Source organism: Solanum dulcamara, chromosome 6, assembly GCF_947179165.1.
Source record: "Solanum dulcamara chromosome 6, daSolDulc1.2, whole genome shotgun sequence".
NCBI classification, from domain to species: domain Eukaryota; kingdom Viridiplantae; phylum Streptophyta; class Magnoliopsida; order Solanales; family Solanaceae; genus Solanum; species Solanum dulcamara.
The window spans coordinates 72,263,421-72,335,509 of record NC_077242.1 but is presented as its reverse complement, the minus strand read 5'-3'; the positions used below and the strand labels follow the sequence as shown (position 1 = coordinate 72,335,509).

Sequence of the window (72,089 nt, the reverse complement as noted above, 5' to 3'; positions counted from 1 at the left end):
GGTAAGGATAAGATGTCTTCTGATCTCCATCCTAAATATCTATTTGAAGGCTTTACTATCTGTGATGAACCTCCAAGGAAAATACTTTCAGAATATTTCCAATGGATAGACAAGGGCATTTTAAGAAATCATGCAACGAAGTAAGTAATCGATTTATATGTTGTAACACATTTTATTTAGTTTACATTATACAATAATCTGATTAGTTATATTATCACAGAAAGCCAAAAGAAGATCACTATCGAGCTAGATGTTCTTCTATTGGCTTTGGAAAAATTGACTATATTATTGCATATTTCAAGGACAAGAATTGATTTTATTTGATGTTTCAGCCAAAGAAATGCTGGAATGATGAGGTTAGGGATACTTCAGATACATTATTTATAAGATGTGTGTTATAGTTTATGTATCTTCTATATTTTATTAAGACTGATAAGCTTTGTAGTACATCGATGTCATATTTTACTACCTTCGCAAGAAGTCAAAGCTTCAAAATGGTAACCTTTATAGATACACTACAACAAATTATGTCTTCAAGAATTACATCAACACGGCTCACGCAAGGTACTATTCAACTAATCAAGATTTTAGTGCACAAGAAGAAATGGCATGTGGTGCTGACGTATCTAGGCTTGAGAGGTCAGTTACCAATATAATAAGAGGTTTGTCTATTTTTGTCGGTCTGCCATTGCATTTAGTCGACGATGTCTACTTACCTGTGAATTGCGCTGGTGATTATCATTGAGTTTTGACTGTAGTTGTGTTAAAAGAGGGGCTTATTCGTGTGTACGATTCATCAATGGGTTTAAGAAAAAAAGAATCATATGCTAAGATACAAAAGTTGGCTCAAATGTTGCCAACTTATATTGACGATAGTGAGTTGCTTGAAAAATCAGATTGCACAGATTGGTCTGACTATAATACTTACAAGGACAAGTTAACTGCATACTTCAGGGACTAGAAATCCCATTTAATGTTGAATATGTTCAAGGAATTTCTCAACAAGGAAATGATAGCCTGTAAGTAATTTATCATTTTGTATTTTCACTATAAGTATCATTTGCGTAGTATATTTTTTTACTTAGTGACAGTCAATCTATGTATCAACAATGGGAGTCATTATATGTGCTAATGTGAACGTATATTTCAATTATTAGAGAAATTGCAGTGTGTTTATAACTGCGTTTGCCGAATTTTTTAGCGATGAAATTTCGAGCCCATCAACTAGAATCGAAGCCGATTATCTTCGTTCAAGATATGTAGCTCTATTATGAAAATACGTGTTCAAAAAGTTAAGGGTGGATATATCAGTGAAAAATGATGTTCCACTTAGGTCTAAGGGATTTTTTGTACCCCCTAAAGAGGATAAATTGGTAGCTTTAGAGTAGTTGTGTATCAACTACTCAAAACTCATTTTTTGTCTCTTGATTTATAATTTTGTTGATTAGTTTTTTTGATAAATTTACTTTTTAATATGTATATATTTCTAATATTTTATTTGGTTATGTAAATAACAGTGCGTTGTTTATCTTAGTAACTTCATCATTTTTAATTGCATGTGGATTAATTTGTATTAAGACGGACAAATTTACTTAAATTTGATATATTTGATTTATCCAGATACATATATATCTGACAGATTCGTGATGAAATGATATTTATATACTGATATATTTATTTAGTATTATACAATACGATATTGTAGATTAAATCATAAAAAAATAGTAAGTTTGTTTCTCTAATATTTAATTTGAATCATGAGTTTAAGATTTACATATTAGGTTATTTTCTGAAATATTACACTTAGATTGATACATCAGAATTAAAATGATACATTTAGAATAATGATGATATATTTAATTATAGATTTATACAAATTCAAACCATCATAGATTTCATTGATTGATACATTTGTTTTTCAATGAGAAAAAAATATGATACATTTTAAATTATGCTTGATACATTAAATTGTGACTTATACATAGTATCAAATAATGATACATTATCAAAATCGTGATACATTAGATCATTAATTTATGATACATTACAAATACACTTTAATCGACTAGATACATAGATTTTTAGACCATTTGATAGTTACACATCACGTTATGTTATATAATGAATGATACGTTTAATAATGAACAAGGAATATAATCAATTAGATTAACTTTGATACATTTTTAGGATCATCCGCCCATTTGAATAGTTTTGATATGTTAATTAAATAAGTATTAAATAAATAAAATTTTATCATTAAAAATTTAAATAATTCAAAATTGATACACTAGAGTGATCACTTTTTAATCAAACACACCAGCATTCAAGATGCAAAATAAATCGAGAGGCTGAATAGTAAAAAAACACAAACCAATTTATCATAAATTGTTATTTAACAACTGATCATTTATAAATGAAAATTTATTCGATGTTAACACGATCATATCCTAAGTTTATACATCTCACTTCTCATCTGGAAAAAAAATTTACAGGTACGTCGGTTGTGGTCCTCTTGTCCATAACGTCCACAACTGTTTGTGTTTGATGTTAGATTTAGATTTGGATTCCCCTGTCTTCATTTTCTTGGTCTTTTAGGCATCCTTTTGAATCTAGATGGTAAGACAATTTTCTCTAACACATCATTTGGAACTGACCAGTCTTCCTTATCGGGCATTGGTACCACTGAAAATTTATAGGTACTTGCTAATGCAACTGGTTTGTAATATTTAGAGCAGTAGAGATGCATATTTATAATATTCTTGCTCTTTAAAACAGTAATTGCGTGTGCACACAGTATCTCGTCATATTGAAATCTCCCCCAATTGCATATTTTACGCTCAAAACCACACTATATCTTCGTTCAGATTCATAAATCGAAAAAATAAATTCAAATGATGGCACAATCTGCAAATATACAAAAGTAAATAATATATTTTAGAAAATATATTCAAACGATGAAACAACCTACATTTAATTCATCCTATCAGATACATAAGATATATAAAATTACGATACATACCTTTATTCTCGAAGATTTAGATGTGTTTATAATCAAAATCTCTTCAAATCTTCTTCCTAATGTTTTCTTTGTGTATTCGGCTATTTCTCTATTTTTGCAGTTCCATGAACAAAAAAGAATTCTAGTCTCTTCCAAAAAGTCTAATATAGGAAGCTTTCACGCATCAACAAGGCAGCCATTGGTACATTCCGCTAGAAGTCATCATTCTTCCTCGATTGACCAGTGCATGCACTCTTGACCACTTTTTATACCCAGCATTCTCAAGATATTCTTTAACCCTCTGATCAACTTTATCCAATTTGGCCATCAATTTTTCAAAATCTTCTTTTCTATAATCCTTTGCCATTGAATAAAATAAGTCTTTTAGTGTGGTTTTGCTCCTCCTGATGTTTGTACAAAAAATTTTCAAAGATTTCATATACATGCATAATGTGGATACACAATTCTTATGCTCTTCATTATACTTTCATTTCTATCCGATACAACACACATTTTGTCACGCTCGCCAAATGCACTTTTGAATTGTTGGAAGAACTATGTCCATGAACAGTCATTTTTCATGTCCACAACACCATAAGCTAGTGGCAATAGACATCCTAATAAGAAAAACAACCAATAATAATGTATCACATTCTTAATGTTACGGGTATTAATTTAAAATTCGTTCATAATACTTCAGAAAACACATACCTGCCCCATGAAGTGTGCTTGCCGATACAAAGGTACCTTTAAAAGCCCCATCAAGATGTGCTCCGTCAACGACAACTACTGGTCTGCAGAACTTAAATCCTCTCATCAATGGTCTTAAGGCTATGAACAAATACATAAATTGATTATTTCCTGACTTGTGCGTTCTTATGTATGAATTTGGATACACACTATTTAGTATACATATGTATCTGGTAGATTTTTATATCCATCGGTAGATTTTCCTCTTACCATTTGCAATGCACGTTCTTTAGCATGCCAAGTTTGATGGTAAGAAATACAAATCCCGTAAACTTATCTAACATCATCAATTATATCATTTGGGGTGTGAATTCTTTTATGATTGACCAATTTAGGAGTTGTCAGCCCACCAACAAATCCAACGGTTGCTTGGACCTTGGTTAATTTCCTATCTCTCAATGGGCATGTATGTTCACCATTGAAGTACCTCACTTTGAATACATCTAAATTTTTTCGACAAGATGCCTTCCTACACCAACTGCAGTCTTCTGAAAAACATACCAATACACAACTACATTATATGTATCAGATATATTATAGATCAACAACGTCACACGTAAAAAAATTCAACAAACTACTGAAAATGAGGAAAAATACAATATTAATAAACAATAATTTAATAATTAAAATTGTTAATTTCAAATTAATATAGTTTGTATCGGGTAACAAATTATCCATACTGATTGATATATGTTACAGTTACTGATACATTATATATGCCATAACAATTCGAACATATAAGAATAGAAATTCATTACCATCATCATTTAAAATCAATGTATCAAAATATCTATTTATCATATTAAATAGGTCTTAACAGCATATACAATATCAACATTTATCAATTTACCAACAAAAAATTAAATTACAATGTATCATTATTTATCTATATAAAAACAATACGAATATCTTAATTGTCAGTGCGCTACTAATACTTACATACCTCTTTTTATCAGATCTCTCAACCTTGAAATTGAAATTATGCTCAACCTTGTATCTCGCCATCACAGATACAAATGTTGTTTTATCCTTATACAATTGTTTCTCCTTCATATCAGTATTGTTTGTATCTGTAATGTAATTTGTTACTTCTAATCCCGATATATAATATGAATCACCAACTCTTGCTTCAACCACAGCAAAAGTTTGAGTATCATTAACTGAACCTTCAACACAAACGGTTTCACCGAAAGTGCCATCAAACAATCATATCTCTCCAGCCATTTTATCCGATGTATCAACACAAAGTGGGTACATTGAGAAATCAGGCACATTTTTTTTCCAACTCAACATACAATTTTACTCCCATATCATTCCTAATAGTCAATGGAGATGAATTACCTTCTATTATATATCGAATTTCCATATTTTTCCTCGACATATCGATATCCAATTCAGTAGCAATGGCAATTTGAGATTCATAAAAGAGATATTTTGCCCAACAACTATTCCATCACTCTTGTATCGTTCATATTTCACATCGTTTTTTCAAAAACATGAATGTCTCAACAATATTGATATGTTCATCATGTCGCTTTAAATCGACTTTTGATTTTTTCTGTTTTGATGCGTTTTGGAGAGAACTAAGATAAAAACAATTTGAATTTTGAAATAATGTTGGAGTTCATACGAATTACAGCTTCATATGAAACTGATTGGCATGAATAGTGAAAATTAAATTATAATTAAAGTTTATTTCCTTATAAATCATAACAGAAAATGTTAAGTAATGTATCAAAACTATGTATCCGACAGTATACTATGTATCTGAATTTTTAAAAAATGAAGGAATTTTTGTAAATATTAAAAGAATAGAGATAGGATGCAATTTGTAACTTACACTATGGGATTCCTTAAATTTTTACATAATCATTTGTAGGACTGTTCTTTAAAATATATTCAACATTTGCAAAGCATTTAGATTTTAGCCATTTCTTCTTTAACAGCTTCAATCTTCCGTTCACCTAATCGTAATAGTTTGTATTTGTTGTTGGTGTGTATTCAATATTTACTTAGGTATATGATTATACATAGATTATATGTTTGTTAAACACTATTTTACTAATTAGAAATTATTTAAAATAAAGATTAGGCTTATTTTTTTTGTGGGTTTTGTTGGATTGTTATGTTGGGGTTATTTATGCAAATGTTCTCTTTTTAGGCTATCATTTAATTAGAACATTCCCCCTATCTTAATAAGTATTGCAAATCCTTGGTTAGGACTAACAAAATGATAAGACTTTCGCATGATGTTTACAAAATATAGCATATGATTTAACATTCTCATAAAAAAATTAATTTTCTCCAAAGAAATCTTTAGATCGTGATGTTGCTATCAGAATATAGTAAGATATACATCATGTGGATTAAGAAGACTCAACTATGGTAAACTCTTAATAGTCGTTAAATATTTTTCAAATAAAAAAAAATATTCTTTTTAGGATTAATTAAAAATACTAACTAAAAATGAAAGTGAGTCATAAATTAAAATAGAGAAAGTGCTATATAATTCCTCGACTAGGGTAAATTATTTTTGGCCGTATAAATAATTCCCGTTAATTTTTCAAAAAGAAGTTTATTACCTTCATATACTTGAGTTATTATGTATTATAACAATTTAAAAAAATATCAACATATCAATATAATATTTTTTTCTGTTGGTGGGTGAAGAATAAAGACAAATTCCCATGATTCCATTTATGCATGAAGATAAAGCAAAGCAAAGTATCCAATGCTGTCACATAGCCATTATTGAAACTTTCTTTTACTTAAATTCTTCACCTAAAGTTCTTTTGTTAAAAGATATTCTAAGGGGTTGTTTTGTTGCTGGTTAAGAACTGATTTATTTATGTATTAAATTTTATATTATTGTATTATGTTTGATAGCAATTTTTAATTGTGTAAAAAAATCAACAAATTAAATATCGTGTTTGATTATTAATTTAGAAATTGGTATAATTAATACATGTATAAGTTACGAGAATCATTATATGAGGAATAGAAGATAAAATAACTAATAAATGAATAACTTGGGGCGCAACCAAGGGTTAGCAATTCGAACTTCCTTCGGTGAAAAGTTACATTGTGTATATATAATAGTTATTGAATTTTCTCTTTATCTGTTTACTTCTTAATATTTTAAACTGCTGACGATTCTTTAATGAAAATTCTGACTTCACTTGATTAACTAAAAAATAATAATATTAGAATTGTACCAGTCGTGTATTAGCTATTGTCATCTAGCATTTATAATTTCCTGCTGGCCAAAATGTTGAACAAGTCAAAAATAATTTGAAAAAAATAAATAAATCAAGAAAGATTCTTTGCCTTAATAAAACTATTTCTAGTTTGTTTTGACTCTAAAGAAAGAAATAAGAATATAGGAATAATTTTTACAGAAGGAATCAAATGAAAAGCTTCTTTTTCTAGTGAATACAATTTTGGAAGATTTTGGTGGTCTCTCTATCTTGTTATTTTCTGTCCATCCAATGTCATAGGAGAATTAATTAATATCTTATCCAAAAATTATTATTTTGAAAACAATATTCTATTTTATTTTATTTCTAACATTAATCACTCATTTCAAATCATTTTTAAATTCATTAAATACTATATATCAATTAATATAAATATTATAATAAAAAAAAATATTTTATTTATATAAGAGTATATAAAATTTATTATGACAACTAAAAATTAACGGTATAATCAGAAAAAAGGCTCTTGTTGGGGTTCAAAAGTGATGTTTTGGTATTACATTGAAGATTGTGGGGTACATGTGATACATTTTTCTTGCATGTCGATGGGGGAATGTTTTTATACTGAGTATTATGCTATTGCTTGTGGAATATATTTGATATATTAGATTTTATTTATAAAATTATATTGAGTATCTTATCGTTGTTTTTATTTTTATTTTAATATTTTATATGATAAATTTAAAGTTAGAAAAAGCTCTACTATACATTTATAATTTAAGATTATAAAATTCAAAAATTATGGTGATTGATGTACTGAGACATATTCAAGGAAATATGCCATGATGTATGATATTCATCATTTACTGATGATATAATTTTGATTGATGAAACACGACGAAATAAATAATAGGCTGGAGGTTTGAAGATAGATCTTAGAGTCTAAAGGGTTCAAGTTGAGCAAAATTAAGATAGAATACTTGAAACGCAAGTTCAGTGAAGTAACCTATGTGGCACATATAAAAGTAAGGATTGACACACAAGTCATACATCCAAAGAGAGAAAAAATCAAGTATAATGAGTCTATAATCTAATAAATGGAGAGATTTACAATGATGTGTCATATCGTATTTGATCAGGGTGGATAATATAAAAGCTTGCATCTGGCATCTTATGTGATAAGAATGTATCACCAAGCATTAAATGAAGTTTTATAAAATGATGGTCAAATAAGCTATGTGTGGTTCTTTGCACCTAGTTTTGGTGTAGCAAGTATATTTCGATTCATCCTATTTTTTCAAGGATTTCATAATTGGACTATCTTCTCCCGGGGAATTTCCTAAATTCAAATAAGATCTTTCTCCACTCTGTCAAAAGCATAATTGAGACAAATCAATGCTTTGGAAAGTTGAAAATAAGCATAGATCCGAAGATTCTCGAACAGGGCATCTTTCGAACGACTGCTGATTTCATGGGCAGATAAGAGACAACCTGGCGAATTGAAATATCTTAATATCCAGAGGGGAAAAAAAGCCAAAGTGATTCCCGTAGTATCTACGAGTGAAATCGGTGCAACCTCAACCATGAAAATGAGGTTGTGGGAGAGGCATACAAGCATCAGGAGAATTGAAAATGAAGCAGTGGAAATTTTAAAGATTTTCTGAGGGAAAATAGACATGTTTTCTACGTTACCCATAATATGTAAAATTATCGACGTATTTTTATAGAGTAATTCGGTTCTAATGCTACATGAATATCATAAGCCAGATGGCGAAACGGGAAGACCCGTGATGTAGAAGATCATAACATGAAACCCATGCTTGAATTGAAGTTGAGATACTGATGCAAGTTCTTCCCTTTTGAATTATATAGTTTTATATCCGAAAGTATCTAAGGAGTTATCCCTCTCTTATTTTATTTTTTAAGTTAGGAAAAGTTTTTTTGTTCGAGTTGGAGTGGAAGCAATGAAGGGGGCAAGTTTCCTACTCTCTAGTGCGGGTGGTATTGGACAAGCTCTAAGGGAATAATTTGAATAATACCCTTGCCAATCTAAACAACAAGTATTGTTTAGTTCTCTTATCAGTATTTGTTACTTTTTTGCTTCAGTTATCATTTATTTATTGTTGTTACTTGTTCTCTTCTTTCAACGGGCTTTCTTTGTATACTTAAATTTTGATATGCTTACTCGAAACAAAGGTTTTATTAAAAATAATTTTTCTATCTTCTCTAGATAGAAATAAAATTGTGTACACAACAACACACTGTCCTTTTCAGATCTAACTTATAAAAATTTTCTAGAACATATTGTTATTGTTAAAATTCAAAAATCTTCCTTCATTTTTAAAAATATCGTGATTAATAAATTAAAACACTTATATTAAAATGGAGGGAGTAATATAATCCTATTTTTGACTTTAGGTTTTAGTGTAACGTACAAGCAAGATTTAACTCTAGAAGTTGAATAAAAAAATTAAATTAAATTCTAGATTCCATTACCCCCCCCCCCCTCGCCCCACCCACTACCCACCACCCAATCACCCCAAAATTGATGGAAGCAACGCGTATAGAGTTCAAAATAATTTACACTTATTTACAGTTTCACGCGTCCTTTTTTCTTTTTTCTTTTTGTGGGTGTGGGATAAAAATTCAAAAACATATCTCCTACATCTCATTTTATTTGTGGTATCCTTTAATTTGACACAATATTTAATAAATTAAAATTTAAAATTTAAAATAATATATAAATATTTATATAATTGTTAATTATTTCATTAAGAATAAAGATAGAATTTCAAATTTGAATTATAGTAATTAAAAAGAAATCCTCTACTTCGATTTTATATACTTGAGTCGAGAATTTTTTGAAAATAATTTTTTTATCTTCATGAAGCAGTGATAAAATCTACATAAATTCTTAACAACATTTTTATCTTCATGAGTTAGTGATAAAATCTATCCTTAATATATCTTCATTGTTATTATTGCTGATAAATTAAAAAGAAAAATATGTCGTATAAAATAAGATAGAATGAGTATATATAAATATAAAAGTTAAAGCATATCACCAAACAAACGCGTTGTATTTCCCTTTCAAAACTACCTGCTTTTTTTAGTTATAATTTCATTTTTAAGTCCGCTCTCAAGAAGCCATTTCATTCTTCTGTTTCATTGAATTCCCAAGAAACAAGAAGAAGAAAAAATGTTGACAATTAGCATTCTCTTCTTAGCATTTCTCTTCATTCTTGGTTTAATCACAACCCTTTTCAGTTTTCCCACTAAAAAGTTCCAATCTTGGATCTTTTCCCTCTCTGTTAAACCTCAAACCCCAACCCCTTTTGTCAAGAAAGATCCAATCTTGATTGAAAAGAAGAAGAGTATGACAAGTAGTAGCCATAAAAAGGTTGAGTTGAGGGGTATTTTTGCAACTTTTGACAAGAACAATGATGGGTTTATAACTAATCAAGAACTGAAACAATCACTCAAGAATATTGGGATTTTCATGGAAGATGTAGATATTCTTGAAATGGTTGAAAAAGTTGATTCTAACAAAGATGGGTTGATTGATCTTGATGAGTTTTATGAGCTTTGTTATACTTTCTTGGGAATTGAGAAAGTTGTTAGTGAAAAAGAGGAAGAGGAGGGGGATTTGAAAGATGCTTTTGATGTGTTTGATAATGATAAAGATGGATTGATATCTGAGGAGGAATTGAGTAAAGTACTTTCATCTTTGGGGTTAAATCAAGGTAAGAAATTAGATGATTGTAAAGAAATGATAAGGAATGTTGATGTGGATGGTGATGGAATGGTGAATTTTGATGAATTCAAGAAGATGATGAGAGATGGTGGAAGGCTTATTCCAATTTCTTAGAAAGTTTCCATTTTTATTATCAAGAAAAATCTCTACAGCTACTAGTGCTATTCTTCAAGAGTTTTTTTGTTTTTCATCCCTATCTCCAAGACGAACAACAGTGTTTTCACTTAGGTGTTGCGTGACTTGAACTCTCAACTTTAGTGTTTTCGCTTAATCCTCAATCTTAGTGTTTTCACTTGTCCTCCATGGTGACTCATAACCCATAACTTTGGTGTTTTCACTTGCCCACCAGTATGACTCAAACCCTCAACGGAAGTATTTTAACCTAGCCTGCAGCGGGATTCAAATACTTAACCTTAGTGTTTTAACCTAGCCTTTAGTGTGATTCGAACCCTTAATCTTAGTGTTTTCACTTATCTTCCAGCGTGACTTAAATCCATAACCCAGTGTTTTCACTTATCATTCAGCGTGTGATTCAAACCCTTAGCCTTAGTGTTTTCACTTATCCTCCAACATGAGTTGAACCCTCAACTTATCTACTGGTCGATGATGAAGATGTTCAACCACTTGAACAAGACTTACTTTTCTAATCTTCAAGATTGTACAAATAGGAAAAGAAATTAGCATTGAGTGGATTATGTATAGTTAGTTACTTTTTCTTTAGTTTCTCTTAGAATTTGCTGAAAGTTAAAGATTGGATCTGAGGTCTGGTTAAGTCAACTAAGATTTTTTTTTTTTAACTAGTTGAATTAGAGAAGAAGCATCATCACACTTGTGGTTCTGTATTTGATCTGATTGTGTTGTTTTCAGAGCAGACAAGTTCATGGTTGTACTGACACACTATATGTTTGTTTATTAATTGACTTCTTTTTCCTTTATGTTACTTGTTAATTCATGTTCAAGTAATGATCTATATTAGAAAAAAAAAATCATATTGTAGATCTTGATATTTGCAACTTCTCATATGCAAAAGCAGAATGAACAAGAGCTAAGGTTTAGCTATGGCTACTAATTTGTTACTATGGAAATTTTTTGCATTACATTTTGACAAATGACTTAACACTGATAAGAATTTGGTTTTGAATTGTATTTCCTTGAGTCGGTTGTCCATCATAAACAACTTTTCTATCTTCGAGATAGGAAAAAGGACTACACTAGATTTGTTGTTGTGATAAGAATTTGATTAAAGAATATGACTAAAGGTTTGGTAGAACCAAAAATATCCGGACTCTACCACCAAAGGGCGTGGTGCACTAGAAGTGTTCCTCCAGTAACAAGAAGTTGGGGCATGGAAAAATCCTTGATAGGAAGCGTTTTCCATTCGGGGTTCTGTGCGACAGAAATTCGAAATAGTCAGACTCTAATGTGAGTATCGTATACCAGATGAAAAATAAAAAAATAAAAATGTCCAAACTGTAGCTAGAGAAAAAGTCTAAGAATTGGCAACACAATTCCCCCGAGCTCATGGGTCAATTAAGGGAGAATCGGTCAATCAACTCTAAACCTAAGTTGCTCGGACTTTTCAAAAATGTTATCGCATTCACATCAATCCCTCCAAAAATGTATTACTTTTTGAAAAGTCCAAACAACATAGCTCTAAACTAAACTTCTAGTGAAAATCTTAATTTTGCGATTAGAAAAAAAAAATGCAAGAACTTTAGTCTTTTCATTTCAGCTTCGAGATGATTTTAACCTAACGGTAACCATTATGTTGAAAATTGAGGAATAATTGTCTTATTCTAGTATCACACATAACCTGAGACTTTAAAGGTAGACTTTGAAAATACTTAGTGGTCAAATGAGGTAATTGGGTGGCATAGCATATAAGAACTGTCCATGTCTAAAGTCTAGATCAAGTCTAGTCTCACAAGTTGATGACTTGCAACCACAAAACATTGACTTATAAATATGATGATTGTGACATTTCAAAGTCTCTTTTTTTTTTTTTTTATTTGATGTTCAATATTTATATTAGAGTTTGACTAAATTTGAATTTGCATCGAAAATTTCTACATTGAGAGTAAAACGCTCTCTAACAAAAGCTACTTTATATCCGGAAAGATTCGAACTTAAAATTTTTAGTTAAGAATGAAGGAATACTTACTATTTCACCACAATCATCTTCACATTTCAAAGTCTCTGTGTGTCTTCCCAAAGTCATCTTAACTTTTTCATGGAAATGAAATTGTAGTTGCCGTATAATAAAGGGACAAAAGCCTGAAGAAACCTTAGTCCAATTTGACAATCTCTTTCATTTTATATATTATTTGGTAAATAAGCAAAAAATATATTATCTCAAAAAAAATTATATAAAATCTATCAAAACACTATATGATTGATTAGGAGGGAGTAGGGAGTGGGGCCTCGAGGGTGGAATGGTTAAGGTGTAGGGATTGAGGGTATTGGTGAGTGGGGAAGATGAATGTAATTTATAGAAATTGTTTTCTTTACTTTCATTAAGAAAGTAATTTTCCAACTTGTTTTTTAGAAAAAATATTTTCTAAAAAAAATTTGTCCAACCAAACATAAAAATAATAATAAAATATTTTCTGAGGAACATTTTCCTCTGTACCTAACTATTCTTTACTAACATATGGATTATGATAAAATAACCTAGAAAAGGTACTAGTCAAAACTACAATGATGATAGTTTAAAAAAAAAAAGAGTTTTGAGTTGGTGTTAATGTGAATCTCAAATCTTGTAACACCTCCACACGATAAAGAGATCTAAACCGCCTGCTATTATAATTAATTAATTGGGTCCACATTTCAACAAAGTACTAAATTTTAAAAAATAAAGCACAATTTTGAAGGACACAATGTACTTATACTTGGTTAAAGCAGAACATCTAATCAAAGATAATTTGTTATAAATGTACGAATTTATATGAAGTTAGAAATACATCGACAGTCTCTTTAAGACTTGTCACTAAGGTTTATTCGAACACTCAAATCACAATTTGTTTATTTTGAACACCTAAAATCGTAATATAAAGTGTCCTTATTACACAATTTTGGTTTTAAAAAATGTGTGTTCTTAAACACTTTACATAGATAATCACATAAATATGTCGGCTCCTCTAAATATATGCATTAGCCTTCACAAATTGTAAAACCCCATGCTTATCCAAATTGAAGCTAATGTTTATAATTAAAGAAAGTAGCATATTTTATATAATTAACTTATCTACCTAATAGACGCTTGAGACCAAACGTAAAACAGGAACACTAATCATGTATTTAATTGCTCAACTAAAACATATCATAGTTCGGATGCTTAAATAAAACTTGCTGACAAATTTAAGGGAAGAGAATGTTGATGTGTTCCGCAGAGGACAACTACAAGGAGAAACTTAGAAAAAAAAGGTGTGGGTGAGCTGGGAGGTCATTTCAACTACCTAACCTATGCAACAGAGCCAAATATTCCGATTGTAGAATTACACCGGATATATTGTTGTTGTTGCAACAGAACCGAATATATCGAATTAAAACATAATCCAAACAACACGGCAATTACAAGTCAAATAGTTTCTTATCATAAATAAAAGACCAGAAAAGTATAAGCTCATAGTCTAATTTGAAGTACCAACAGAAAAGTAAGTATAACCATGTCTATAACTTACTTGATACTATAGCTACCCTTTGGCTTATAACAGCACCAGGTGGCTTCAACCAAGCAAACACAGATTCTGGCATTAATATCCTCCCCAGAATTATGTGCTGCTTATAGCTATGGTAGGACATGACTATTGCTATCCTATCCATTAATAAGGACATAATACACATTAAAAGACGTCAGGATGGAAACGCCCAGGGATAGAGTTGCCTTGTTGCGCCTGCTTGAGATGCATTGTCAGCGCATAGTTATTGACCTGATCACACAGAAAGGGCAATCACTTTGTCATACATGAGAAGTGGCATGGGGGAACTGAAGACTTTCACACTTCCAACATTTATATGCATGCATCTACATACTTATGTGAGTACAACTATCTCTTTAACAACAAAGTTTCTATGTTGCGAAGACAGGGATCAGGAGGGGAGACAGGTAGGGGGAAGGTTTGAACCCCCTTCCGGTGGAAAATTACACTATACATACAAGGTTCAAATTATTTTTTATATATATTAGTAGGTGGTGAATCCCTTTGGCATCATGGTGTATTTACCTGTTCATATTTTTGAATCGCCTTAATGAAAATACTAAGAGGGATGTTCATTTTACCTATTTCTATAGAAAGAAGCATGCTTGACAACCAGATTTTAGTCCTCATATCTCTTCTCTAATTTTTATCTTTGTTCCCAGATAGTATAAAGCATGTAATAAATTTGAAGAGGGTAATCTGACCTCCAGCGTTCTCAGCTGCTCCTGATACTGAGCCACCATCTGCTTCAGCTGATTCACCTCAATCCCTCTATCCTCAAACTCCTTCAGACGCTCATGTTGAGTAGCAAATGCTCGCTTCAAATTAGCATTCTCTTGTAGAAGAGTTTCTACCTGCTGCTTGAGCATTATATGTTCCTGAATAATTACACAACAACAAATAAATAGATATTTCACCTTGAGGAAGCATAACTATAAATGTAGAGATATGAAATGACACTTTTTTTCCGGAAATGGCAAGTGTGTTGATGTCAAAAGCAAGCACTAAGAAAGTGAGAGTACCATTTTTTAAGCCCACAAAATTTAAATAGAATGAGGTACGGGTGCCAACCAAAATAAGATCATTAGCCTGGAATAACAGTGCATCTCCAGACCCAATCCTCACAAACACTGATATTTGGTGCTTGCTTGTTGGGGTGACGGGAGGGGAGAAGAGTGGCCATAAGGAAAGAACACTATTAATCTATACTAATAGCCAGACAATCAAACACTAATTCCTAAACCATCTAAACTTTTTTTTTTAGAAAGGTAACAGAACCATCTAAACATCAATTGATGTTTGCTTTACATTCGGCGTAAAACCCTACTTGAATCTCATTGTGCGTCTGCTTTCCATATTTTTATGCAACAATTGATGTTGCTTCTCAACATCTACATGCTATTGAGGACCTCCAAAAATAACTGTATCCCATGCCCATATCAAGTGAGAGACGAATGAAAATAAAAACAACAGATTACACCAGTTGAACCCAGCCATCAATGGTATGACAATAAAAATAGAAAAACAAAGAAAAAAATAGACGGCAAAGTGTTCACAGACAAGATAAAGTTATACAATTCTGAACTACCTGCTGGAAATCTCGAGCTGTTGCCTCTGTTGCATGGGCACAAATGGACTTCTCAAAGACCTCAAGAGCTTGCGAAGCACGGGCTTTAGCATCATCTATATTTGAGGCACTAATCATCTCTCTAACAAATAGCTCCACCCATTCTGTACGCTCCATCATGTGCAGTTCTTTTGCTGCAGATGAGCATGGTGTGGGCCCACCATTACCTGCACCAAAATGTGTAAGGGGACTACCAGTATAAACAGACCCTGTGCTAGTGAACTTCAAAAACATCCCATAAATGTACTGATACACCTAAAAAACAATGGTAAAAGTATCAACAGAAAGTGAGCTCAGGGGGACATCATTCATCATTTCAGTAAGCATGTTACATATAATAAAGCAAGCAACACCGGTAGCAGTTTTACTTCATTGTAGCAGGGGGTTAACTCCAGAACTTTTCAGGTCCCCCATCTTTCTCAACAGGGTCTCACAGCACAAAATAAGTAGTGGGACATCTATGGCCTCAGCTCACTCAATTAAGAAAACAAGTGTCCGGAGAAAAAACACATTTCAGTCCGGTGTCGGAGTCATAGAGTAAGGCAATTTGGAAATCAACAAGACATTTCTCTTACTCATGACAACAAACTCGTATTAATTAATGAACAACCATGTTGGGCTTCAAGGGGCTCTGATTGCCATATCAACATTTGACAAGTCAAACACAAGCAAAAAAAAAGAATTTTGTTAAATAACTACTCATTATCTTCTTTGCATTTCTATGCAACCACTTCTCCACCACAACCAAGAGTAAAGAATTAACGCCTTAAATTCAATAAATATGCATCAAAGTTGGTAAGTAATAAAGTAGTGCAGAAATTTACCATAAGCAACTGTCGAAGTACTAAATTTGTGAAACAGAATCGAGTAACTAAGTCAGAAAATGTTGACCACAACTGACTAAATTCCCCAATTAGAGGGTGCAGAAAACACTGGCTACGTGGCACTTCTAGTAAAAATGGTAAGCAGTTGTTAAACCTGCACGAGATAAAAACTCGGCATAGAATTGTGATACACAAAAGTAGCACGAGAAGTGATCTGACAGGATACTGACATACATTTTCAACCATGTGAAAAAACACACACACATCAGATTGGACAAGCAAGGAACAGGGTATTAGACTGATCAATGGAAACATCACATAAATTCACTGAATAGCGTATACTACTTAACAAACATCTAGAGAAAGCAAATTACAATTCATACAAACTACAAATTCAAAAAAATTGACATGTCTTTATAAACATAATCACTTACCTCAAGAAAAAAAACAAAAAGAAAAGAAAAATCTCAATTGCACAATTATCTTGTTTTGCAATAATTTTATATAGCACGAGATTATTGCACACAAACAAAGGATGTCACAACAGAACCTACTTGAACTCATTCCCTAAGTTTCAGTCAAAAAAGATTCAAAGAGGGAAAAAATTAACATCGGCACCAATCAATAAGAATCAAACTAAATACCGATGTTTACCTTGAGTTGAGATCGGAGTGCCGGTGTCCTGGGTAGCATCAGATCTTCCTGTGAGGCCCCCCAGATTCTCAGCAGACCCCAAACGAAGCTCATTTAGTCTTTTGATGGCAGAATCCAGATCATCGCATTCATCCAGTGCTCTCTCAAGCAACTACAAAAATGCATCTCTAGGTTAAATTCTCCCCTTTTTAGGATAAAGAAAGTCTGATCAGGAAAAGCTATAGATAATTATGCCATAGAACTGGATATCTAGATCACAGAAATGTGACCTGGAACTAAAACTAGCTTCTACAAATCAATGCTATGAAAACCTAAAACCAACAAACTCATAGATTATTTTTTTTAAAACAGAACCACAAAGTTAGATCCATCAATAATATCACTAGATGAAAACCATTAGTCAGCATACCATTTCTCGATCAATCGGAATTGATAGAAATCCTCTTAGAATAATTAACGATCGTCAATTTCAAATTCAAGTATAAATATTAGTAGGAAAAATTGAAGAAAGATTCTGAAATAGCGAGGAGGCATCAATTGAAGAAAAAGTAACAACTCTAGTAGGAAACAAATTAAATGTGTTTCTTTAATAATTTATACTTGCACTCTATAAGGTAACAAGGCTTTGGATTAGGTTAAAAGTCAACTACAAATTATAAATGGCACCTATCAAGAATAAGCTGGAAAACGTGCCCCTCTTTAATTCTTTTAGGAGTTCCTTTTTTTTGGGGGTGGGGGGGTGGGGGTTAAGAATTCTTTCAGAATATTTTCAGATAATCCAAAACCTTATTACGTTCCAAGAGAAAAAGCCTTTTTTCTCTCTTTGAGGAAGCAACGACCTTCACAAAACTAATGATCTGTCATTGGTGTTTGCAAAGATGTCCCTTTTTGTTATTTATTAATCCTACAATGTGTATTTGAAACTCGAGTTGGTGGGTGGGCAATTTCTTACAGGATTTCATCAATTCTAGAACACTTAACAAAAGATTTAATGAACCTGATAGAGCGACTTCTATCATGCAATGCTCTAACAGGGTACAAGTACAAGTTTTTACACATATACTTGCACAAGACAAATAGATCAGATAATGAGAAGACAACTACCTTCACTACTATTGTAGAAAATTCGCTCTCCCTTTTCCTTAATTCCCTTTCCATTTTTTTGGTTAGAATCAGATGTTGAATGTTTTCATGAAAGCTGTCCTTTTATGGTTTGGTCTTAGGAAAATAACGGCATAAACTAATAATTAAGGAGATTACAACCCTTGCACTAATAACTTTACCACCTAATTGTTCATATTGTCAAAACACTATGTTGCTGGTACTTTTCAAAATCCTTGTTGCACCCGAGTCGACATGACACGGGTAGGGGCGTAATTGTGGATCCACACGAGATTCGGTCAAACTACCTTTGGTGCTTTGACTACATCTATAACCGAGAAGTATAGATTGATTGGATATTTGATTTGATTGTTGTGTTTATGTCATATATATAGCTATTTAAAGTGTGAAGAATGTTTGCTATTATACGAGATATCTTATGAATAAAATGTCTCTCTTCCTTAGAGGTAAAGTTGCCTAAACACGACTCTCCCCGTACCCCACTTGTGGGATTACACAACAACGTATCTAGTGTAATCCCACAAGTGGGGTACGAGGAGAGTGGTGTTTAGGCAATGTTACCTCTACCTTGTGAAGGAAGAGAGACATTTTATTCATTTCTGATAGACGCGCAACTCAAGCAAAACATATAAAAAACAAGTATGTAAAGTATATATCTCGATTAATTAAAACTATTGAACTAAAACTAATAAATTTAATTCATATAAATTTGTTAGTTTTAGTTCAATAGCTTTAATTAATCGAGATATATACTTTACATACTTGTTTTTTTATATGTTTTACTTGAGTCGAGCATCTATCAGAAACAACTTCTCTAACAAGTAGGGGTAAGCTTGCGTACACTCCACCCTCCTTTAACTCCATTTGCGGGAATTACACTGGGTATCGTGGTGTTGTTGTAGTTGTATGCAAGCGCCTGTATCCGCACTCGGATTCATACCCTGAATCCTAAAATTTATGTGATGATGAATCATGAATCCAACCTTTAGATTTGTACCCAAGGATACCCGCACCCGAGTTCGAGCAACTTAGGTCAACATAAAACTCTTTCAAATGAAATTTCCTTGGTTATTTGACAATTTTCATACGAGACTTGTAGTCATCATTGTTTTTAGAATGGTGAAGTTTTATATATAAAGTTGAATGTTCAAGTTGTGTGGTCAAACCAAAAGTTTTAGGAGTTTCAAGTGGGATCCAATATCCTCATCTATCCAATTGTAATCTAAAACATCAAAAATATCTTTTGCCTCTATATATATACTTGTTTACATCAAAAAATAAAGGACTAGAAAATTCATCTACAACTTTTTTGAGTAATTTTTTTTTTTTGAGTAAAGACAATTCATCTACAACTTAGGGATAGAGCATCCTTTATCTTCAAAACATCTCTGATTTTTTCCTTCCCATATTCTCCAAATGCACGTTGGGACAATACCCCATCTCTTTCTAATGGGATAATCTACCCTCACTATCCCAATTGACTAAAACAGCCAGTGTACTGTCTGGCATTACCTATCCAATTCCCCTCATTTTGATGAATATTTTCCACAATTTATCTGCCCATTTGCAGCGTAGAGAGAGGCGATTGATTGTCTCCGCTTGCTCTCCAAATATATAACATCTAGAACATCTGGTGCGCGTTTTCCGGGTTATTCTTGATAGGTGTCATTTATAATTTGTATGTTGACTTAACCTAATCCAAAGCATTGTTACCTTATAGAGTGCAGGTATAAATAATTAAATAAACACATTTCATTTGTTTCCTACTAGAGCTGTTACTTTTTCTTCAATTGATGCTTCCTCGCTATTTCAAAAAAATTCTTCAATTTTTTCTACTAATATTGATACTTGAATTTGAAATTCACGATCGTTGTTTTATTCTAAGAGGATTTCTATCAATTCCGATTGTTCGAGAAATGGCATGTTGTCTATGGTTTTCATCTAGTAATATCATTGATGGATCTTACTTTGTCGTTCTGTTTTTTTAAAAAATAATCTGAGGTTCTTGGTTTTAAGTTTTGATAGAGTTGATTTGTAGAAGCTAGCTTTAGTTCCTGCCCACAATTCCGTGATCTAGATATCCAATTATATGGCATAATTTCCTACTGCTTTTCTTGATCAAGACTTTCTTTACCCTAAAAAGGCTAGAATTTAACCTAGAGATGCATTCCATTGTAAAGAAAGGATATTTAAGGTCAAAATTCCAAAACAAGCTGAAACTCCAAACGAGTTGCTCTCTAATTACTTAAAATTTTGACACTGGAAAAAAAACTTGTTCGTACACATGAATTGCACTGTGAATTACTTAATAACCTTGAAACTTTCAAATTTCACTAGAAAACTATTGCCCTCCAAATCAAAAGCTGAATCAAATAAAATAACTATATATACAATCAACCCTCTTTTGTCAGTCAACATTTTCAGGTCTCATACTACAAAATAAAACAAAGGATGTTCCAGCAAAAGGTTTCCAAGCCAAAATGCTGAAACTTAAATGAATTGCAGGATAATTATTGAATCACTCAATAAAGGGATTTCAAACGAGGAAACCTGTCTGTTCCAAATGAGTTTGTATCTCCTAAAAACTTCGAAATATTCATTGTAATTCTCAAATGAGCTATCTTTTCCTTCTATGGCTTTTCAGCATTTCCAGTCCAGTACAACAATAAAGATAAACAAAATGATTTCTTTTACAGCTCAAGCTTCCAAACAATCAGAAAATTCCAAACTGATAATCACTCCAAAATTAACAAACTACTTCATTGATCAATTTTCAAAAAAGAAACTTGTTTATCCATATCAGGGAAAACCGATATGAGATGATCGATCGTAATTACTTTTACAGCTCAAACTTCCAAAAAAAAAACAGAAATTCCAAACAAATAACCATTAAATTACTTAATTTTTTTAAAAAAGGAAACCTGTTGGTCCATATCAGGGAACACTGATATGAGATGATCGATCGCCGACGGAGTCGAGAAGGATCGCGGCGGAGAGAAAGAAGACGGAGAACAACGGATCCTCTTCGGAATCGGCGGCGATGACGGCGACGACGACTGCAAATCTTCAAAAAAATTGGATCTCTTCCCGCACACTACAGCAGACATGTTGTGCCAAAAAAATCAAATTCCTCTCAACAGCAACAACAACAATTCTTCTCCCACCGTCTCGCTCATGCAGATTCCAAATTTACCAATTCCAAAAAACAATCAAAAATCTAACAAAAATCGAGATAAAAACAAACTCCGATTTCTCTCCGATTCTTCTCAACAACAAAAAAAAAATTAATCAAACACTCAGATTTCTCTCCGATTTTCCCACTGTATATAGAAAATTTATCTGTATGAATAAAAATGATTAGGTTTTTTTCTTTATCGCCTCTTTTTTATGAGATAAAGATGGATTTTGTAATAGTTAAAAATAATCTGAAAAACGGGTGTGTTTCGTACAATGTTTTCTTGGAAAAAAAAAATTGTTTCTTAACCTATTTTCTCATTTTTGATTGGTGAATGACAAATATTTTTTTGAAAAATATTTTCTATTATTTAGTTAATTGATGAAAATATTTTTTAGAAAATATCTTTTATTTTTGGCCAGAGAATAGAAAATATGTTTAGAAAAATAGTTTCTGACATGAAAAAATCAATCATAGTAATTGACTCGAAATCCGATCCCGACCTTTGATTTGAAACTCAACTCGACTTTCAACCCAAGATTTAACTTTCAAATTTAGATTCGATCTCGACTTTTAAATCAAAATCCGATACACCCGACTCCAGACCTAACTTTCAAATAATTTAATTTTTTTAAAAAGTAATGTTTTTAATTTTTTTTGGGAGATGAGGTGGGAGGGGGTTGGGGTGTTGGCACGGGGTCGGGGTTAAGGGTGAGGTGAAAAAATAAAATATTCAAAATTTGAAATATTTTTCAAAAACAATTTTTTTAATTTTTTTGTGGGGGGTGGTGGGGTAGGTGGGGCAGGGGTGGGGTGGAGGTGGGGGTAAAAAAAATTAAATTTTTAAAATTTGAAAAAAAAATTTAAAATAATTTTTAATTTGTTTTTGTGCGTGTGGAGATGGAGGACTGGTACGAGATCGGAGTAGAGGGTGGGTAAAAAAATGAATTTTTTAAAATTTAAAATATTTTTGAAAATAAATTTTTAATTTTTTTGTGGGGTGGGGGTTGGTGAGGGTGGGGGTGGGGCCTGGTAGGGAGGAGGAGTAGGAGTGGGGTAAAAAAAATTAAAATTTTAAATTTTAAAATATTTTTTAAAAAAAGTAAAGTTTTAAAAAAAAATGGGGGTAGTGATGGGTAAAAAAAATGAAATTTTCAAAATGTGAAATATTTTTCAAAAATAAACTATTAATTTTTTCTTTAAAAATAAATTTTATATTTTTGTTTTTTTTGAGGGGGGGGGGGGGGAGGTCGTGGTAGGGGTTTTGAGGTTGGAGGAGAGTTTTGAAAAATATTTTTCTTAGTATTTGGAAGGAAGTTATTTTTCTCAAATTTGAAAAAAATAAGTTAATTTAAAAAATATTTTCCAAAACATTTAATCCAACCAAACATGAGAAAATTGAAAAACATTCTTCATACTAAACACACTCAAAGTGACGGGGGTTTCAGTATATTTTGGTGAAGGACAAGTAATAAGATACCACGTGTTATATGGTAATGACGTGTAGAAATATGATTTGTTGTTTGATATTTTTTACGTTACGCTTTTCTACTGTTTTGTTGGATTTTTATAATTAGCTTTGGCGGTTGAACAAGGCGGTGGCTTCCTTTTTTGATAAGGTGACACACTTATTTTAGGAAAAATTATCAAATTACACACCTTATATTCCTATATTTTTAATTATTCTCTATCATTTATAAAAATTTCAAAAATCCCTCTTCTGATACATAGGAATAATACTGATACATCGCGATTTGATACATAAGTTTTTTTAATGATACATCGCTAGTTGATACAAATCAAACACAAAATGTATCAGTAAAACACAAGTTTTACTGCTATTTTTGTTGTGTTCATGATATATTAGGTATTATAAGTTGATTCATAAGTTTTATTGATATTATAATGTTTGATTTGTATCAACTAACGATGTATCATGAAAATGACTTATGTATCAAATCGCGATGTATCAGCATCATTTATATGTATCAGAAATCTGGAAAAAAAAAGAGGAAATTCGGATAGTTACCAAAAAAGTCGGAATAAATTATAATTGAACTTTTTTATTATGGGATTTAAGTAAAATACCCTTATTTTTATTTGAGAAACAAAAACAAAAAGCCCAAAATAGTCTAGCTATTTTTGAATTTACGGAAATGTAATTTATGTGATAATACTTTTTTGTAAAAAATATTTAAAATAATGGTAATGTTTGATTGTACTTAAATACGACTAGTAAGAAGTAAGTCAAAAAACATGTTATTATATGGGGTAAAATTTGGAGTCAACAGTTGAATGAATTGCAATATGACACATGGTGTGAAGAAGACACAGTCATGATGTAATGAGGATGATCCTGGACTAAATGTTTGAATGTGACTGATAAAGTTGGTCTGGTTTAGAAGCCCGAAATCATGTCATTAGCCTATTTAGCTATGTAACTATGAAATCGAGTTCAAGTCAATGACTAGTTAAAGATAAAGTTAGAAGTACAATCATTCCTTCAAACTTTGAAATTCTTTGTTTTAAACTTTTAATTACATAATTTAGAATATAACATACAAATAAGAATCATTGTGCGGGTGAGTTTCATCCAAGACAATTATCTTGGGCTTAGTTTAATATATTTAACCTTTTTTTATATCTCGTTTCAATTTTCAAGATCCAAAATTGATTACTCTCAAGTTTTATAAAGGAATATATAGTTTTGAAGCTCTTGTGTATTATTTTTTGCTTTTCCCATGATGTTAATAGACAACCACATAGGCGAGTAGACTCAATCTATTTTATTATTGAACAATTGTACTTTTGTTTTGACCTGTTAACTATTTGCTAACTTGCTTTGATTTATTTTGAAAGGAATTCCCCAATCATGTCTCATGCTATACGTGATGCTCAATTGAACAACGACTAAGACAAATGTTGGTTTACCTCTTAGTGGAGAGGAATTATGTATGTCGTTTGATGTGGATAGAGAACCATTAACTGACGATCAAATTCTAAATAATTTGGGAATCAAACATTAAGAGAGCTTTGATTTGGTATTCTCACTTATCGAAACATTCTATTGACTTTTGCGTGTTTTCATATTACTATTAGATGATATGATGTTAGTCATATAAAATATCCGGTACTCACAGTAGAGCTGCAATTAAATTTGAATTGCGCACTACGAGATCCATTCGAGGGGGTGTTCCCAACGTGTTTTTTTTCATATTCAGAGCTCGAATTCGAGACCTCTGATTAAAGATAAAGCAGTTCCACCACTGTATCACAATTCATGTTTTTGAAGTTTTATAACTTATTGAGGCGAATGCTGGTAAGTTTATTATTCTTCTGATGGTATCCACTCAGCAAGTTTATTATCATGCCAGAAGCAGCACATTCTGCTAGAAAATTTTCATTCAATAGATGTTCCATTGTCGTTTAGATTTTTCAACAGATTCAATTTCAGTTTTTTGAGTATGCTATTTTCATAATCATACTCACTATTGGGTTATTTTGACAGGAAAATTAAAGTACAAGAAGATGTGAAGAAGTTGAAATGGCCTAGATGCAGTGCAGGTCACTTTCCTCCTATTTCTTAATTTAATGAGTACTGCTAATATTTTCTGAATCGATCTGTTAATATTATTTGCATATACAAATTTGGATTTTAATTAGGTACACGTGAATTTGAGATATTCATTACGTACGTGTGAATTTTGACAGTATTCGTTTCTCATTTTGCTTCTCATTGGTTTAAGTCTAATCATGAGTATTCTAATTGATTTAATAAAATATAACTTCTAAGTTTATATAGTCAACTTGCATTTCAGGTATAAACTTCAAGTGCGAGTTATGGATGACACTGACTTTATTTTTTTGTTGCTTTGGGATCGTGAAGCAACAAAGTTCATTGGAAAGTCTGCTACTCAATTAAAAGGACAATTAGAAGAGGTATGTTATTTTATTTTGAAGATTTTTCTTATGTTCTCTGCCGATGATTCTTATTTTGAAGTGTATTTTTTGAAGCTCTTGAAGGTTATTAGACGAATTGTTTGATCTTTTTTTGAAGTTTCTTTTTTTCTTAAGCTGATAGAATATATTTTGCTGATTTTGGATAATTGAATTTCCATACATAAAAGCTGATAAAGAATTGTTTAAGTCAAATCAATATGACCAAACTAATTTTGTATGCACTTTTGGAGTGTTACGGTGGTTTTAATCGAGTATCACCCCTTTGCATCATTAGCTTTTAGATTTAGTGCAGATGATTCTATAATTAGTAGTTCTCTTTAAATTACGCTTGGACGTTTTGTAAATAGAACTTATATCTGTATTTAGTTATTAATCTCTATTGTATATTTTATCACATCTAATACTAATTTTAGTTTAGATTTATTGTATAGTTGATGATTATGCGCTTCCATTGAAGCTTGATACTGTTCTTGATAGAATGTCCATGACCCTGTATAGTTGATGATTGTGCACTTTCATTGGAGCTTGATACTCTTCTTGATAGAATGGCCTGTTTAAAGTGGTTGTTAAGAGCTCCAACATTAAGGTGCATGGTGAAGTTCATACTATTTTCATATTAGTGATGACGAGGATCTTACAAAATAATTTCGTCATTCTCCACATTAAGATACATTCACAGTATGTTATTATTTTATACATCTCATAGTACACTAAATCCGTCATTTGGTGTTAAATTATACATTATCAATTATAATGGTTATCTATGTTAATATGTTGTTTCATAAGATTCAAATTTCAACTGTGAATATGTTGCAAAAGAAGATAAAGAGATTACATAATTTTATTTTTACCCTTTTTATCTTTTTAAGATAATCACGATAATTATTTAGTACACATTTATCTGTAGTTGAATCCTCTTAATAGTATAAGCAAAAAGTTGAATAGTAACAACTACATATACATAAAGTGTTAGTATGTAACAAATTACATAATCGATTTACAAAATTGCGAATATAAAATCCGTAATATGTCACATATAAATTATTCAGTGCTCACTATATTTATTCATTTTTTCTATTTTAATATTAATCAAATTTAAGATGGTAAAAAATATTTTTGAATATTTTAATTTTGAACAAAACATATGTTAATGTACCAAAACGTGTTATGGTATAAAATTCATTTATTAGGTTTGTGTTTATCCATCATCAAAATTCCTTATTAATGGCGTTAAAACAACTTTTATTTCTACACAATCCATACATTCCATTGCCGGCGTCCTATTCATCTCGCCGGAAAAATGCCTCGGCGGCTACTTCTTCAACTAGCAATTCAATACTTCAACACCCGATGTCATCGTCGAAGAACATTGACAAATTCAAAACACTGAATTTCCCTAAAAACTCCACCAGAAAGTTGAACCGCTCTGTTACTACGATCAGATCACAATTGAATTTTCCCATCATTTCTCCGCAAGATCAATGGGGAACCTGGACTGTTCTCTTCGCTACCGGCGCCTTTGGCATTTGGTAATCATTAGTTATATCCAATTTGGATGACACTTTTTCATTTTTTTCGAGATTCAAACTACGTGAATGTTAACCTAACATTATATATATATATATATATTTTTTTTTATTTTTTTATTTTATTGATATTGCAACTTATATACTCATTCCGTCTCAATTTAAGTGTCATAGTTTGAGACAGAGTTTAAGGAATAAAGTGAGATTTTTGAATCCGTGGTCTTAAGTTTAAATGTGTATAATCCTCGCTAGGAAGAATGTTGGAATTGGAAAACTTACTAAATATAGAAAGATAAACTATTTTTGGGACAGATCAAAATGGAAAGTAAGATTACGGGAGTAATATTTGTCCTATAGTTTTTTGAGAGGCACAAGAGCTAACAAAGAGTATTTATATTTGTCTGCTTGAAAGCAATGGGGGATTGAATGGAAAAGGCCCCTTTAATATAGATAAAATGTTAGCTATGTTTTTTTGGAATAAGGATGTTTAAGTTTGACTAATAAGTGCAAGTTCTAGTCAATGACCTGGAAGAAATTACTAGCTTCTTGCTATCGAGCGTGCCTTAGCCTTAATTTACAAGGAAGCTTTTGTCGTACTTAGAATTTTAATTTTCAAATATTGAGTTGTCTAATACAATTTAGGTTCAAAGATAGCGAAAAGTGCCACGGAAGTTGGGACACAGAGAGTAATTTTTTTTATAAGTTTGTTAATATTTGTATAATCATGGGCGAAAGACTTGAAGTTTCAGATTTTATAGTTATACGCAGCTTGTTGTTTGGTCTTATGAAAATTGAAGGTCGGAGAAGACCAAGGTTGGGGCTGCACTAAGTGGTGCACTAGTAAGTACACTGGTTGGTCTAGCAGCAAGTAACTTGGGCATTATAGCTTGTGAAGCTCCAGCATATAAAATCGTGACAGGATTCTTGCTTCCACTTGCTGTTCCCTTACTGTTGTTTAGAGCCGATATGCGTCGAGTATTAAAGTCCACTGGAACACTGCTCTTGGCTTTTTTGCTTGGATCAGGTAATGGTCTGCTTCATATTTTCGAAACAACTTATGGCACATCTGCTGGAATGATTAGTTCAAATTTTATCCTTAGAATTGCTGAAACTATTATTAGATCATTGATTTTAAAGTCTTACGTGCTCTATAGTTAGGTATAAGTTGGTCAATATTTCTCCAATTTGATGATTAAAGGCTCCAGATTTATGTTTTTATTCTTTCAGCTGGTCATGTACATAATGGCCTTAGCTCACAATGGTTTTCAACTAAAGTTCACAGACTGTTTATTCTTTCTTTCAATAGCTAAATGAGGATAGGAAACAAGCACAAGGCTTATATATAGGGTGGAAGCTAAAAAGGATATATTTCAAATCCAGTAAACTTCTTTCCCTTATATTTTTCGTCCAAAAAGAGGAAACAAGGGAAGCCCTTCTCCTCGATCAAATCTCCCTCCCTCTATACAAAATACAACTTTGATGTCTTGTTTTGTTCATTAACACATTAGAATTTAGACTGATATTGCCAATAATATTCAGTAACACTTAAGCAATGTGATGTTAGGTTTGTCTACTACATCTTCAATTTGAAAGGCTTCTCTCTGAAGTCCAGGAAATGTAATCTCTATAACATAAATCAGTTGATACTTACTACCGGAGATACTGACAGACCATATCTCAGGTCTGCTGGGTAACGTTGTAATCAATGTTATCATGTCAACAGGTATGAGAACCAAACAATATCCCATTGAAAAGCAGATTTGCCTTATGACCTTCCTGATCTTGTGTCTGGTATGCCAGTGAACCAATCTTCCATCTTTTTCAGCATTCTTCCTGTTGCTTATACATAGCACAAATTTTCGGCATTCTTCCTGTTGCTTATACATAGCACAAATTTCTCCTTAAATATGAGTCTTTAAAGATCTGTGTTAAGAGCTTGGCTCAGTTTTTGGAATAGTTTTAAAAAAGCTAACATGAGGGCACTTGCCAAGAAACCAGTTAAAAGTACTAGAAGCTATAGTTTATTATTTATGCAGAGAGAATGAAATAATCTGCTCCCAAGATACTAGCCTAGAACACGAGATCCATCAACCAGGTGATACTTGATAAAGAGAGAGTAGTTAGCCTTTGTTGCAAAATTTTGGTGCTGTACTCTTTTCTATTGACTAGTTCTGGGAATGTGCGTTGCACGTTTATTCAAAATACTTCGTATAAATTTTGTATTGCAAATGACATATTTTATCCCGTTCAAATCTATTGGTATTTACTAAAAAATCCATCATTTTTACGATAGAATGTACATATATCTTTCTAATAAAAAAATATAAAATTGAATAAAAATGCATAAAGTAAAAATAACTAACTATTGTACAAAGACAATATTCAAATGAGGATACTAAAATAATATATGCTAGGCTAATGTATACAAAGCAACAAGCCACTATAAATTCTCAATAATAATAACAAAACAATGGAAACCTGTACAATTAAAACAAACAAGAAACATAAACATTAAACAAAACAAATAAAAAGAGATAAGAGAAGAGAGCATAGAGATTTTCTCATATATTTTTTCAATTGTTTTAAGTGTGTACAATATTGTGTCAAATGTTTCTAGTTATAGGATAGGATTGAGGAACACAAAGAGTTGTCATGAATATGACATTAATCCATTTGAGATCATGGATGAGAGGTGGGAGTGAAAAACATAATGAATATAATTATTAGTGGGAGTTACATATATTTACATAATGGAGAGTTAGTGAAAATAAAATTTATGTAATGTACTTCACATTAATACAAATAGTTATATATATAAAAAAAGAATATAATATAGATATGTATTTTTTTTTCTTTTTGTGAAGGCCAAACATAACCATTCATATTTCCAATTGGAAGATGAACAAAACAAAATATTTATGAATTTACTCAGCATGGAATTAATACAAAGAATACATATTCAAGAGACTTTATGGTGGTTGATTCATGTACTAATATGATGATTTATTATTTAATATTTAATTTGTTAAATAGTTTATAACATTTAAAATTTAAATAGGGATAAAACCATCTAACTTTTGCCTAACATTCTTCCCACTATATATATATGATATGATATGATCTGGTAGATCTTATTGAACTGGCTAGTACCATGCAGGTAATATAGGTAATTACAATTTTGGGTATTCGACTCTTTCCAGCAGTTTTGATAGGTTTAACTATAGCAATCAGATTTCCTTGTGTGAATGGACCATCAATCTTGTGCTATTCCACTTTAGCAGGGTTCACCGTACTTATTTTGGATTATATTTATGTGGGACACTGAAATATAGAGGTCTTCACAACCAAGTGAAGTGGAGCTCTTTAAGGCCTCCTATGGTAATTAAAATTATCCTACATCCTTTATCTTTTTGAAAAAAGAATCAAAAATAAAAATATTCGACATCTCTTGGTATAATGTGATGTCTAACTTCTGACTAGACTATGAAATTTTGTTATTTTCATCGTCTGAATATCGAGAAGCACAGACATATCAGTTGTCACAACCCATTTCCTGAGCCGTGACAGGTACCTAACAAGCTGCTGCCCCGTATGCAAACCACTTCTATTCACTGTTTCATATACAATTAAACCAAAATGGAAGCATACTGTAGATGAGAGACTAGATCTTAACAAGGTAAGTAAAAATAGTCGATACACAACCTAGAACCAACCATAACCCAACAGACACGGTCAAGGGGCATCTAATAGATTCTAGTACAAAAGATCTAGGGATGCAATTCAAAAACAGAAATATAATGAAATAAATTAGACAAATGCCAGCACGAACAGATGTGGTTGGCTACCCTCAGCTGAAATCTTTGAACAGCGAACGCCTCGAAGTAGATCAAGTATGTCCCGCCATAGCACAGATTCTGTATAGAGCAGTAGGTATGAGTCACAAGGACCCAGTAAGAACATCGATCCACTCCTCCGTCTTACCCCGTGGAGCAAGTCTTCAATAATAGAATGCATGAAAGCAAATAGTGCATATCTCAGTCTATAAATAACCACAGAAGGTATAACGATTTAAGACCTTAAGCAATGTCAATCAATCACATATGTGCAGTAGGCCCTTGTGGTTGGGAGCACTGGACCAATCGATAAGCCATGTGCAGATAGGACTGCTTGAACAAAAGCATAGGCGCTTGTCGATATGATGGGAGAAGGCTAGACCAAAACCTGCACTAGCTAAATTTGTACTATCTAAATTTGTTCCAAGCTTCTAGGACTAGCTAAATTTGTACTAGCTAAGATCACGATGCACTCTGTACAATTAGAAAATCTGCATCAGCTAAATCTGTTCCAAGTGTGCCGAAACACCCCCGAACCCCTCGGGTCCCAAACCAAACTTTCCAACAAGTCCCAAAACATCATATGAACCTACTGGAAGTCTCGAATCAAGGAATGGGGTGCTAATACTCAAAACGAGGGGTTGGGTTGTTACATATAGTTTCTCTTATCAAGAGCTTTAGTTTTTTCCGTTTCCTAATTGGTTCTTTTCCTCTTTGTTTTGACAGTTGCAACTACTATTGGGACTGTGGTGGCTTTTTGGATGGTTCCGATGCGATCACTTGGTCAAGATGGCTGGAAGATAGCTGCCGCTCTTATGGGAAGACACATAGGTGGAGGTAAATTCATAGACCCTTGTTTGCTCTGTGGTCTTGTACATTTTTTATTTAGGATCATCCTTTTACATTTGTATTTCCCAGTCATCCTTATGCAACCTTTTTCCCACTAACTTTCATGACAAAGCACTATACCTTGATCCTGGAGTTCCTGTAAATCCAAAGTGTTGAAAAAACAACAAGTTGGCTTCTCATTGCTTATGGTCTGTTAATGGTTGGCATGGATTTAAGTTTCAAATCCTCTTTTATAAGGAATGTCAATACTGCAACCTACTTTATAATTAGAGGTTGTAAGTGTCACATTGAGCATGAGCAGTATCTTTTCCAATCGATACTCCTAGAAGGTTACCTGTGACATTTCAGTAACATTTCTTCTGAATGGTGGTCTGAAATAGAAAAAAAATATTATCTTCTTAAGCATTCATGTGTTTTAGAAACTAAGTTGGGAACATTGTACAATCTAAAGATGATATCAGTTTTAACTTTGGATCTTTATATTTGATTCAGAAACGGTTCTCGATTTCAAGTTGGCAGCCTCGTCTCAAGTTACCAATTTCAAAATAAAATAAAATGCTTGGAAGCCTTGTCTTGCTTGTTTTAGAATATATTCTAACCTCTTTATCGATAAAGACTTTTATAACATCTTGCTGCCTCTTTAACAGCAATGACTCAATGTATCCACATAAAAGAAAATTCTATTTCATCATGAAAGTTACTCTTTGAGAGACTTTTACAGTAGTCGACATTGTTAATGGAGAACATTACAGATAAAGAAGCTGTGGGAAATATATCAAACTTGATGCCATTTAATGATGTCTAAAACTGTAATTGTGATGGTTATTATCTTTTTCTGGAAGATAGTTATTCTACATACTGAGTTATTTACAATTTGACATTTTGTTAATCCATTTTATCAATGACTGAAAAGATTGCCGACTCTCTTTCAGCTGTCAACTATGTGGCTATTTCCGAAGCTCTGCAGACATCACCATCAGTTGTTGCTTCTGGATTGGCTGCTGATAATCTTATTTGTGCAGTATACTTCACAACATTGTTTGCATTGGCTTCTAAAATACCTGCTGAAGCTACTCAATCAACCACTGGTATGTACACCAGTTCAAATGATGAAATATTCCAAGGCTCCTTCACCTGTTAATTATTGTTTTCTATTTGCTGTTCCATCTCTGTTATAATAGCAAAATTTAAAATGCCTGTAAATTCTTTATGAATCTTCAGAATGGACTACTCAAATTAAAGACTCTTGATGTATGGTTATGTTGAAATTTTATCCCCTTTCCAAGTAGTAGAATAATTTGTTATTTATCTGAAATACCTATAAGCCTTATAGGAAGTGTGTACAAGATTATTGTGAAGGTACTGACACAGAGACTGAAGAAGGTGATCCAAAAGTTGGTTGACAATCAACAAATGTCCTCATCAAAGGTAGACATTATGAATGCTGCACTCATAGCAAATGAGTGTGTGAATTCTAAATTTAGAGAGGAAATCCAGGGATCTTATGCAAATCAGACAATGAAAAGGCTTTTGATTGTATTAACTGGGACTTCCTTTTAAAAATCTTGAAGGACATTAGGTTTGGCAGCAAATGGATAAGGTGGATTCTTTTTACACTAGTACAGTCACAGTCTCCATTCTTATCAATAAGGGTTTTTCTCATCACAAAGAGATTAAGGCAAGATGACCCCCCGTCAGGGGAACATATATATGGCAAATCTCAGGGGACATTTGAAGGGTTTAGGGTGCTGAACAATGAGAGGAGCAGCCTGGAGATCACATATCTTCTACATGCTGATGACTCATTGATTTGCTGTGACGATGAAGTGGAACAGGTTAGACACCTGGGGCTGATTCTTACTGTCTTTGAAGCTGTTTTTACATTTTAGTCTTCATGTGAACCTGGGGAAATCTCAGATTTTCTCAGTCAATGAAACCCCTAACATTCAGATTTTGGCTGGGATTATTGTCTGCTAGGTTGGACACGTACCAATAACATATTTGGGGTTACCACTGGGAGCTAAGAACAAGTCACTGGCGATATGAGTGGGTTCTGGAGAGGTGTGAAAAGAAATTATTTATCTCTGGGAGGGAGAATTATTTTGGTAAATAGTGTCTCAGATTCCCTTCCTATGTACATGTGTCTCTATTTCCATTGCTAGATTGAGAAAAAGTTTGACTCATCAAGGTTAACAGTACTAATTCTTAAAAAAGATTGTCTCATTAAGGAGGAACTTCAGTTGGCAAGGGAACAAAGAGAAGATATGTTTTCACTTGGTAAAATTGAAATTCTTGATCAGCAGCAAAATGAGGGGGTCTAGGAATCAAAAATTTGGGACAACATAATACGGTGTTCCTCATGAGGTGATTATGGAGCAGCTTGGAAAAAGCTGATCAATGCAAAATATGGGCAGAAGGTCAGTGGTGTACAAACATAGTGTCACGACCCAAAAACTGAGGTCATGATGGCACACATCTCAAAACCCAATTTGATGTGTAACCCTAAAAATAAAACTCATACAAAACTCCCAAAGGGGAAAGTGATGCCACGATTTAAATAAAAAGAAAAAAAAACAATGAAGAATTTATCCCAAAACCTGGTGTCATAAGTATAAAGAGCATCTAATACAAGGTTCGAATCTGAAGATACAACATAAGTCTCTGAATGATACAAAAAAACTGAAAAATAAAGATAGACTAGTGACGATCCAAATTCTGGGACCTCACCACTAATCTGAGAATACACAATCCGCTAGAATATTAACTGCCACGTGAGGTACCCCGACTAGTATCTGCATCAAAAAGGGATACAAAAGTAGGGGTGAGTACAATTCACATGTACTCAGTAGGTTTTAGCTGACTGAGTATAAAGAATTAATCAAACTTATGAAATAAACTAAGGAACGTTTCCACCTGCATATAGAAAAGTCCCACTTCGGCATCGGTGCCGCCATTTTATATATATAGTGGCACGAGTAAAGTAAACCCATAATAACAACTCATAATCATAATTAATCAAATAATTCAAGCAGCACAAATATCAATGCAATGCAATGCAATATGATGATGCAATGATGTGGTGGTACGGTGGAATCAAGACTGTCGCACAGACTGTCGTATACACCTGCTGAGCTGTGCTACCAAGCAGGACCCATGGGGGTCTCGCAGACCATATACCTCAATCACAATATCTCATTATCCTTGCCACCTCCTCGTGGTCAAGGGATCACAATGCATCCACTACCCTGCCGGAAAACCGCCTCGGTCAGGGACTCAAGATACAAAGGTTGAAATCACAATGCATCCACTATCCTGTCGGAAAACTGCCTCGGTCAGGGACTCAAGATACAAAGGTTTAAAGGTGTTTCATTTTCTTTCTCAAAAAGAATTTTCATATTTCTCAACTTTCCATGTTTCATGATATGATGAATGAGGATGAATGCATCAAAACGCATATGGCATGGAAGTAATATTCAACTCACATGTGGTATAAGGTTCAAAGTTCTCAAAACTTAACCTACACATGATATTCACCCTCAATAAATAGTAACGGGAAGGAAACACTTTCTTTTAAATATTCACCCCTTTCTCAACAATATTTCAATACTCAAGTATGCTCAAAAAACCCAACTCAATCTCTCAGGCGGCATCACAAGTCAAATAATATACTCAAGCCTCTCTCTTAGGCAAATCACAAATCACATGCTCTCAAAGCAAATAAGATAACAAATAAGGCCCCCACACGGGCTATGTAATACGAATAAACCCCCACACGGCAACACATTAATAAATAAGCCCCCACACGGGCATCACAATATATATAACATTCTCAACTCATACTACAACCCCATCTCAAAGTCTATAACATATGAATGACTAATTACCCCATCTCAATCTCAAAGAAAGATAGCCAAACCTACCTCAATTGCCGAAACCGCACTCGAATACCTCCACCGGACAAGCAACTCTCGAATTCAGCGCCCGGAATGACAACCCACTATCAACAATGAAACATACACGTCTCAAGGAGTCCAATGACACCCATATTGATAGGTTTCGGAACCGGGGGTAAAATGATCCAAAAATTAACTATTTTCGAAAAGGGTCAAATCTGGAAATTTATTGAACAATCCCATTCTATTGGTAATAAGGAACTCATGGTTGAAAAACCTATAAAAATAGAGCTCAAAACGAGTTGGAAATCACAATTTTCCTTAAATTCGGATTAGGAAAGAAACAAAGATTTTTGGGGTTTGAAACTAAAATTTAAGAGTTAAAATCGTCAAAAACTTAATGAAAAAGGAAGGTTTTAGGTCAAAAATCACTTACCAACACTTTGCCTCGAAAATCTCTTCTCAAATCACCTCAAGGAGTTCAATAACTCAAACAAATGATGAAAAATATTGAAATGGGAAGAAAGGGGCATTTTCTGCCCAAAAAGTTACTGTTCACGCGTGTTACTGTTCACGCATGTTACTGTTCACGCGTGTTTTGTACAAATTTTCGAAAATCACCCTCAAGGTCATTACACAGAGTCTCTAGTACTTATGAAGTGAGTGTCTGGAGGTCAATTAGATCTTTATGGCCAACTTTTGCTACCCATATCAGCTTTAAAGTTGGTAATGGAACGAAGATTTCTTTACATATTGATGACCGGATAGGTAATATCCCTCTGAAAGAGGTCTTCCCTGGCATTGTCTAGTTCAGCAACCTGATGCAACTATGGCTGGATCTTGGAGCCAACATGGCTAGTGGGAGGTCAGTGGAGTGATTGAGTTCTACAAGACTCTAGAAACATCGAAGGAACTTCTAAGCAAGATGATAGACTGCTCTGGGGAAGAAACAATTAAAGGGATTTTCTCTGATACTTGGCACTGGAAGCATATCTGGAGGGTGAATATACCCCTTCAAAGTAGCTTGTTTTTCACTGGCTAGTGGTAAAAGAGGTTGTGTTGACACTTGATAACCTTATGAAGAGAGGAACTCAGCTGTGCTCAAGGTGCTTTTTGTGTGGAAGAGAGGATGAAACGAATTGCCACTTATTTTTGTACTGTCATGTTACCAACAGTAACTCTTCCATGGTATGAAATGGACCACGCCCAAGAAGACTGCTGCAATGTTTGCATGATCCAGGAGATATGATGAGGCAGAAAAAAATGGTGGGAGTAGCATCTCAGCCTGCATCTAAGTGGACAATATGGAGGATAGAAACTCAAGGTGTTATGAATATATAGTTAACTATGACCAGAAGAAAAAGATGATTTGTATATATATATTTTTGGATAACCGTGGTGTGTGCGTACCTCGATTAATTCCACGGGATACCTGCCACCTCCCACTACCAACAGGTATCAGGTAACTTTGTCCACCAAGTGGTAGGGTAGATGAGAGAAATCACTTAGGGTTGAGCATGGAAATCTGGGCTTTCCATGTAGCAAAGTTATGGCTGCCAACAAGCTTTATCGGCAGATGCAACACAGGATTAAACTGAACAACAACGTTAGAGTTGCTGCCAGTGGTCAAGTCCGCATTCCATATGTTCCCTGGCATGTTAAGATTGAGCTGTGGTGGTAGTCAGAAGATCGAAAAAAAACTTGGGAGGGTTAAGAGATGAGTTCTGATACCATCTAATTAATTGAGCAAGATGAAGCAAAAGATACTTATTCTCATATATAAGAGGCTAAGGAAGCAGATCATGGACGACATGCCTGCTTCCAGCCAGGGACATATATGGTATTTTATGCTTTCCGTGCTTTGAAAGATTGTATCTGACTGCTTCATAAGTATACCTTTTTTTTCTTGGACATAAAACCATCACACATGTTGCTTTTTACCTCTTCTCGCCCTGATATTGCTTAGGCTTTTCTATACGTGTGGGCCATCTTCTTTGTTTTGTTTCACACTTTTTGATTTTCATGTGCATTTGTTTGAGTTTGCTCTTAATGCTTGTGACCCCACCATTACTTCTGTATACCATTCCATTTTTCCTTACCACAGTCCACAACTTCTTGTATTTTATTTCAATTTTTATTCGGACACCTTGAAATATTTTTTACTACTTCATTAATTAATATTAATCTACAAAACATGATAAGAAACTCGGACATTATACTCCCTTTCATTTTAATTTGTTTGGTCTATTTTCTCTTGGCACAGTGTCAAAAAAATTAACATTTTTAAGTTTTGTGGTCTTAAATTAAAAATATGTCAAATATATCAAAATATTTTTTAATCTTGTGGTCTTAAATATGCTATGAAAAGTTGGAATTAGAAAAATTGTTAAAAAGGAAAAGAGTCATTCTTTCAGTTTCATATATATTTTAGAAAAACTTTTGTCTTGTCTTCGCTTATTAATTCCTGCATATAAGTGTAGTTTTAAAGATTTGAACGTTTTAATGTAGGAATATGATGATTTAAAAAATTTAGTACTTTCTTCATTTCAATTTATTTGTTTTACTTTTCTTTTCAATTGATATATTTGAAAATTACATAGTAAGTGCTATAAAATCACAATGATTAATAACTTAAAATATTTAAAAAACATATACAAAATTTGAGTGACTATGCAAATATCTTATATGCTACCTAAATTAGGACAAAGAAAGTAACATAAATTGGGCCCGTTCTGGCACGGGCTCCTATTAGTTTTTTATTGATGATGAACTGATATATATATACACAAAGAAATAACAGTCTCCGTGAGAGACCTCCTACGATGGAACCTAATCAGAGATCAAGGAAAATAAAATATTGAACTCCTAAAATAGTGGAAACATAATAACAACCTATGCAGTAAAATAAAGTAGTAACAGTGACAAATACCGAATAAACAGTTGTTAACAATGTTCTAATAGTTTTTGCCTCTGCTGGGATTTTAACGTGAGACCTCATGGTTCCCAAAGCTTTTGTAGAATATGAATTGTATGTTTTTAATTTCATTTTTGGTGTAACAAAGCTTTTGTAGAAGATGTGAATTCTCTGTTGTCATCATTGGAACCTTGTAACAGGCACAAGGCTATATTTTGCATTGTAACTTTTGTTTTCTTTGTGGTAAGAGTTATTTATGAAAAATTCTGTTATCTTTTCCAAAAGATATAAAAAAGATACTTGGAACTCTTTTCAGATGACAAGATTGATTCAGAATTTGGTAACAAGCTGCCGGCACTGCAGACTGCTACTGCTCTTGCTGTGTCCTTTGCTATATGCAAAGTTGGAGAACTTTTTACTAAGCATTTTGGTATTCAAGGAGGTCTCCTTCCCACTATTACAGCTATTGTTGTCATTCTAGCAACTTCATTTCCCAGTCAATTTGCCTACCTTGCGCCGTCTGGTGAGGCTATGGCAATGATTCTGATGCAGGTAAGTTCCCACAATATGCCTTCTCAACTAAAAGTTCCCTCAATATTTATATATGGATGTAAAATGCCATTAGAACTTTGTCAGACTTCACTTTTTTTTCGAACTTTATATGTTCTACCAAGTCAGGGGCCGTATCAACAAGTTCGGGGGCCTAAAGCCAAACTTCATAGAGAGGCCTTTTTCTTTTAGTTGTCATATGTAAATTGAATAACTATAACATACTCTATGTAATCCTACAAGTGAAGTCTCGAGAAGGTAGGATGTACGTAGACCTTATGTAATAAGAATGTTAACAATGAAAATATCCAATTAAGAAATATAATATAAAGTTAAAATAATAGAATCTGGCTCAAAATTTAAAAAGTTTATATAATGATACTAGTATGAATTTTTTGCAGTGTTTAAAATTTAAAGAATACATCAAAAAATAAATTTGATCTTTTTATAAACACAAAACAATAGATTTTGCATAATGCAAAAGGTTTTACCATTTGGTAGACGTTAGAATATTCAATAATGAGTGTAATGACCCGTTAGGTAATTTTAAGAACGAGTTCTCCTCCTTTCATAGAAGACCCTTTTCGTAAATTTAAGTTTAAAATTTTGGACCTTTCAGTAACTTTGGTTAATTAGTTGAGGGATAATTTTAGAGAATTAATTTAATTGATGGGCTAAAGTGTTAATTTATTTAATACCCTATACCACTTTTTTTATATATATTAAAATAAGTTAGTAGGGTTTGTAAATTTTAATACATAATTAATTTGAAAAAGGAAAAAAATAATAATAAAAGACATAAATCAAAATTTAACTTAACCGAAAACACCTAAAACAACCTCAAAATCCCCAAGACTGGTTGTCACGTGTATAAGCCACTAATATATTACTGAAGTACAAAAGAAAATATAGTCACAATGTCTTTGTCTCTAGAATAGGACTAAAACATAATAAAAGAGTAAGAGGTGTCCGCTAGATGGATGTAACAGCTACCTCAACACTCGGAATGATAGCCTCGGATGTAGTGGAAACACTAGGAGATCAAGCAAGTCCGGGATCATAACCTACACAAGTGTAGAAGCAAGGGGTGAATACCAAACAACACGGTTCTCAGCAAGTGGACAACTAAAACTAAGCAAAGCTCAATAGATACAAGTACTCCTGTCCTCCCAACCGACCCTCCTTAACTATAACCTGCATAAAACCAGCCCAACTCTACACTCGTACAATAATAACAGTAATACAATCCACGAATACTCAGCAATAGTCTCATCAATGAATCATATCAATTCAAGTTCAGCATATACAGAGCAATAAAGGGGTAAACACGAATTCACAAATATCAACAAAATGCGATGCGATGCAATGCAATAAGATGATGCATGTCTGTCCTATCGGTACACATCCGCTGAATTACAGTCCGGAACCCATGGGGGACATTTCTGTCCATGTAACTTGCCACGGAGCGTGTGACCCGTCCCCTCAATATACGTATCCTGTCACGGAGTGTGTGGCCCGACCCCTTTGTTTCATAATACTTGCCACGGAGCGTGTGGCTCGACCCTTTTGTTTCATAATACCTGCCATGGAGCGTGTGGCCCGACCTCTTTTGTTTTATATCATTTTCAGTCTCAACACAATATGTTAGAACTTAGAACCAATGAAATCAATTCATGTTCATATAATTCACGATAATAACATGACAACAACAATAATTTTTCATATCTCACATCAACATAGTCATTTCACATGTCCAAAATAAATTCATAATCACAACTTATCAATTCTACCAATTCATGTCATTTGAACACCATTTTATACCCCTCATATCTATTTTTAAGGCCAATCATACAGTCAATAACCCAGTCCAATTCTCATTATTCTCCAGTACACATAACACGAAAATACAAGCATCTACAAGCTTAAACTGAGGTTTAAAAATTCACTTGCCTTAATTAATCAAGCAATTACTCCGGTACTTGAGTTTTCCTTTTCGTTGGGCCTCCAAATAAGTATAATCTAATCAAATAAATAACCACAATAAGATTTCGAAACTAACAACACTCGTATTATTATGTCTAACCTAGACCCAAAACCTACCCAAAACTATAATCAAGTTCCTAATGTTGATGTCAAATAACATGTCAACTCTCATATTTCCAAATTTTAAGCCTAGAGTTAGGTTCTAATTTCCCCAATATCATAAATTTAATGGAATTCATAAAATATAATATACCTAATATTTAATTATCTATCTCAATATATCAAAATTCGGGAACTAACTCATTCTATGTCATTGAAGTCAAATCTGAAATTTTCTTTCCGATTATGTTCACTCATGATAAAATAAACTCACATGTCAAATTTCAGCTAAAACGGATCGTTATTCGACCCCCAAATCAAGATTTTATATGAAGAACCCTATGGTCATATTTTCTTATTTCAGCATTATTTCTCCATCAATATCCCCTAAAAATATATTCATAATCGCATAAAAATTTAATGAAAAGGATGGGATAATTACCTTGACGCTTTGGAATGAAAATTCCTATTTTTCTTTTTTCCTTTATTTTTCTTTTCTCCTTTATTTTTCTTTCCCCCTTTTTTTTTCTTCCTCCGTATTTTTTTTCCCGTTTTTGTTCATTTTTCTCGTTTTCTTGTTTATATCTGATGGCTTAATGCCATCAGATTTTTTTGTATATATATATAATTTTTTTTCTTTTATTATTATTTTTTTCCTTTTCCAAATTAATTATGTATTAAAATTTACAAACCCTACTAACCTATTTTAATATATATAAGAAAAGTGGTGTAGAGTATTAAATAAATTATCACTTTAACCCATCAATTAAATTAATTCTCTAAAATTATCCCTCAACTAATTAATCAAAGTTACCGAAAGGTTCAAAATTTTCAATTTAAATTTACGAAAAGGGTCTTCTATGAAAGGAGGAGGACTCGTTCTCAAAATTACCTAACGGGTCATTACATCATCCACCACTAAAACCATGTTCGTCCTCGAACATAAAGTAAAAGAAAATACCTGAAGCTTCGAAAAGCTGGTGATATCTAGCACGCATATTAGCCTCTGTCGCCCAAGTCGTCTCTCCGACTAAACGGTGCTTCCATTGTACCCTCACTGAAGCTATCTCCTTGGTTCTAAGCTTACGAACCTGCCTATCTAGAATCGCTATAGGCTCCTCCTCAAATGTCAGGTCTGGACCCAACTCCACTGAATCGAGTGATAACACATGGGACTCATTCGGAACATACTTCCGAAGCATAGAAACATGAAACACGTTATGCACAGCCGATAAGCTAGGTGGTAAGGCTAATTTATAAGTTACCTCTCCAACTCGCGCCAAAATCTCAAATGGCCCAATGAATCGAGGGCTGAGCTTGCCCTTCCTCCCGAATCGCATTACGCCCTTCATGGGCGCCACTCGAATCCAAACATGGTCGCCCACCATGAACTCCAATGGTCAAACTCTCCGGTCTGCATAACTCTTCTGCCTAATCTGGGCTGTCAAGAGTCTACCCTGAATTCTACGAACCTGCTCCATAGCATCTCTAAGCAAGTCTGTGTCTAAGGAGTCCATCTCAGCTAAGTCAAACCATCCAATAGGAGATCGACACCGCCTACCATACAAAGCCTCAAATGGAGCCATCTGGATACTGGAGTGATAACTGTTGTTGTAGGCAAACTCCGTTAGGGGCAAGTGTTGATCCCATCTAGCACCAAAATCAATAACACAAGCTCGGAGCATGTCCTCCAACACCTGGATCGTCCGCTCGGACTGACCATCGATCTGTGGGTGAAAAGCTATACTCATATCAAGTGTAGTGCCCAAACCATGCTGTAATGCCTGCCAAAAGTGCGAAGTAAATATTGAACCTCGATCCGAAACAATGGATACTGGGACACCATGAAGTCGAACGATATGGCTAATATGCAATTGGGCTAACTTATCCGCTGTGTACCTCACCTTAATCGGAATAAAATGGGCAGACTTTGTTAGTCTGTCAACAACCACCCATATAGAATCATAACCACCCACGGTGGGAGGTAAACCCACAACGAAGTCCATGGTGATCATTTCCCACTTCCAAGTGGGAATAGGCATCCTCTGACTCACACCCCAGGCCGCTGGTGCTCACACTTTACATGCTGGCAAGTCAAACACTTGGACACGAACTCTGCGATGTCCTTCTTCATTCCACACTACCAATAGTGCTGGCACAGGTCATGATACATCTTGGCTGTTCCCGGATGGATGGAATACCTTGAACAATGAGCCTCTTCCAAAATAAGTCTAGTCAGGTCACCCATCTTAGGCACACAAATTCTACCGCCAATCCTCAGTACACCTTCCGAATCAAGTACCGCCTCCTTAGCATCACCTCTCAATACCTTGTCTGAAATGATACATAATTTCTCATCATCAAACTGCCTCTCCCGAATCTTCTCAATCAAGGAAGAACGTGCCTCCACAAAGGCAAGAACACTACCATCCGGTGAAATCTACAACCGGACAAGGCTATTAGCCAGTCTCTGAACATCTCTAGTCAATGGTCGCTCCTCAACTCGGATCGCGGCAAGACTCCCCATATTAGAGGACTTCCTACTCAAGGCATCCGCCACCACATTGGCTTTTCCTAGGTGATACAAGATTGTCATGTTGTAGTCCTTCAGCAACTCAAGCCATCTACGTTGCCTAAAGTTTAGATCCCTTTGACTGAATATATATTGAAGACTCCTATGATCGGTGAAGACCTCGCAATGCACACCGTATAGATAATGACGCCACAACTTAAGCACGAAAACCACAACCGCTAACTCCAAATCATGAGTAGGATAGTTTTTCTCATGGGCCTTCAACTGTCTCGAGGCATAGGCAACCACTTTCCCCTTCGGCATCAACACACCGCCTAAACCAACACCCGAAGCATCACAGTATACAGTAAATCCCACACCTTCCTCGAGTAGCGTCAAAACAGGAGCCGAAGTCAATAAAGTCTTGAGCTTTTGGAAGCTCGCTTCACACTCGTCGAACTAATGAAAATCCACGGCCTTCTGAGTCAATCTAGTCAATGGAGCTGCAATAGTGGAGAAGCCCTGCACGAACCGTCTGTAATAACCGGCTAACCCCACAAAACTACGAATCTCAGTAGGAGAAGTAGGTCTTGTCCAACCTTTAACTGCCTCAATCTTAGTTGGATCCATTCTAATCCCCTCTTTGGACACCACGTGTCCTAAGAATGTCACAGAATCAAGCCAAAATTCACACTTGGAGAACTTTGCATACAACTTTTCTTCCCTCAACTTCTGAAGTACCAACCTCAAATGGCGGACATGATTTGCCTCAGTCTTGGAATACACCAAGATGTCATCAATGAATACTATCACAAAAGAATCCAAGTACGGGCGAAAATTCATACAATCTTCAACTTTGAACTAAAGATCTACACATGGTATCTTATTTCTTATCATTTCTTAGATGCTTCCCATGATGCAAATTCCAAATACCTTGAACTATTCAATATACCAGACTCTTGTTAGGCCTTTTAATGATCAAAAGCAATAAACTCTACAATTCAAACCCTGCACAAGTTCTTTCAACTGCTCAATACCCCATATGATCGATCAATTTTCATCTTGCCGATCTATACTTTGACGAAACCTACCGCCATAATGTAGACTTAAAATGAACAACTTGAATTTTGAATTCCATCCATGTAACCCAATCCCATTATCTATCAACATTAGCTCATACATTGAAAACCTTTATGAATTCACGTATCTTAGCTATAATTGATCACCTCTCCATTGATCTTATCGTATCCTTCGTTAAAATTTAATTATACCAGTTACCAAACTCGAAACCACAAAAGAACTTATTACCACACTCGAGTCAAACGCCTATAGAGTTATTTCTCAAATCTTATCCAATAATTGTTAACCCATATGAATAACACATAACACTGCCACCATAAACAGAGCAAAATAAACAGAACCACGTGTCACTAACTTTAATTCTCCACTCTCTCTGAAGATACATTCGGCCCTTACAACCAGAGTAAATATCATTGTTCTAGCCTTGTTTCGAAGGCTAAACTACATTCCACTAATTATTTTCATTTATGAATCTAGATTCTTTCAATTCTATCCGAGCGGTGTCTCAACACATTCTACGACTTTCCATACAACCACGTCACTCACCAAATAGTAGAAAACCGCAATTTAGATACCTGCAAGTCATTATTATCATATCGAATCTATTTAACCAAAAATCCTTAACGTATAGTTGTGTCCTGATCATAATTCATCACAAATTCTTATTACCGTTATGTCAATAACTATTACCATCATCTAGAAGTCAACCTTCTCAATCGACAAGACACCTTAAATCCAGTTATACCAACCAAATCCAATGGAATACCCAATTTTATGCGCACTCTCACTAAAATTCTTAATTGCCTTCACACAAGTATACTCACTGCTACTTTCTTTATCTATAAGCTTATCATTCTGATACCGATCCACTCCCTTGGAGTTTACGGTTAAATTACAAGTCCTCACTTAGAATTCTCGGGATACACTTCACAACCTAAACGCATTAATCATACCAAAATCCACCACTAAGATCTTTCTTATAAACAATGCTTACCCCAAGCGTCCGTAGTAACAAATTAGTTGGTTTTTCAAATGTGAATGCACATCAAATCTCATCATATGAGAAGATGAAACAACTGATAACTCCTTAAGTAGTTAGTAATCACACTTGATAATCGATGTATTTGTTTTTGTATACCACTAGTACCACACCGTGAAAGTTTGATAGATCCACCACTAGAATACATCATACCCACAATAAAGATCATACCTGAAGCCTCAAATTACATTATTGAACCATAACCTTACTCACTCTTTTAAAATCACCGTGCATTACAAGTTTCACCATACATCCTTTCCATAAGTCTATTACTTCCACCTTCAAATTAGATCTAGACCACGATTACACGCACATAGAATCAGGCAAGAGTCACCACTATATGTGAGAGAACGGAGTGAGGCAATAGAAAATAGATCGGATCAAGGACGCACGATAGAGAATCAAAAGGTGAAGATATTTCTTAATAGTCTTCATAGCCTCTCGAAGATAAGTACAGACGTCTCCGTACCGTTCCTCAAGACTCTACTTAGACTCGGCTTGTATACACGTGAGATCTATGAATCTGGGGCTCTGATACCATTTTGTCACGATCCAAATACGGGTGTGATGGCACTCATCTCTACCCACCGAGACAAGTTAGCCTAATATCCAACGGAAAGTAGATGCGGAAGAAAAAGACAAATCAAAATTTAACTTAATCGAAAACAACCTCAAAATCCCCCAAGATTGATTATCACGTGTTCAAGCCACTAATACATTACCAAAGTACAAAAGAAAATATAGTCACAATGTCTTTGTCTCTAGAATAGGACTAAAACATAATAAAAGAGTAAGAGGTGTCCGCTAGATGGATGTAACAGCTACCTCAACACTCGGAATGATAGCCTCGGATGTAGTGGAAACACTAGGAGATCAAGCAAGTTCGGGCTCACAACCTACACAAGTGTAGAAGCAAGGGGTGAATACCAAACAACACGGTACTCAGCAAGTGGACAACTAAAACTAAGCAAAGCTCAATAGATACAAGTACTCATGTCCTTCCAACCGACCCTCCTTAACTATAACCTGCATAAAACCAGCCCAACTCTACACTCGTACAATAATAACAGTAATACAATCCACGAATACTCAGCAATGGTCTCATCAATGAATCATATCAATTCAAGTTCAGCATAAACAGAGCAATAAAGGGGTAAACACGAATTCACAAATATCAACAAAATGCGATGCGATGCAATGCAATGAGATGATGCATGTCTGTCCTATCGGTACACATCCGCTGAATTACAGTCCGGAACCCATGGGGGACATTTCTGTCCATGTAACTTGCCACGGAGCGTGTGATCCGTCCCCTCAATATACGTATCCTGTCACGGAGTGTGTGGCCCGACCCCTTTGTTTCATAATACTTGCCACGGAGCGTGTGGCTCGACCCTTTTGTTTCATAATACCTGCCATGGAGCGTGTGGCCCGACCCCTTTTGTTTTATATCATTTTCAGTCTCAACACAATATGTTAGAACCAATGAAATCAATTCATGTTCATATAATTCACGATAATAACATGACAACAACAATAATTTTTCATATCTCACATCAACATAGTCATTTCACATGTCCAAAATAAATCCATAATCACAACTTATCAATTCTACCAATTCATGTCATTTGAACACCATTTTATACCCCTCATATATATTTTTAAGGCCAATCATACAGTCAATAACCCAGTCCAATTCTCATTACTCCCTGTTGTAATGACCCGTTAGGTAATTTTGAGAACGAGTCCTCCTTTTTTCATAGAAGACCCTTTTTGTAAATTTAAGTTGAAAATTTTGGACCTTTCGGTAACTTTGGTTAATTAGTTGAGGGATAATTTTAGAGAATTAATTTAATTGATGGGCTAAAGTGTTAATTTATTTAATACTAATGAGAATTGGACTGAGTTATTGACTGTATGATTGGCCTTAAAAATAGAGATGAGGGGTATAAAATGGTGATCTAATGACATGAATTGGTAGAATTGATATGTTGTGATTATGGATTTATTTTGGACATGTGAAATGACTATGTTGATGTGAGATAGGAAAAATTATTGTTGTTGTCAAGTTATTATCGTGAATTATATGAACATGAATTGATTTCATTGGTTCTGACATATTGTGTTGAGATTGAAAATGATATGAAACAAAAAGGGTCGGGCCACACGCTCTGTGGCAGATATTATGAAACAAAGGGGTCGGGCCACATGCTCCGTGGCAGGATACGTATATTGAGGGAATGGGCCACACGCTCCGTGGTAGGTTACATGGACAGAAATGTCCCCCATAGGTTCCGGACTGTAATTCAGCAGATGTGTACTGATAGGACGGACATGCATCATCTCATTGCATCGCATTTTGTTGATATTTGTAAATTCGTGTTTACCCCTTTATTGCTCTGTATATGCTGAACTTGACTTGATATGATTCATTGATGAGACTATTGCTGAGTATTCGTGGATTGTATTACTGTTATTATTGTACGAGTGTAGAGTTGGGCTGGTTTTATGCAGGTTATAGTTAAGGAGGGTCGGTTGGGAGGACATGAGTACTTGTATCTATTGAGCTTTGCTTAGTTTTAGTTGTCCACTTGCTGAGTACCGTGTTGTTTGGTATTCACCCCTTGCTTCTACACTTGTGTAGGTTATGATCCCGGACTTGCTTGATCTCCTAGTGTTTCCACTACATCCGAGGCTATCATTCCGAGTGTTGAGGTAGCTGTTACATCCATCTATCGGACACCTCTTACTCTTTTATTATGTTTTAGTCTTATTCTAGAGACAAAGACATTGTGACTATATTTTCTTTTGTACTTCGGTAATGTATTAGTGGCTTATACACGTGACAACCAGTCTTGGGGATTTTGAGATTATTTATTTGTTTTTTACTAAGTTAAACCTTGCTTTATCTCAATTACTTCCGCATTTACTTTCCGTTGGGTATTAGGCTGACTTATCTCGGTGGGTTGGGATGAGTGCCATCACACCCGGATTCGGGTCGTGACAATGAGATAATAAAAATTGATTGGGGAATAAAAAAGGTAAATGTAATAATTATAATGTGGGTTCATGATAATCACCAAAATATAAATAAGTTAACAAAATAGGTAATCACGTAAAAAAAGATGCTACAATTAATTAAATACTACTTCCTCTATTCCATATTAAGTGAATTTTTCAGGGATTTTTCATTGTTCAAAATAATTGAATTGTTCAAAGTTCAAGATAGATGTTTGAAACTTTTTTTATATTTGCCCTTTCATTTATTGAAGTTTTATATTTTCTAGGAGATAAAATCACACTACTTACAAAGTTATATTTATGATTTTACAAAGGGCAATAGTGGAAAGTATGGTTCAAATTATGTCCTTGAATATTTTTCTTAATATGTGTGCATTGCCTCACAAATTCACTTAATATGGAATGGAGGGAGTATTCAATTTCTCAATTATTACAATGACCTACACATTAGATAAATTAAACAAATACTATATCTATTCTTTAGGAAAAATTGGGGGCGCTAAAAAATTTGGGCCCCAAGCGGTTGCTTTAGTGGCTTTATGGTCGAAACGGCCCTGTACCAAATATAAGTAAATTCAGATATCTGCCTTGAGTTTCTTGCACTGATGAATTGTAATGAACACAAACTTAGACACTCTTTTTCATACCCTCTTTAATTAATTTCTTCAATGTATTGTAATGAACACAAACTTAGACACTCTTTTTCATACCCTCTTTAATTAATTTCTTCAATGTTGCATGTTTTTGCCCAGAGTAACCTGAACCTATTGCCTGTATAATTTGCGCAATGAAGACAAAGCTGCAAGAGCACACCATAGACATTTAAGATAAATTCCGGATGACACACTTTTAACTCTATTTGTCTGTGAATGGCACATGTAAAGCTAAATTAGAGCCTATTTAGATTGACTTATTTTAGGTGCTTTTAAGCAGTCTCGTAGTGTTTGGGAAAAACTTTAAAAGTGCTTTTAAGCATTTGTATTAAGCTAAAATAACAAAAATAGGCCATAAGTTAAAAGCCCATCCAAACAGGCTCTTTTAGATAAGTTTGAGAAATGTAGTTCCAACGTTTAAAATAACTGTATCTGTAAGTTCACATAATTCTCTTACAGATTTATATTCATAGAGAGTAGTGATTGAACATACCAAAATTTGATTGAAATGCAGAAATTGTAGTTAGGGTTCGAGGAAAAAAGGTCTGAATCTATTATTTAGAAAAGGGAAATCCAGACTTACACTTGTGGTTTGCAAGATAGTCTACATTTTCCCTTCGCTTAAAACAATATTTTCTCTGTGTTTATATTAGCAAAAAAAAAATTCCTTGTATTATTTTTGGGCAAAGATTGATCTAACTTGTTCTCTTATTATCTTGTGTAATAGGTATTTTTTACATTCATTGGTGCCAGTGGTGGGAGCATATCAAACGTTCTCAATACCACACCCAGTATATTTCTGTTTGCGTTAATCCAGATTGCTGTCCATTTGGGCGTGATACTTGGTGTTGGTAAACTGCTCCGAGTTGAACTGAAACAATTGCTCATAGCATCAAATGCAAACGTAGGAGGCCCAACAACAGCTTGTGGAATGGCCACCGCGAAAGGGTGGATTTCCTTGGTTGTTCCAGGCATTCTTGCTGGTATTTTGGGTATCGCCATTGCAACTTTTCTTGGTATTGCTTTTGGACAGGCCGTCCTTAAATTCATGTAATTTTGGAGTGTGGAACAAGAACATCTATACACCAAAAGCATATCATGCTGTATGCAGACATAATATGGCTTGCACGTGAACATCCTTGGGCTCGTTTGATACTTTGGTTGTTGCTTTTATTTTCTTGTTGGGAACGCCATTCCCAAATGGGTCTTGCATTGCGTGATCCAGATTTAATCGGTGCTTCAATGTGGGCTTCAGACACCGAGTGAGAAATCAAAATAATAATAATAATAGTTGCATAAGTTATGCATGAATCTGTATTCTAATTTGTAATATATCAAACTAAACATTCAACAAGAAATGATTCTTGTGTTATAATACATTAGTGAGGTGGCCTGCCCTCTTAATTGATGTAGGCCCACAAATAGAGGTGGGTGGGGCCACCTCATTAATGTATTAAACGTTTTATCGGTTCAACTTTTAATGTATTATATTTTTAAAGTTATGTATTTATGTCTACTATTTATTGTAATTTTAGTGAATTTTTATGTATAAATTCATATTTCTCATTGAAAATACTAGTTTAGATGAATTCGCTTTGTCCACAAATTCATAGATTTCACTATTTAGTCAAGGAAGCATATTAATTATCGTGCATATATTCTTTTAGAGAATACCTGTATAGTAATGCATATCATACTAGCAATAAACTCAAAAGAAATGTCAATTTCTTTATGGAAAAAAGGAAAGAAAAAGTTAGTTCAATATTGATGACATATGCTGCACAAGTGGTGTAAGAATTTTAGCAACTATACAACTGATTGTGTAAGAGGCATCTAGAGGTGAATTGGGTTGAAATTTAGGGATTTGGAATCGTAGTCCTTCCCGTGCGCTGATCGTGGATAAGACACTCAGAAGAAGAAAAGATGACACGAACTTCAGAATTACTGGATTCTAAATTAATAATTTATATATATTAATTATATTTTTCAAGACAAATAAGATTTGAACCAAACTTTTCGGGTTTCGCTGAGGATGTCAAATGAGCGAGTTGGACTGAATTTGGGCAGGTTAAAATGAATTAAATTAATAAATAAATTGAGCTAAAATTAGTTCAAAAATTACTTAAATTGAAATGGGTTGGGTCATGACCCGCCTAACTATAACTTTTAAGTTCATGATCAGGTAAAAACTTGATAGACAATAATAGATAACTCAAATGAAGTCCATAATTACCACTTCATAGATATATGCTGAACTTTGAGTTCTCTTACATGGAATGCAGTTAGCACCAAATAATAATAATGTAAATCCCTACAAATTAAAATTGATGCACATGAGATAATCTACCTTCTACAATCTACTAATATTGTCTATGCTGATATCTTGAATGATTGTAGGTGGATCCTTTGTCAGCTAAATAGTCCACATATGGAACAATATTTTCAAAAGAGTTTTTGGGGTGAGTCTTAGGGCGGGGTGTACCAAAGATAAATTGGGGTACAAATGAAAGAAGTAGATTCATTGGACATACTCCTTAAAATTTGAGGCGTAAGTTTCATCCGTAAAAGTGTAATCCCCGAGCGTAAAAACGTACCTCTCATACACAAAAATTGAGTTTTGTTATTTAAAAGTATTTTTGCTATAAATCATTTTTTAAAATTATGGTGTAATGATATTTATACTTTATGCTATCACATTTTCATGTTGTAGTGATTTTTTTTTCTAAATTATATAAATAAAGAAAACAACTCTCATAAAAATTGATGTTGCCGTAATTATTTTTTAGATAATTATATTTGAAATTGATGGGATAGAAATTTCATAGGCATAATACATAAATTTTCCTTTTAACTTGACATCAACTGACATCTGTGCCCTCCAACTTTGGATATACACAATTAGGCACTTAAACTTATATAAAGTTGAACAAATAGACACATGTGTCCTACGTGGCATCCTACATGACAATTCTCATCTTACGTGGCATTCTACATGAGTTATGCCACATAGAATGCATGTATCTACTTGTTCAATTTTATACAAGTTTAAGTACCTACTTGTGCACACCCAAAGTTGGAGGAAATAGATGCAAGCTGAAGCCAAGTTAAATGACATATTTATGTATTATGTCTTCTTAATATACACAATGTTCTTAAGAATTTATCCATTTTGCACATTGCTCTTACAAATTTTATCCTTCTCCTTTGAAATATATAAACAAAAATCAATGCAAATATTAGTTGAGAGTTAGAAAGACTAGTAAATGTGAAGATCGATGATGGAGTGGATGATGATTTCATTTTAAATATTATCTCAACTAGTATCATACTTGGTGTTGTTATCTTTCTCAAATAATAATAATTCCTATATTATTGGTGATTTATTTAAATTTCTCTGCATAATGATTGAAAATTTTAGTTTTGCTTGATTTCTTAGTAATACAATTATAAAGTTGAAGATATATAAAAGACATAATACATAATTATAACCCTTAACTTGGTTTCAGTTGGTAACTATGACCTCTAATTTTATTAGTGCACAAGTAGGCACTTTAACTATCCAAAACTTAAACAAATAAACACATTCGTCCTACATGAAAATTTTGTGTCGTACATGGAGTTCTACGTGTATTATGCTACGCAAGACATGTGTGTCTACTTGTTCAATTTTATATAAGTTTAAGTGCCTATTTATTTTTATATATTATGTCTATATAAAACTTAAACCCCAAAAATTCTTGGGACTTACACCTCGTATTTTGAAACTGATGCCTCGCCTCGTGTCCCCACCTTTTAAAACACTATTATAAAACATGTGTACAAGGAGATAAATAGAGTGGCATATGCTTCAACAACAAAAGATAGCAAATTTTTGATGAAGTCATATCCCACCTTTTGCAATGGTTTGCTAAGGAAGATGATCAACTAGAATCTTACCACAGGATATTAATACCATCTTCCACTATATTTGCTTTTAGTAGTTATTCTTCTACTTGTTACTTTTTGTACATTCCCCAGTCTAGGGCTGCTTATCGGACGGATTGAACGGATTATTATGCTTAACGGTTCGACTTAACGATTATCGTTTTTTAAAAGTACTAATCCGCTAGCCAATCTATAAGATATCGATTGGTTCGATATCGAATTATCAATTATCGGACGGTTATCAGGTGGTGTATCGGTTAAATATAGGTTACCAAGTAAAAGGAAAAAGTAATCATCACTTTCAAAAATTAGTTGCTGGTGACCAAGTTTGAACTCAACATAGAGTTTTCACCAGTCAACACCATTAGATTCCCACAAACAAAGAGCAAATCAAATTGTTCCAAGAAGGACCTGTTCAACCTTTCCCCATGCATAAGAAGTTAAGAACACAATTTCTTAGTAGATAGTACGTAATACAAAATATCACAAACGCAAAGGAGCTCCCCAGACTCAGTAGAGCATCACATTGTTGGAAGAACTAACAAGAACCAAAACAGAATTGCACAACTTCTTTCAGTACATAAGAGTTTTTCCTTGCACAACTGCTGTCTGCTGGTGCTTTTTCTATTGCAGCAAGCAGCAAGTATCCTACAATAAAAAATAGAATTGTTAATATGTAAAATTTTAAGTGCATTCAAACAAACAATTTTATACCAATAGTTTAATAACGCCAAAATCAGTAAAACACATATTTTAGTCGGTGTGATGGTTGGCTCCACCGAAGTCGTATTTGCTGCTATCAATGTTATCTGACTCACCGGAGTTTTGCTTAATGAAACATTGTGAGTAGAGGGGAACGGAACGAGAAGAGGTGGAGGAGGCGGCGTGGTCTTTCTTGTCTCCGCGATGAAATTTTACCGGAGACAATAGATGAGAGCGAGAGGATAGAGGCGGAGGGGAGGAAAGAGAAGAGCGAGGCAGCGGGTTTGGAGGTTCGGCGACCTAAGGGAAAGAAGATGAGGTCTGGTGGAGGAGAAGACAGGTCGACGCCACCTCTTGGCCTCACAAGAGAGAATGAGAGATGAGACAGAGGTGGCAAGGGTCTTATACTCTTATTTAGGTTTAGGTAAAATTAGGGTATAGTAATATAGTTGTTGTCTAATGTTATATACTCTAAATGAGCTTGGCCTGTTTAACTAAATGGGCTTGGCCTATTGAGACTTATCTTTAGGTTTACAAATTATAATTACCATACATATTTTATATGTTTAGAGATAAAAATATAAAAAATTCTTAATGGGTTAACAGTTTATCCAATAACAAAATTGAGTAATCCGTCCCCCAAATAAGCCGTTAATTATAAAATTTAAATCTATTCCCCATCCGCTAATCCGATAACTCAATACCAATAAGTCAATAAGCCAATTTTGCGGTTGGGTTATCGGTAGCGGTCGATTTTGAATAGCCCTACTCCCCACTTCCTTGTACTGCTTCTTAAGAAAAGTTTATCTTTTCAGATTAAAAAAAAACACTCAATCTTCATAATAGCGTGTGAAAAATATAGGAGGAGCCTGTTATTATGGATAAATTTACACAAGTATTGTAAAAAATAAATAAACTATCAATATATATTATTTAAATAACATAATATATAAATGTGTCCTTTAACTAATTGGATTCAGTTGGTATTTATATCATACAATTTTGGGTGTGCATAAGTAGGCACTTAAACTATCCAAAATTTGAACAATTAGATACACGCGTCCTATGTGACGTCCTTATGTGGTGATTCACGTTCTACATGACATCCTACGTGTATTAAGCCACATAGGACACATTTGTCTACTTGTTCAACTTTTGGATAGTTTAAGCGTCTATAAGTACACACCCAAAGTTGAAGGACATAAATGTCAGTTGCAGTCAAGTTAAAGATTATATTTATGTATTATTCATATTTAAATATAGTAACTATATTTGGCAATTGGAAACTTTGAAAAAATTGTTCTCCTACGATAAATACAATTTAAATAGAAGAAAATGACTATGAAAAAAATATTTCATGTTATTTTTTAATGATCTCTTAAGAAAAACGTCATATAATTAAAAGAATACTTTTAGAACATGTTTGGAAAGCCACAATGTAATTGGAATTTGGTGTAATTAGGTGTAATTACAGAAGGGGAGCCTTGGAGTAACAGGTAAAGTTGCTGCCATGTGACCAAGAGGTCACGGGTTCAAGCCTTGAAAATAGCCTCTGACAAAAATGCAAGGTAAGGCTGCGTACAATAGACCCTTGTGGTCGGGCCCTTCCCCGAACCCTGCGCATAGCGGGAGCTTTAGTGCACCGGACTGCCCTTTATGTGTAATTACACTCTTTGACATGTTTGGTAGACCAAGTTATTACTTGGTAAGAGAGGAATTGAGTGTAATTGAAGGAGAGTAATTAGACTCTTCAATTCCCAAGGAAGGGTAAGAAATTGATGTAATTACATCATGTAATTACATGAAGCTTTTTAAAATTCTTCTTTTATTTATATTTATATTTTTTATTTTAATTTATTTTTTATTTCTACTATTATTTTAAAATATTTTTATTATTCTAATATTTTCTATATATATATATATATATATAGGTTTTATTTATATTTTATTTCATTCTCATTCTCACCCTTTACTTTTTCATTCCATGCAATTTTTCATATTATTTATTTATTATTATTTTATTTCTTTTTAAAAATAATTTTGTTAGTGTTCTAATTTTTAAAATCATATTTATGTACATTGTGTTAAAATTTGATATAAGAGCATTATGTTAAATTTTTTGTTTTGAATTTAGGATTTAAGTTATTTTCAATTTCATTTGTTTTAGTAGTATTGACTTGATATTTCACATTACAAAATATTTATTTTTTAGTTAAACTTGATAGATTATTTTTTTATCAAATATTTTAATAATTTTATGACATTATATTTATAATATTAACATTATTTTCAAACATAAATTTCATGATATTCATAAAAATCTTATGTGTTTAGTTTATTTGATTAAATTATTTAAAATATACTAATTTAAAAAATATAAATAAATTATTTTTTTATAATATTAGTTAAGAACGTATGTTTATTAATTAATATTTAATTTAATATCATTTATAAATATCCTTGTCTAATATAAAATTTAAATTTAGAAAATTAACTTTTATTTTTAAAATTTAATATAACCTTGTAATTACACTTGTTCAACCAAACAGAACAATTGTAATTATACTGAAATTACACTGTGGCAAGAAAACAGGTCACCATAATTACTAGACTGTGTAATTACGAGGTTGGTAATTATTACCCTAGTAATTACATCAATTCCAATTACTAGATGGCTTTCTAAACAGACCCTTAATATATCATAGGATTAATCTCTTAGAAACATTGTCGGGTTTGTATGTAAATAATTCATCACCAACTTAATTAATATCTAAGATATTTATGAAAAATATAGAATATTCATAGAGTTGTAGAGAATTGGAAGGAAAATTGTAGAATGAGAATTCTAGAGTAATTCTAAAAAAATATAATTAGGCATATTGTAGAAGAGAGTAGTAAATATCTCTTTCTAGATTTTTTCATCACCACCTATAAACAGAAGTGGTCATTTCAGTTGTAACTAAGTAAGAAAGAGAAAAAGAAAGCAAATATAAATATAAGAGTGAGTGCTTAAGTAAAAAGTGTTGCGGAAGCAAACAACAAATAAGTAATCAAGTGAGAAGTAAGAGAGAGCAACACAACGAGTTGCTAGAGTGTGAGTGCAAGATATATTGAGTGTAAGAATTGTAAGACTAAAACGGATTCTTACTTTGCAATAATAAAATTCAAGTCGTGAGTGTCAACAATTGAAATATATATGTTTAAAATAACATGAACTCAAATAATAAAATTATGTTAAAAACGCTTTCATTTAACAAGCTTTAAATAACATGAACTCAAATTAATTAATCAAAACTTCAAAACGAAAATCCACACATAGTACCACCATGTGAAAAACTAAAAAATAACTCGAATATGCAGCTAAAAATAACTCGAATATGCAGCTAACATTTTCTCATGAAGCAACTATATATAGTACTTGCTAACTTTATACGTCAAAAAATGGGTTATCTTGTTTGCCATAGAATCTATATATCTTTAGAACTCCATTCCTTTAAATTGCCTATGTTAAAAATATCTCGGTGAAACTAGAATTTTCACTTAAGTAATTGAATAAATGAATAAATTCAAGGAAATTTAATGTATAGTATATATATACATACATAAAAAATATTTTATATAGATAATGCAATTTTTCAACGAAAGAATGTCAATTAGTGATATTGCTATATGTATTTAAGGAATGTTAATTGAAATCTTTTCGTCAAAAAATTATATTATATAGCTTAGCAAAATTCTTTATATATATATTTATTTCCTTTTGGCCTCTTTGCGAGTTTACTTTTTATATTTTAAAATTTTTTTATAAAAATTCTGACTTCAGTATTGATATTAATTAGACATAATACATACATATGCTTTTTAACTTGGCCTCATTTTATATTTATGTCCTTCAACTTTGGAGGTACATAAGTAATTGACATGTAGGACGAACGTGTCTATTTATTCAAGTTTTGGATAGTTAAAGTGTCTACTTATGCACTAAAAAAATTAAAGATCATAATTGTCAGCTGAAACCAAGTTAAAGATGTTATATTTATGTCCTATTAATTAACTCTCCTTTAAACAAAAATAGCTCTGCACCGAAAAGATGGGACCCAAAAAGTTAGTAGTGGAAATGGGTATCAACTTTTTTCCCAACAATGCATGGTCAAGTTGCAGGCAGGGTACAAGAAAATAATGAAAAGAATAGGATCTTATTACTTTGCTTTTATTTTTTTTATTTTTTTTTATCATACAAAAGCATCAAGAATGTATAAATTTGATTTGTTTATATTGGTTAGTGAAAATGAGCCCTACCAATCTCACATCTTTGTCCCCCTTTTTGAATAAATAAAGTCACCTTAAGGTGAAAGAACAAAAATAAATCTCCACATATATTATATAAATAAAAAATAAAGGCTAATTAGTTTTGTGTTCTTATATTTAATTAATTAATTAATTACTCCCTCTGTCTTAAATTCTTTGTCATTTTTCTCTTTTATACACTCCTTAAAAAATAATAATTAGGACGAAATTTACTTATTTTATTTTTTAATTATGTTTTAAGATATAATTTCACTTTATTTTAATATTTATATTATCTATGTGTGATATCCTCATAATTATAATGCTTGTCGTTTTTTAAGAACAATGAAGTTTTACAATAACAGATAATTTAAGATGATTAATTTAAAAAAATTATAATAGCTAATTTGAGACAGAGAGAGTAATTGTTTTGAGGAGACAAATAAAATGCTAGCCAAGATTTGCACTCAAAGTGCCCTTGACCATCCCTTTTAGTGTTTTGACCATTAATTATATTATACATATTAATCTTTATTTTAGTTGTTCTTGTTTAGACAAGCTTCAAGAGTCAAAAAGTTTGGATTTTATTTTAAATTATTTCATGAAAACTAATAATGACAAATTTGAAGTAAGAAAGATATACATTTTTGGACAAACTCAAGCAAAAACTAATATTGAAATTATTTGTAATACCATTACAATTTTTATCACTTTCACATTTTTGTCATCAATCGACCTTTCCAACTCAATTATAACATTAAAGGAAACAAAGGGAAAAAAAAAACTCCAGATTTGAACCTTTTGTAATTTTGTAGTTAAATTTAGCTTTTAGCCAATCAATATGCCAAAACTTCAGACAATATTTTTTATACCTTCAGTCTCTTATGCACAAGGTTATTTTCAAAGTAGCAAAACTTACAAAAAATTAATAAACTTCAACTATGGCGTAAATGATGATATAAAAACTAGCTATTTGAGCACTTCTCCCCAATTAACCAAAAGGAATCGGCTCCAGATGAAGTTCTCGATCATTAAAATTAGAAATAAATATCAAAAACACATTTGAACTATCTCATTTTTTTTGAGTTTCATACCTAAATTATTGGGAGTGTGAGTTTCATATCTAAACTATCACTTATTAATTTGAGAAACACACTTCTCTCTTTTTTTCCACTCTCAACATGGTGTGTATACTACTCTCTCTCTTTCATTTTAAAAAATTTGTCATATCACATTCCACATGGACAAAACATCTATCTAAATAAAAATTAAGTAAATTATTAAATTAGTTAAAATTAAAGATTAAAGTATTACTATCTTCCGTCCAAAAAAATTATAAAATAAAATATAAAATATTTATTTATCTCACTCCACCACTTTCTCCCACCATACCCCCACCCCCCTACCTAAATTTTTCTAGTTTTTTTTATTTATTAAATTTTTTCATAAAAGTTTTTACTTCATCTCCCCCCTCCCCTTCAAATAATAATTTAGATATTTTTATTTTTATTTTAAAAAAAAAAATTCTACCCCACCCCACCTAACCCTCCACTTGCAAATCTTTTTCTCGTTTTGTGTTTGATATTACATATGATTTTAGGAAAATATTTTTTACTTGCCGCAAGACTTTTCTTAAGATAAAATTTTTATTTCTGTTATATTCGGGTACGCAAGTAGGAAAAAATATTTCCCTAAAAATATATGTACATATCTAACATAAAATAAAAAAAATATACAAAATAAATAAATATAATTTAAGAGCGGAGGGTTAGATGGGATGGGTATACTTTATTTTTTTAAAAAATTAAAATAATAACATTTTTTAGGAAGGAGGGGGGAGGTATGATTTTTTTTTAAATATTTTATAAAAGAAATATAAGAAAATTAAATATATAAAAGGACGGAAATTGTGGGGCGGGGGGGGGGGGGGGGGAGAGAAGAGGTGGTGGAATGTGTGAGCAAAATATTTGAAAATTTTATTTTTTAAAAAAATAATCTTTTTTTAAAAATAATTTCTTTTATAAAAAATAATTTCTTTTTTGGGGATAAAAATACTTTAGTCTGTTAATTTTTAACTAATACTAATAGTTTATTTAATTTTTGTCAAGGTAAAGTATTTTATCCATGTTGCAAGGGTTTTTGAGAGAGTAGAGAGAATGTAACACACACCGAGGTATATTTCTCAAACTAATAAGCGATAGTTTAGGTATGAAACTCACACTTCTAATAATCTAATAATTTAGGTATGACACAAAAAAAAGGATAATTAAAATGTGTTTTTTTTATATTTATCTCTTCAAATAAAGCATTAGGTAAGGCATGTGAATTGATTCTTTATAGTTCATCATTTTATATGAGGAAAATTTGACGTAGGTTTGTTAATTTCCTTTATCATTATAACTACCAATCATACCTACAAACAAGGTGGGAATTTCTCCAAAAAACATAATAATGATCATTATAAATTTTTTGTTTTAATTTATAAATCAAGTGTTTTCGTTCTTTAAATTTCGTGACAAGTTAAATAATACCACATAAATTGAAATAGAGAAAATATAAATTAGTAGCATAGTTGTGATTGTCACACACAACTCACTACCACTTTTAGTAATTCACTTGTTCAACTGTTTAAAATAACTGTTCTTTCGAGGGGTGGGGGAGGGGGGGCTAGGTGAAGAGGCTGTCATTCCCCACAAAAAAGGCAATATGGAGAAAAAGCTCTTTTTGTACACACTGCCATGATGTTGATGATGATAAATGATGAATGATGCCTTCAATCTCTCACACCTAACAATAACAAACAATCAGAATTTTTAATTTTTTAAATATAAAAAGCAGACACAGGAAAAAGTTAAAGAGAATTCAATATCATATGCACAGAAAAAATCATTTTTAACCTTGATATTGTATTTTTCTGACGGAAAAAGTTTGAATAACCCCTTACTCCTACCTGGTTCCACTCCTGTCTCTCACTCTCTTCCTTTATTAATCCCATATATGGTGAATCTTTTCTTTGTTCCCCATCTCTCTTCTCTTAATTAGTAATTTTTTTTTCTCTTCATGGAGAAGGAGAAGAAGAAGGAGAAGAATTGTGGTTGTTGGGCTGTTCTTAGGCTGAGTAATGTTATTGGAGGATCCTCTGTCTCTAAACACTCTGCTAATTCTATTCCAAGAACTAGTCTTGTCTATGATGCAGGTTTTCTTCTTTGTCATTTACTAATTATAGCTTTCTATCTTTCACGTTATCCGAACAAGAGTCTTGGGGTAAAATTATTTTCATGCTATAATGAGGTTACAGGTTCCAGCTGTAGAAACAGTCTCTTGCAGAAATGCAAGGAAGGCTGCGTAAACCAGAATGTGTATTGGGCTGCCCTTTTATCTTTCAAGTTACCTGCTTAGTGATTATATAGTATTAAACTTTAAATCATTTGTCAGTTTCTATCTATACAAATTATTAGTATTGGACGGAGATGAGCTTAAATGGAGCAACATGGACAACCATCGTTGTTGATGCATACAAATGGTTCAATTAATAACGGGGATGGAATATCGGTTGGATGGTTAGGACATACAGCCTATCTTTAGAGATAAAGAAGGGCGTAAACTTTTTTGTACGTCGTATGGCTACTTTTCTTTTTTTGAAACATTTCCGATCGTATTGGTAGACGGGGATAGAATAGTTAGAGCCGATGTTCCTTTAAGAAGGGCGGAATCGAAGTATAGTGTTGAATACTCAAATTAAAGGGCTACTTGTGATTCTGTTTTTATGTAACTTATATTTTATGTTGTTAGTCTTCTTGTTTTTGCTGGATTTCCCCTGCTTGATGACCATCTTTAAGTTAATGGAGTATTTAGGTTAATTCCCTTGATTCATATCTTATAGTGTAGTGGTATTGGGTTGGTTGGAGTCTCCCACGTAATAAGTGTGAGTTCAATTCCCTTTATTCATGTCTTATAGTCTAGTGGTATCATTGGAGTCTCCCATGTAATAGGTGTGAGTTCAATTCCCTTGATTCATGTCTTATAGTCTAGTGGTATTGGGTTGGAGTCTCCCACGTAATAGGTGTGAGTTCAATTCCCTTGATTCATGTCTTATAGTCTAGTGGTATCGGGTTGGAGTCTCACACGTAATAGGTGTGAGTTCAATTCTCACTATTCCCCTTTTCCTTCCCGTTCCTTGGTCCCTCTATGGTTTAATAGAAATTTTAAATAAAAGAGAAAGCATACTTAAATGTGTTCAATAATTTGTTCTTCAGCAAATAGGACCTTCATCAACCTTCTAATTTTAACAATCTAGACAACATAACATGTAGAACAGTCAAATCTCTTTATAATGTCGTTTGTTCCGATAGTTTTTGGGTGCTATAGGAAAATGTTATTATAGAAAACATATAATATAAGATAACATGAAAAAACGGCGTTATAGTGAAATATTGTTATAGATGATGGATGTTATGGAGAGGTTTGATTGTATGTCTATGTATATTGAGAGATTTATGAAGTATTTACAACCATCTATTTTACAAGTGCAGCCACAGAGACTCGTTACCTAAATGCTAGCAGCCGCGAGATGTGTGTACCTGATGAAGCAAGAGTATCTACTGATACACCTACTGATCCACCAACACAGCCTCCACCAGCAGCAGAAAACAAAGTGCAGCGGCAGCTGCTTCAGTTTACATTTCACGAGCTAAAATCTGCAACGGGGAACTTCAGACCGGATAGCATTCTTGGTGAAGGTGGATTTGGATATGTATTCAAAGGCTGGATAGAGGAGAACGGAACAGCACCAGCAAAGCCCGGTTCTGGGATTACGGTTGCTGTCAAGAGCTTGAAACCGGATGGTCTTCAAGGTCATAGAGAATGGGTGGTTAGTACGTAGACTATCTGCTCGTGGTTAGTAGTAAAAAATGAGTCGAATAGAGTAAGCGAAAGAAATGTTAATACCGGTATATGCAATGGATAATCGTGATCATGAATTTTAATACAGGCAGAAGTAGACTTCCTTGGACAGCTTCATCATCCTAATCTTGTCAAGTTAATTGGATATTGCATCGAAGATGACCAAAGGCTTCTTGTTTATGAGTTTATGACTCGTGGAAGCCTCGAAAACCATCTCTTCAGAAGTGAGTTCTCTGATTTCTCATTGCGTTGTGAAATGTTTTGTCTTATTAATGCAAGCAAATTGATCTTTAGTCACTATTCATAGTTGAAGAGAGTTTGTATTTCTTCTTAAAATGTGTCCTCGCTAGCATAGATAACATATGTAGACCGCGAAAAAACTAAATGCTTAAACATAGCTTATTCTATCTGATTTTGTACTTCTGTTGTTAAAAATGCTACTGCTGATTGTCTGTTAACACTGTTCAAGGGACGATACCTCTCCCATGGTCCAACAGGATAAAAATTGCACTTGGTGCAGCCAAAGGCTTAGCGTTTCTCCATGGAGGCCCTAAACCTGTCATTTATAGAGATTTCAAGACATCAAATATCTTACTTGATTCGGTATTTGATCAGGAACATCTCATATTATGTTGTCTAATACTTTCCCCGGGGATTCCAATGCTAATATAAATTCTGCAGGAGTATAATGCTAAGCTTTCAGACTTCGGCCTTGCTAAAGCTGGTCCTCAAGGTGACAAAACACATGTTTCTACAAGAGTTGTAGGAACTTATGGATATGCTGCTCCTGAATATGTGATGACAGGTAGAACACCTGTCATTTATTGTCTTTACTTTGTCTTAGGCATAAGGGATCGATATACTATGATTGTCTTGAGATATTCTGAGTACATAGATCGTCACTGTTGAAGTGTGTGACCATCTTTTTTTTTTTTTAATCAGGACATTTGACAGCAAAGAGCGACGTTTTCAGTTTTGGTGTTGTGCTGTTAGAGATTTTAACAGGTAGGAGGTCTATGGACAAAAAGAGGCCGAGTGGAGAACAAAATCTTGTAGCATGGGCAAGGCCATATTTAGCTGACAAGAGAAAGTTTTATCAACTCGTGGACCCTCGTCTGGAGCTAAATTACTCCGTTAAAGGGGTTCAAAAGATCTCACAGCTAGCTTACATTTGCTTAAGCAGGGATCCTAAATCTCGTCCTTCCATGGACGAAGTTGTGAAAGCTCTGACTCCACTACTAGACCTCAATGATCTCGCTATATTATCAAATCATTCTCGGTTAACACAATCAGGAAGACGCAAGAAGAAACTAGACGGAATGCAACAACTTAGCTATAATCATTCCAGGAGTATCAGAGGATCTCCATTACACTCTGGTAGGCAACATTGTAAATAATGCATTTTCCCTTTTCTCCGAAACTAAATACTAGACTTGGAAATTGAAGAAACAACAAGGCTTTATTATAATGTGTGTTCTGAAATTTCATGAGGCTATGAATACAATTTGAGGAGTAGTTCATTTTCCTCTTATCAAAATGTGAAATCCGTAGAGCAGCATCCATATATAACCGTGATGAAATATAGCAATGTAATTGCAAAACTTCTATTTCTGGAGTGTTGCTTGCAGATTTTTAGCTCCACCCTTTGAACATGACAAACTTTTTCCTCTCTGTATTTTGAAAGACGAGCCTTGTAGTAACGGTTAAAGTTATCATCGTGTGACCTTTAGGTCACGACTTCTAGCTGGGGAATCATCCACTGATGCTTATGTTAAAGTGAGTTGCCTATATTTACCACCATGTGATGAGGCCCCTCCCCGTGTTCTTGATTGAAAACACGGGATGCTTGATACACCAAGCTGCCTTTTTTGTTCATTTGGTAGTTTTCAATTGTTTTTTTGAGGTGGCTTTCGTTGAGTCTTCTTTGTCGCCATTTTTAAGATACGTGTGAGAGTTAGAGAACCTCTAGCTTTCGAGAACACGTACAATTCTTTTTAGGACATATTATTCAGTATAGGAATGAAAATGAGTCCGAATAGAGCGGGATGTATGAATATAGAGGATTCATATAGTTGTTGATCCAGCTGATTAATTTGCGATTTGGGCATAGTCGATTTATTGACTCGATACGACATGTGTGCAAAGTAGAAATATTTTTACAGAATCTGCATATATTCCATGGCTCTAAGAAAAAAAGACACTAATAATGCAGAATTAGTTTGCAGAATCTTCACTATTTGACCTTTTTATTACTTTATAGATGACTTCATGGCCTAAAGAATACTCACTTTTGGTACAAATATTCCAAAATATCAAGACTAACTTTAATATATTCTTTGAAGGTGTAATACATAAACATGCACTTTAATTTGGCATCAGCTGATATTTAAGTCCTCCAATCTTGAATGAGCACAAGTAGACACTTAAACTTGTATAAAGTTTAACAAGTAGACACATACGTTCTAAGTGGCATAATACAAATCAATTGTCATGTAGAATGTCTGCGTCTACCTGATCAATTTTATATAAGTTTAAGTGCACATTCAAAATTGAAGGACATAGATGCTAGCTGAGGTCAAATTAAATAACACGTTCATGTATTATGCCATCTTTGAACACTTTCCAAGTACTCAAGCAAACAACTAGCAAATAGCTAATACTTAAGGAGCTACGAATTTAGTCAAACTCAATATTGAGATTACAAGCTTATATTGGAATTGAAAAGCTAATGATCTAAAGTTACTCCTTAACTAGTCATTTGGAGTGTCAGGACAACATTAGATCAGGTCTATTAATGTTTGTTCATATTATTTTCATTCTTATGGACTAAATATTGTGATAAACTTATGAACTTTTAGATCATAATTTGATGTTTTCTTTTGAGATTTTCAATTTGCTCAATATTAATCTTTAGATAATGCCGTTGAGGTATAAAAGGTTCATAAATTATAAACAGAAATAATAAGAGGATTATTTACGAAATAACTGTCTCCAAAAAAAAAAAAAGGTTAAAAACTCATAATTTATTTTTAACCGGTCCATTAATGACCAAGCTTGTTCTTGATCAACATGGATTATGAACTAATTGGATTTTGACCCCTTTTTGTTCAACCTATTTTGAATCCTATATTCGATCTGACCCATTCATTTGCCATCACTAATTGCGCAACCAAAACGTTATGCATTAGTGCCAAAAAACATGTTAAAATGTAGGGGTATTGTTGGTTCTATTTGGGTCATTTTCTCCTAAAAGAAAATCAAATCAATTAAGTAGGTTTTATAAATATTTGAATCGAATCAAATCAATTAAATTTATTTTTTTAATAAAATATATGAATTACATTTTAATGGATTTGGCTCCTATCCATTTTCTCCAAGTTCTTATTTGGACGAGAGACACTTGTCGTAGATTTAAATCAATGATTGAGATTTAGTAAATTAAAAATAAGTCTTAATGATGATTAAAGTAATTAATTACTTTCATATATTTACTTTAAAAATATTCTTTTTAATCCCACAATTTTTTTGTTTTACATGATATATTTTCTAAATATATTTTTAAAAAATCTTAGTTTCCTTTAGTAAATTTTTCTCTCAGTTTTTACATTATTTTTTTTTTGCTAATTGTTTTAAACCTAATTTGGATGCTTTGGAAAAGAATTCCAATGTTTAGCAAAAAGTTGATAAATTTAGATGATTGGATCCTCCCGCTTTTAAGAAAAAAGTTTATTAGAATTTAATATTACTTTTTTTTTCAGTGGTTATTGTAAATAATGTAGCAATCAAATATTTAAATATTTGACAAAGTAAATTATAATATAATAAAAAATAAATTTAGTGGCTAAAATTTTGGGATTGTTCTATATTACCAAATCAAGAGAAGGAAACTTAATAATTTTATATATGTGAAATTATAATTTTTAAATAGTTGATTTGGTTCGATTTTTTCAGTTTTTATTTTTTGGGGGGCTTAAAAACAAAATGAAACCTGATTAAAATCTAACTAAAAAAAACATTAAAAAAATATGATTTTTTTTCTTCGACTGGATTTGGTCGTTGGTTTAATTCATTTTTTGATTTTTCGTAAACACCTGAGATATTCTGGAAAAATTATAGAAAGATTAATAAAAAAAAGTGAGCAGTAAGCTTAAACTATTTTTTTATTTTTCTTTTGCAGCCAACGATGAGCAGATATTACTATTATTTTGGCTGCCAAAAAGAAAAAAAATGATCTTTTAGTATTTATTGTTCCTATTTTGTTGAAAACATGTAATTGCTAATATTCTGGATTGAAAATTATTTAATCTAGTTTGTGAGCTTTGTAGGGAGCAGGTGCTACCTTTGAATGGGACCTATTCAATATAAATTTGAATTAGTCAAACTTCAATATTGAACATCAGGTGGAAAATTAGAAAAAAAAAAATTTGTAATATTAAGTACACTCAATTTGTGCATGTCTTTTTTGCGCAGGACCCATGTTAATCTTCTCTGTATCGTTTTAATTTTATTTGATATTTTTGAAGGTACAAAATTATTAAAGTTATAAAATAGGACTTTTAGCCAACGAACGCATGTAAACTATTTTTCATAAGTATTAGTAGTTTTTTCTCAAAGGTATTTTTGAAATTCTGATCAAGCACAATTTTTTTTTTCTTAGACAAACTTATCACTAGACAGAGTATCTAGCGGCCTTTTATACAAATAAAATAATCTCAATAGGGCTAAGTAGGGGCGGGGGAGAGGCTAGGTCTTTACCTTGTTAATTCTAATGAGGTAGCAAACCTCTACTAACTTACAACTATGAAGAGTGCAATTGTTGCTCCAAGATTCACAAAAAAATATTTTTTAATGATTAGTCAAACACAAGTTGTTATAAAAAAAAATACTTATGACAAAAGCACATTTTAAAATCGTATTATACATAAATACACATTTAAACTTGACCACAAATAGTAAATAAATATTTCAACTTTAATAGTGTATATCTAGCTAGATGCCACAATTTAGACTCAATTGATCATAAATGCACATTCTAACTTGTCATCACCGTGTCTAATGTATATCCATGCTACGTGCGCATGTCATATAAATTTTAAAGATGTCTAGATCACCATTTTTTAAATTAAAGTGTTTAACTAACACAATAAGAATAAAATAACATATCTAAATATGCATACATAAAATTAAAGCACTTATACTTTTCAAGCTGAGATCAAATTTAAATATTTTTTTTATGTATTATCCCATTCAAAAAAGACTTGATTGTGAAGGAAATTGATTTGAGAAAGTGAAAATGATCGTGAAAACTACCACTAAGAGCACAAGTGGTGCCTTTTGTGTTTTTCAAGGAGTTCAACATGCCTGCATTTAGGGAGATAAAGAAAGAGAGAGTGGTGACAACAATTCGAGTTTGTGGGGAGACAAGTGTTTTTTGTCTCCACAAGATGACAATTGATGTGTCATGTATGATTGAAACACATTCATAAATCAAATTCGTCAATTTAATTCAACGTGATGAAATAAATAAGATTTTAGAATTTTTAAATTTAAATTTTGAGAATAAAGAATTTCTTTGATAGAAATAGATTTTCCTCCTTATTTGAATTCTACCAACAAAGCGAAAATCTAAATTGTTCAAAAAAGTGAATTTCACATATCATATGATTACATAAAAATTTGTCCTTAGTTTACATCAATTTCCACTCTTAAAATACCAAGAAACATTTCTAGGGATAGAGGAAGTTGACTTTTTATTTAATTCAAGAATAATAATTTCATTTGGTCAAAGTAAGACACTTGACACTATTATAGCCCATGACATGTGAAATAAATAAAAGAATAGTATTTGCATTTCTTAAGAAAGTATGTTTACTAATTTGGCTTGTATTTTAAGTTTTAATAAACATAAACCAGTATCTTTTTCAATGCCAAAGCCAAAGGCATGGAAATACACTATGAGAAAGGGTAATAATATGGCATAAAAGAAAGAAAATAAAATCTTATGATATATAAGAAGGGTATTAGCACTGGTTTCCAATTATTATTTCCTATTGTTCAGTACCATTATGGAAGAAAATTTGGACAGAGTTTAATTTTCTTACACTATGATATGTAAAAAGAATTCCATAATTATTTCATTTAAAATATAAATATAAATAACTATACATAACATGTGAAATTATTAACCCAAAAAAATGGCAATTTTTAATTAACTGATAATATTAAAAATAAATTGCATTATCATTGTTTATAAGTTGAATTCATACTATTATGGAAAATTTGCGTGTTCATTATTGACATGAAATTTCTTGCAAAAGATTCAAGGAATGTTTTTTCCTTTATTAAAATTTGCTTAATTGACTCCATAAAGTCGTTTGCAAGTGTTTTCTAAGCAAAAAGCATATTTAATTACTATAGTTTAAGCAAAAACTTATTTAAATAAACAACTTATAAGAATAATAAAAGACTTGTCTCTTCCTCTAGCAACCAAAGTTAGTTTTTCAAAATAAAAATATAGGGAGTTCCAAAAATGAGTCATGTGTCCTAGGTCATTCAAAATCGAATCGCAAATGATAAGTCAATTATAAAATTAATTTATTGGATTATTGATATTGGCTGTCGAATTAATAATTGGTAAATGGATTCAAATTTTATATTTAACGATTTATCAGTGTGGGGATAAATTACTTAAATCTCTTATTGATTTAACTGTTATCTACTTATATTTTTAACTCTAGGTATATAGAATACATATTATTAATTTTAAAGCCTCATATTTTGCCACTCCTTATATGACTTTATATGTATTTGTGAGTTAGATTTCTTACTAGTCTGCTAGCTAGCTAGTCTGTATCATAATAGATGAGTAGTTCACTTTTCCTAGAAAATGTATATTTGAAGTATATTTTAGTGTTAAATATTAAGTTGTTGTATTAGTGAATATTTGTTAAATAAATGATTATATTCATGCACCCTCAAAATTTTGACTTCCATGTATTTCTCACTATATGAAATGTAAGTCAGCTGAAGGAGAATTATGTAAGATCAATTGTTTGCACACTTATGAAATCAGATGATGCTCATGACTGAAACGAATAAAATAATAAAAACCGAAGACAGTTAAGAATTGATTGTATGACTTATGATTGTCTAGGTATACACTAAAGTTTTTTCTTTTTTTTGGGTTAAAAATATACATCAAAATTCAATAATTCAAAAATATCAAATATATTGATTGACCGATGTAGTCTATTTATTTGATACAGTTAATTAATCATTTACCTGTAAATCGTATTGTTTTCATGCATGTTTTTATCATATAGCCATTCCCAATTATCGGGGAAATTGTTGATTTTTTAATTAAAGTGTGAATGACAAAGAGAGGGAAAAAAATGAAATTGTTGAAATGTTTCATTTTACAAAGAAACGTTGTCCCTCATCGGATAGGAAGAGGAATATTATTGTAATTATGTATGTACCTTTTTACTTTAAAGGTGTTAGGAAAAAAGTCTCTTCCTGCATCGTGTTAAGCGTTCAATGTATAATTTATTTTGCCATTTGAGCTAAGCTAAAATTTTGCAACTTATATTACATACCGCTATTATAGAATAATTTTTCTATTCTATATTGGATAAATTAATTCAATGTATCTCTTTACAAGAATGAAGAGATTAAATTTTTTTAAAGATACACAAGAAATTATGCTGAGTGGGATTGGTTATTTACCATTGGATTCTCTCACTTGCAATTTCTTTGTCCACTATTCTTTTTTTTATTTAGAATCGAGGATCTACAGGAAACTATTTTCTTACTTTATAAAAGTAGGAAAAAGGTCTGTACGCATATCATCCTTCCCATACTTCACTAATAGAGCCAAAAAAATTACCAAGAAGTGTCAAAATATTAAAAAGTAGACACATTAAAATAGAGGAAGTCAATATATAGTATAGTAATTATACAAGTTTAATGGTTTTGTTTTGGTAATGGCACGCCTACGTACTTTTAATAGGTGTGGTGGGGATGTTGTGGCTTTTGAGAGTTCCAAAAATTATCAAATAAAGGTACAAGTAGAATAAAAGGGGGAAAAAGAGAAGTAGAGACTATTGATAAATTATGATATTAAATTTTTTATAATATTTAATTAAGTATATTAGTAAATTGTAAAATACTAATCTTTGTAATAATATTTAATAAATGTCAACTTATATCCCTTCAATTATAAATCAAATTTGTAATACAAAATAAATATATATATTGAGAAATATTCACTCCATTCATTTTTACTTGCCACGTTTAGTTTTTCAAAAATTAAACTATGTGAATTTTGATCAATATTAATTTTAAAATACGTTTTTTCATTATATTAATATAAGAAGGATTGTAACTTAACTATAATATTTTTTAGATAGTTTAATTTAAATCTGAATATTAATCAAATTGAGGGTAGTGGCGGAGCCATCTTGTGGTTAAGGGGACCATCTGAATCCCCTTCGGTAGAAAATTATACTATTTATATGTGTTTAAAATAATTTTTTTATGTATATATAGTAGATGTCGTACCCCTT

General features: G+C 32.7%; 4 protein-coding genes and 2 pseudogenes across 5 annotated transcripts; 3 read left to right on the top strand and 3 right to left on the bottom strand.

Moving 5' to 3' along the window:
* Positions 1-3,553: 3,553 nt before the first annotated feature.
* Positions 3,554-5,275, bottom strand: LOC129892975 (uncharacterized; annotated as a pseudogene).
* Positions 5,276-10,026: 4,751 nt separating this feature from the next.
* LOC129891407 (calmodulin-like protein 7) lies at positions 10,027-11,634 on the top strand. The gene has a single exon (XM_055966756.1). It carries the CDS (start codon positions 10,145-10,147, stop codon positions 10,811-10,813), a length of 669 nt encoding a protein of 222 aa, XP_055822731.1. The 5' UTR covers positions 10,027-10,144; the 3' UTR covers positions 10,814-11,634.
* A 2,635-nt stretch (positions 11,635-14,269) lies between these two features.
* LOC129891405 (uncharacterized) lies at positions 14,270-22,029 on the bottom strand. The gene is made up of 5 exons (XM_055966755.1): positions 21,546-22,029; positions 17,503-17,653; positions 15,986-16,191; positions 15,102-15,275; positions 14,270-14,628 (listed from the first exon to the last, which is right to left on the bottom strand). The coding sequence occupies exons 1-5, from the start codon at positions 21,729-21,731 to the stop codon at positions 14,542-14,544; spliced, it is 804 nt and encodes a 267-aa protein (XP_055822730.1). The 5' UTR covers positions 21,732-22,029; the 3' UTR covers positions 14,270-14,541.
* A 4,930-nt stretch (positions 22,030-26,959) lies between these two features.
* On the top strand, positions 26,960-51,188 carry LOC129891404 (uncharacterized). 2 transcript variants are annotated; one of them, XM_055966754.1, is made up of 7 exons: positions 26,960-27,288; positions 28,083-28,309; positions 31,845-31,955; positions 32,900-33,055; positions 39,091-39,326; positions 48,681-48,751; positions 50,438-50,662. In XM_055966754.1, exons 1-7 carry the CDS (start codon positions 26,984-26,986, stop codon positions 50,520-50,522), a joined length of 1,191 nt encoding a protein of 396 aa, XP_055822729.1. In that variant the 5' UTR covers positions 26,960-26,983; the 3' UTR covers positions 50,523-50,662. The 2 variants fall into 2 exon arrangements, with proteins under 2 accessions (XP_055822729.1, XP_055822728.1); XM_055966753.1 differs by lacking the exon at positions 48,681-48,751 and having other exon boundaries at positions 50,438-51,188.
* A 10,357-nt stretch (positions 51,189-61,545) lies between these two features.
* On the top strand, positions 61,546-65,152 carry LOC129891403 (serine/threonine-protein kinase PBL34-like). Its single transcript, XM_055966752.1, has 6 exons — positions 61,546-61,819; positions 63,156-63,493; positions 63,614-63,749; positions 63,995-64,128; positions 64,207-64,330; positions 64,468-65,152. The coding sequence occupies exons 1-6, from the start codon at positions 61,684-61,686 to the stop codon at positions 64,920-64,922; spliced, it is 1,323 nt and encodes a 440-aa protein (XP_055822727.1). The 5' UTR covers positions 61,546-61,683; the 3' UTR covers positions 64,923-65,152.
* A 2,791-nt stretch (positions 65,153-67,943) lies between these two features.
* On the bottom strand, positions 67,944-68,057 carry LOC129893639 (U6 spliceosomal RNA; annotated as a pseudogene).
* Positions 68,058-72,089: the final 4,032 nt, after the last annotated feature.

Coding starts and splice junctions, on each gene's coding strand:
- LOC129891407 (XM_055966756.1), top strand. CDS start 10,145: ATGTTGACAATTAGCATTCTCTTCTTAGCATTTCTCTTCATTCTTGGT.
- LOC129891405 (XM_055966755.1), bottom strand. CDS start 21,731: ATGTCTGCTGTAGTGTGCGGGAAGAGATCCAATTTTTTTGAAGATTTG. Junction 17,654..21,545: donor TCCCTGATATGGACCAACAG/GTTTCCTTTTTT, acceptor GCATTTTTGTAG/TTGCTTGAGAGAGCACTGGA. Junction 16,192..17,502: donor CACTCCGATCTCAACTCAAG/GTAAACATCGGT, acceptor ATTTTGGTGCAG/GTAATGGTGGGCCCACACCA.
- LOC129891404 (XM_055966753.1), top strand. CDS start 26,984: ATGGCGTTAAAACAACTTTTATTTCTACACAATCCATACATTCCATTG. Junction 27,289..28,082: donor ACCGGCGCCTTTGGCATTTG/GTAATCATTAGT, acceptor TGAAAATTGAAG/GTCGGAGAAGACCAAGGTTG. Junction 31,956..32,899: donor GGGAAGACACATAGGTGGAG/GTAAATTCATAG, acceptor ACTCTCTTTCAG/CTGTCAACTATGTGGCTATT.
- LOC129891403 (XM_055966752.1), top strand. CDS start 61,684: ATGGAGAAGGAGAAGAAGAAGGAGAAGAATTGTGGTTGTTGGGCTGTT. Junction 63,750..63,994: donor CGAAAACCATCTCTTCAGAA/GTGAGTTCTCTG, acceptor ACACTGTTCAAG/GGACGATACCTCTCCCATGG. Junction 64,129..64,206: donor CAAATATCTTACTTGATTCG/GTATTTGATCAG, acceptor TAAATTCTGCAG/GAGTATAATGCTAAGCTTTC.